General features: G+C 41.9%; 1 protein-coding gene across 2 annotated transcripts; it reads left to right on the top strand.

Moving 5' to 3' along the window:
• Window positions 1-23554: 23554 nt before the first annotated feature.
• RAD23B (RAD23 homolog B, nucleotide excision repair protein) lies at window positions 23555-65935 on the top strand. Of its 2 annotated transcripts, none has more exons than XM_063455201.1 (10): window positions 23555-23974; window positions 34136-34217; window positions 37469-37548; window positions 42953-43230; window positions 46685-46740; window positions 47417-47538; window positions 49002-49134; window positions 50522-50649; window positions 53627-53809; window positions 64493-65935. In XM_063455201.1, exons 1-10 carry the CDS (start codon window positions 23909-23911, stop codon window positions 64604-64606), a joined length of 1242 nt encoding a protein of 413 aa, XP_063311271.1. In that variant the 5' UTR covers window positions 23555-23908; the 3' UTR covers window positions 64607-65935. The 2 variants fall into 2 exon arrangements, with proteins under 2 accessions (XP_063311271.1, XP_063311270.1); XM_063455200.1 differs by having other exon boundaries at window positions 47411-47538.
• The last annotated feature ends 6154 nt before the right edge of the window (window positions 65936-72089 follow it).

Raw genomic sequence — 72089 nt, 5'->3', positions numbered from 1 at the left:
TCCCCTGATCTGGGCCATGTCCGCCTGTATGGTGAGTTGTAACCCCGCCAGCAATTCTTTCATCACGGTGGTCACGGGCGGTGGTCACGGGTGAGTTGTCCGCTTGCGGGCTTGCTTGGGCGGGAGCAGTTTGGGCGGGTGGGCAGTGTAGGTCAGGCCCGTTTGTGAAATCGTCGGACATTTCAGAGTAGTCGTCGGCATAGTCGGCCATGTTGGAGCCTGTGGCATTGCAGGCCTGCCGCCATAAGTCACCAATAGTTCCGCTTAACCGGGGCTTGTCAGGTTTGGGCTTCTTAGTTTTCCGGACCATCTCTTCACGCTTATTTAGCGGTGCCGGTTGGTGTTTTTTCTGGTGGTTTGGTGTCCTGTCAGCGGGTCTAATACCGTGGCTTGGATCGGAGCTCCAGTGACTTGCGGCCATTCAGGTTCGCGGCTTGGCTCCGCCCCCTATAAATGAATTTTTTAATTGTCAAACAGATCGTGTGATCTATTTCATCAAGTGTCCCTGTGGTCTTGGCTATGTTGGCCAAACTGCAAGGCCCCTAACTGTCCGCATCGGTGAACACAAAAGTACTATTCGTACCAACAAGCGACACATTTTTACCGGTTGGATACATTCTTCCCACATGGGTTGAATGAAGACTGTGATTTCAACCCTTTCAGGTAATACCCTCGGATCCATGTAGGTCATATTTTACAGGGAATTTTCTACCACTGTCTATCTTTAAGCTTTGAGCATCATTGAGGATGCTACTCAAAGTCTACCTCCGCCGTGATTGTTTTATATTTATTGTTATATCACAATAAATCATTTTTCTTTTTCCTTTTTTAGCTGCTTCCTTTTTTGTTTTTTTCAGGTGAGGGTGGCCCTCGGATGGTATGACTCCTCCTACCATGATGGATCAATTTCCAGTCCACACTTTACTACTCACTGCGGATGAAATATGATTACACAGAAGAGATACACTGTGTCCTGATACTTGGAATAACAATATTTTGAACAACGTGTCTGTTTTTTTTACATATATTATGTTTTCATCAGTATTTTTCTAATTTGTGTATTTCTTTTTTTCTTTTATCTTTTATTTTCTTTTTTCATTGTGTACTTTTGGGTGACTAGCTACATATTCGGCACCTTTAGTTCTGGGGGTCCAGCAATCGTATATTAGTCAGGAGGAGCATTGATCTTGAGAATTGTTTGATTCATTTACTGCCTCTGCTTGGACTTCAGATATCATAAGTGTAAACTACTGGTTTTCTCTTAACATTATACCATAGCTTATGACTGATATGTGCACCAATTACTATTGTGGTTACTTCCTTGGGCTATGTATGTGTGATCATGTGTGTTTTGTGTATTTTTCATGTTTCCTTCTTTATTCTTTTGTCATTATTCTTTCCTGCTTTTTCATGCTTTATGTTTTCTATATGTATTTTTGGCATTTCTGGGACTTCCACACATACCTGCTCATTGTCTGTGGGCATTGATGTGTAGGACTCCCATAGGTGCTGATGTACGTTTTATTTATATTTATTTTTATTTTGTTTTTTCGTTTTTTCATTGCTGGAACGCATTATGTGTTCCAGGCGCTATTTTTGCGCATGCACACCTTGCGTTTCTGACGTTCTGGCATTTTTTCCACTGCTGGAACGCATCATGCGTTCCAGGTGCCATTTTCGCGCATGAGCGCTTTGCGTTTCTGACTTCCTTGGTTGGAACGCATGATGCGTTCCATTGGATGTGAGCCTCCCCTATTCTCGGGTGTTGTGACGCACTGTGAGGTCCAAGCCTCACTTTCGATTCACTATCCTAGCGCGGACTTAGGCTAGTGTTCATTTTTGAAATTCATTTCCGATCATGTTCTTGCCATAATGGAGGGTTTGGTCTCTCCTATGATTGGGTAAGCTTCCTATATTTCTTTAGGGGTTCATTATACATTATAAGTTTTCCTTTATGCCTCTGCTGCTAGATGAGGCCTTGTGGTTATTATACAGACTTATGTAAATTCATATACAGACACTTTATGTGATATCCAACTTTGTGGACTTTGTTCTAATTCTGAGAGGGATCTATTAACTTCTGATTTATTTTTCTGTTTCTGTTTTGGTAATTGATTTCCTTGGTAACCATAAGTTACAGCTGTTTATGGTTGGGAGGATCTCAATCTTGATGGGTGGCCACCCATTTCTTCAGGTGTTTCCTGTCTTATTTTTTGTCTAGGGGTATATAAGGGTGGTGTTCACTACTTCAGTACAGGCTCCGTTTATAAAGGAATTCTGCCGAAACGTTGGGGGTGTATTGGTTGACTCTTGTCCTTCTTCTCACTAGGTCTGGTATGTTGTCTTTATTTTTGTGTTATTTATCATTATTTTGGGGGTTATTGAATTTGGCATCTCATATAGCTGTCTTGTATACTTATTTATAACTTTTTATGCATTATGCAGTTTGCTTGTATGCAAACTTAAGAACTTATAGATATTGCAATGTATTCTTTATTGGACATTTATTGTCTTTTTTATGCATTGATATTGTTTATGAGAGCCTATTAATTCGACCCATGTAATAAACACCTTTTTCTATATACTTTTGTGGTTGTGCTCCTTGTTTAAGCAATAAATGTAACTCTTTTGGCCTGTTTGGAATACGGCCTTATACGAGTGAGCACCCGAGTTTAGTTGTTATTTTCTGTTCTTTATTAGCATATTAAGTGTGCCTACCTGTTCTAATTGTGATTAACAGTCAAAATTACTGTCTGTCCATCAGATGAAGGAAGATCCACAATAAAGTCCATGGATAAGTGGGTCCATGGTTTCTTGGGTACAGATAGGGGCATTAGAAGTCCCGGGGGTTTAACATTAGGGGACTTACACCGTGTGCAAACACGACAAGCCTGCACATAATCTACCATGTCTTGGATGACCAGCAGTTTTGGCGGTGTGAAATAAAGCTAATAACTTCTTTCTGTCTTTCTCTTTCACGTATAATCTACCAACAGGTGTCTCAGAGGGTGCTTGGGATTGGTATGTGTTGATACCATCAAGGAAAAGAGACGAAACAACCAAACGGGTAGCAGCTATTATCTTAGATGTAGGCACAATGGGTTCAGGAGCGGGGGAAATCGACTCCAAAGGTTCGTACTGTCGGGAGATAGCATCAGGCTTGACATTACGGTATCCAGGCCTATATGTGATAATGTACTGAAAGCGTGAAATAAATAAAGACCATCTAGCCTGACGAGAGCACAACCTTTTAGCATCAGCTATATAGGAGAGATTCTTATGATCAGTTATAACCAGGATTTAGTGTCTAGCTCCCTCTAATAAGTACCTCCATTCTTTAAAAGCCATCACAATAGCCAATAGCTCCCTGTTGCCAACGTCGTAATTCTTTTCCGAATCAGACAGCCTTTTAGAAAAGTAACAACAGGGATGGAGGGGTTCGTCATACGATAACCTTTGGGACAACACTGCTCCTACACCTGATTCAGAAGCGTCCACTTCCATAACAAAGGGAATGGAAGGATCAGGATGGTGTAGCACAGGGGCAGTGGCAAATGCCAGTTTGAGAGTCTCGAAGGCCTCAAGGGCTTCAGGAGTCCAAACCCTGGGGCGCAAACCTTTTTTAGTCAGTTTCGTGATCGGAGAAATGATTGATGAAAAGTTTTTAATAAACCTCCTATAATAAATGGCAAACCCTATAAACCGCTGTATTGCCTTAAGTCCTTGGGGAAGAGGCCAAGACAGTATGGCTTCTAATTTAGAAGGATCCATGCTGAATCCCTGTCCAGAAATGACATACCCTAGGAATTGTACAGATTTTTGGTCGAATAAACATTTTTCTAACATGCAATAAAGAGCGTTCTGCAACAATCTCTTAAGCACCATCCTCACATGAGTATGGTGTGACTTCAAATCAGGAGAATATACAAGTATGTCATCAAGGTAGACTACGGCACAGATATGCAGTAGATCTCTAAGGACATCATTTATTAGGTCCTGAAACACAGCAGGAGCATTACACAGTCCAAAAGGCATGACTAGATACTCGTAATGCCCACTGCGTATATTGAACGCTATTTTCCATTCATCATTCTCTTTTATACGAACCAGGTTATAAAACCCCCTGAGGTCTAGTTTAGTATAAAATCTAGAACCTTTAACACGATCAAACAACTCAGTGATGAGAGGGATAGGATAAGCGTTTTTAACCGTTATATTGTTCAGACCCCTGTAGTCTATACATGGCCTCAAATCGCCCGCTTTCATGGCGTCGAAAAAGGAAACCAGCACCAGCAGGAGAGGAGGACCTTCTGATAAAACCTTTACTTAAGGATTCCAGTATGTACTCCTCCATGACCTGATTTTCTTTCTCAGAAAGCTGGTAGACCTTACCCCCAGGGGGCATAGTGCCTGGTAACAGGTTTATGGCACAGTCATAATCACGGTGTGGAGGTAGCTTATCAGCCTCCATTTTTTCAAAAACCAATGCGAGGTCTGCATACACAGAATGGACAGAAACAGAAAGTGGTTTAGCTGTGGGCACATTAAGTAAACAAACAGAACGCATACGGGCCATACAGTCTCGTTGACAAGATTCCCCCCAGGAGAGTATATCTAAACAACCCCAATCAACTGGGTTGTGTTTAACTAACCATGGAAAACCCAGAACGATGGAAGCTGTAGGGGAGTCAATTATTTGGAAGGTTAACCTTTCCTTATGCAAGGCACCCACGGTCATAACCAGTTCTTGGGTTTCATGGGTCACCAGAGGTTTTTCAAGTGGTCTACCATCTATGGCCTCAACGGGCAAGGGTGTGGCCTTTTGGACCAGAGTCAAGGCTGCGGTTTTAGCAAAGTTCTCATCCATAAGGTTGTCTGCAGCACCTGAATCGATCAAGGCTTTGGTTGTTATAGTGATTTGATTGACCAAAAGAGTAACCGTAATAAACGGTCTAGAGATGGACACATGAGGGGAAAAAGTCATAACACCCGAGGCCGACCCCTCTCTAGGCCTTAGGTGCTGAAGTTTCCCTGTAGATTAGGGCAGGTTCTTCGGAGATGCCCCCTCTTTCCAGAATAAAGGCATAACCCCTCCCTTCTGCGGTATGTTCTTTCAGCTTCAGTTAACCCTATAGCACCCAATTGCATGGGTTCGGGAGATGGTTGATTAGGAGGAGGTAATGCTAGTAATGCAGTACTGGGTAAAGCAGGTAGCACCTGTGTATTCATCCGTCTTTGACTACGCCTCTCTCTAATACAGTTGTCGATAAGAATTATATAATCTATTACATCATCCAGAAGAACAGGCAATTCCCTGGATGCTATTTCATCTAGTATGTAAGCGGCCAAACCCTCCTGAAAGGCTGTTACGAGGGCGTCGTTATTCCAAACCACTTCAGCTGCTAGAGTGCGGAATTCAATAGTATAATCCGCTACTGATCTATTACCTTGTCGGACCCTAAGCAGAGCTTTGCCAGCAGAAGCAACCCTACCGGGTTGATCAAATGTGCTTTTGAAAGCTGTCAAAAAGTCTGCAAAGGGCATTGGGAATGTATTCTCCCACATGGGATTAGCCCATGCTAAAGCTTTCCCGGACAAGTGGTTAATTAAAAAAGCAATTTTGGTTCTATCAGTGGGTAGGAACGAGGATTCATCACCAAATTAATATCAATTTGGTTGAGGAAACCACGACACAATGCTGGATCACCGCTATAGCGCTGTGGTGGCGTCATGTGAACCACGTGAGGAGGAATGGGTGCTGGATCGGGAATGGGTTCTGGCACAGCAGCAACAGCTTCTTGAACGGCAGGTTGCAAGTGGGCAGTACGAGCCAGTATGGTTTGTAAAGCCTGGGCAAACTGATCCATACGGTGGTCTAAACCATCCATTCTAGCCTCCTGATTCACTAACAGCTGTGGCATGTCAGCAGGTTCCATGGTGGCCCTGTTGTAATGTCACGATTCGGGAACCTAACACGCTAACAGGTCACAGAAAGTAAAGGGTGCAATACCGGTCCTTAGAATGGCTGGGTTAAGCACACTAAGAATAGTCAGGCTACAAGCCAAGTAAAGGGAGCCAGAAAACAGGAGAACGAGAAACAAGCCGAGGTCAAAGGAATGGAGAATACAGTAAAAAATCGGAATAATAAGCCAAATAATCGGTAACCAGAGAGAAACACGAGCAAACTGCAATACAGTTATCACAAGACCACAACAGGGCACTGAGAGACAGGAAAGGTAAGTATATAAATCCTGTGCTTAATTCTGATTGGATAACTTCCAATCAGAATTAACAGTCACACGTGGGAGATATTTACACCTCCCACTGTGATTATGGTACTGTAGCTTTAACGCCGGGTCATGTGACTGACCCCAGCGTTCGCATAAATGTGCAGGCTCCCAGCGTGCAGCGTTATACATGCTGCCGCTGGGAGGTGAGGAGGAGGACGTGAGCGGCGCATAAAGCTGTGAGGACGCCGCTCGCCGACAGGTAGGGGAAGGGGAGACCGCGGCCTCCCCTCACAGCCGCCCGCAGAGCCCTGACAGGCGATGGGTGTGGCCATGGCACCCTCATATGCTAATATATCCAGCATGTTACCAAATCCTGTAGATTCCATCTTAAAAACATAGCCCACATCCGCCCCTTTCTTGCACCAGATACTACCAAGGAGCTTGTCCATGCTCTAGTAATTTCCCGCATGGATTATTGTAACCCTCTCCTGATTGGTCTTCCCAATAGCCGTACTGCACCCCTACAGTCCGTAATGAACGCTGCTGCTAGATTGATTTTCCTCTCTAGTCGTTTCTCTCACACCTCACCCCTCTGACAGTCCTTACATTGGCTTCCTGTATGCTATAGGAGTCAATTAAAGGTACTAACACCCCTATAAAGCACTGAACAACTCTAGCCCCTCTTATATCTCCTCACAGATCCATAGGTATGTCCCTTCTCAGTCTCTCCGCTCTGCCCGTGACCACCTCCTGTCCGTTGTCCGCACCCGTACGGCCAACTCGCGCTTGCAGGACTTCTCGCGGGCGGCTCCCTTCCTATGGAATAGCCTGCCTACCACCATCAGACTCTCCCCTAGTTTTGCACCTTTTAAGAAGTGCCTTAAAACCCATCTCTTTAGGAAAGCTTATGGCCTCCAAGACTAACCCCTACCTCACATACCTGTCTCTTGCCCTCTCCTAACGGGCAGCTCACCTTATTTGATTGCAAATTCCTGTCCTAATGTGTTTTACACCCTACCTCCTATAGAATGTAAGCTCGATTGAGCAGGGTCCTCTTCAACCTATTGTTCCTGTAAGTTTATTTGTAATTGTCCTATTTATAGTTAAATCCCCTCTCATAATATTGTAAAGCGCTACGGAATTCAAGGATTTTACAATTATCATGACGCAAAGTCATGATTTTATTAAAGACACGGAGGCGAGTATTATTATGCTGCACTCTTTCTTTATTTCCCTCAGCAGCAAAGAAACATTATTGAAAAAAAACATTAGAAACAGGTCTGAACTTCATATAGGCAATGTCCGCCTAGCAACATGACCATCCAATCAGTGTCATCCTTTCCATATAGCAGGCGGAGCGTTGATAACCATTTCCTCTTTCTTGCGACTCCCGAAGAAAACTCAAACTCGGAACAGGAAACCAGAGTAAACCAAACGAGCCGTAACAAGGCATGTGATTCCAGGAGGTCTTTCAACCAGGTCACGCTAAAGAAACAAGAAAATATGGTAATTTCTTGAAAGTTATGGGTTCTCCGCATATATATATATAGGTCTAAATGCCTGAGTAAACAGTGATAACCTTTCATAACAGTAGTAAGAGGCAACTACCAATCTGAGGACAGTGGCAATAAAGTCCCATCATTAGATAATGTCCTAGAGCGATGTAGGTATGTGATGGCATCACTACCGTCAAATTGAACTTACCTTGGAGAGGTCTGAAAAACTTACCTCGACCCACCACCAAGCCGTCCGAGGGTGGGTGGGTGGGATAATACTCGCCTCCGTGTCTTTAATAAAATAATGACTTTCCGTCATGATAATTGTAAAATCCTTGAATTTTATTAAAGACCCTGAGGCTCCTATTATGCTATTTCAAAGCTGTGATATCACGGCTTCTGCGAAATGTTGGATTGGTTTGAAATAGAAATTACGGAAAGTAGATTCTGCGGACCAATCAGCCGCCTTCAGTATATCTTCCAAGCGACAACCCGCAAAGGAGGCTTTAGAGGCCATGGCACCGCGAACTGAATGAGGAGAGAATATGGAGGTATCAATACCTGCCAAGGACATGAGCCATTTGACCCAGCGGGCCAAGGTAGGAGAGGATATCGGAGCATGCGGTTTACGGAAGGAGATTAAGAGTTTGGGGTCCGACCCAATCCGGAGGGATGCAGTATGAGCTTTGTATGCCCTAAGAAATGCTACTGGGCAAAGGAGCGGTGTCATAGGAAACGCTGGATACAGGACCGACCTGGAGGACGATTTCGTCCTCCGTGAGTTGTCAAAGATGACTCCTTCTGGGGTGAAGGATCGGGCATTGACATCGAGAGCTCGAACGTCTGACACTCTTTTGCATGAGATTAGACACAACAGCATAACTAGTTTAGCTGATAGTTGTTTTAAGGATAGAGACTCGTTGCCTGGCCACCTAGTCAGGAATTTTAATACCAGGGAGACGTCCCATAGGGAGGAATAGCGAGGTAGGGGTGGCCTTGCGAAGCGAATGCCTCGGAGAAGACGACAAACCAATGGATGTCGTCCTATTGGAACCCTGTCAATGCCGGTATGGCCGGCTGAGATAGCTGATCGGTAGAGGTTTACCGTTCTGTAAGCTTTCCCGTTAGCATAAAGGGAGGTTAAGAATTGTAGGACAGTTGTCACAGGAGTTGATAGGGGATCCACACCCCGTGCCACGCACCAACTATCCCATGTGCGCCAAGCAGACTCTTAAGACTGTCTCGTGCCGGGTGCCCATGCGCCCTCGAGAAGTCGTAGAGTCGATTGTGAAACTCCCTCGATTGACCAGGGTCCCAGGAAATCAGCCACGCAATGAGGCGGAGGAGACCCTGAAGGATCAGGGGGTGGGGGGTCCCATCGGGTTCCCGTAGGAGAGATTGGGCATCCGGGAGGAGCCGCGGGTGATCTATAGCCATCTCCTGCAGAGGAGGAAACCAAGGTTGCGACGACCATAGGGTGGTTATTATAACCAGGCAGCCCAATTGGCGTCGTAGATGGAGGAGGCAACGAGGGATAAGGGCGAATGGAGGGGCCGAGGCCGTAGGGTCTGGCCTCCAACTGAAGAAGGTCGGATACTCTGACTCTAGACACAGAAGCGAAAAAAGAACTCCAATGGTGGCTCCTACACATGGAGGCGTGGAATGGCAGAGCCATCTTCGGCTCGGCCCCAGATGTAGTCATAGAGTCGGACGCGAGTTCTTACGGTTGGGGTGCACGCTGCGGAGATATCTCCACAGGCGGACGATGGTCGGAAGCGGAATCCACGCTACATAGAAATTGATTAGAACTCCTAGCAGGGTCCTTTGCGATTCGCAGCCTCTCCCCGACACTGTCCCAGTGTTCAATCTTACTGAAGATGGACAACATATCGGCTGTCCGTTATATCAACCACCTCGGTGATTCTGAAAAGCAACCGAAGACCCCTTCCAAATAAAATAAAATAAAATAAAATAAAATTTGGAAGGGGTCTTCGGTTGCTTTTCAGAATTTTGTTTGTTATCTTAATGAGAACCAGTATAATCTGGTTTTCACCCCAGAATGGAACAAATATGAAATGCATATTTTGGATCTTGTTCTCTTTTGTGATCAAGATCAAATACAAACCAGGTGTTTTTTCAAACCGACGTATGGCAATGGCTTTGTACACCAACAAAGCTGCCACCATAAACCATGGCTACGGGGCATAGCCCGGAGCCAGTTTACACGCGTGAGACGAAATTGTTCTAATTTTGGGGATTTTAAGGCCCAATCACTACACATAAAGAAAAAACGTATTGATAGAGGTTACAACAAAAATTAATTGGATAAAGAAATCCGTTCCATTGGTTCACTGCAACGTAACTCCCTGTTAGAGGACAAACACAATTTGACTAAAAAAAAACCCACAAACTTTAAATCATCTTTTATAACTCAGTACAATACTGATCACTATAAAATTAAAAAGAGCTTACAAGAATTTTGGCCCATTCTGCTGCAGGACCCAGTTTTGGGAGGGTCTATATCTGACCGCCCACTGGTAATCTATAAAAAGCATAAGAATCTTAAGAATTTATTAGCTCCCAGTTATGCTATTAAACACCAGAATGCAATTTTTTCTTCAACCTCTGGTTCTTTTAGGGGATGTGGAACTTGTAAGGCTTGTACTACCACATCATTGTTTAAAACTAAGGTCTTTCACAGTAATATCTCGGGGGAAGTTTTTAAGGTGAAATCTGAGATTAGTTGCCACACGGACTATGTGGTTTATTTGCTGCAATGTCCGTGTGGCAAACAGTACGTGGGACGCACGAAAAGGATTCTGAAGGTTAGAATATTAGAACATCTAAATAATATTAGGAAAAAACTAACAACTCATTCAGTTCCAGTTCATTGTTCCAATTGTCCATTATTTTCTTTCAAGTAATTTAAGTTTATGGGTATTGAAAGAGTGTCTCAATTCTGGCGAGGAGGGGATAGGGTTCAAAAACTATCACAGAGGGAAACCTTTTGGATACATAGGTTGAATACCCTAGAGCCACAAGGCCTTAACATAGGGATTGATTTAGTATGTTTTCTGGATTAGGATTTTTATGGTTTATATAATTTTCTCTTTTCACATATTTATTTTTATTTATATGTATATTTATTTGGATCATTGTGATCTTATTGTAAAACATTAATTATACATAGTTGACATATTCATTATATTGAGTATGTGTAGTAGTTGGACTTCCTTGGAATTTGGAGGTTCAATTGTATTTACATACACAACTTTTTTGGGAACACTTTTTTCTCTATATTAATAATTTTGTAGCCACTAATGAAATAAAAAGTCCAATATGTTTATATTACAATTAATTAAGATATCAGGTATATGTGTCACTCCATCCAATATTGGAGATTATTCATAGGAACATTGCATATTTATTTTTATTCTAATTTAGTTTTCTAAACACACATCACATTTGTGATATATAATATACAATATATCTCTATTATACACATCACACATTGAATTAATATGAGATATATTTTTGAGAGATTGTATTATATATATTATATAGGAATGTGTTTGCTATACACATTTCACCCTTTAAATATTCTGTATCACTGTTTACAGACAGCTTAAGGATGGTGACTTTATAATCTGAACTATAGATCAAATGTGCTGAAAATGAAGTTATTAACATATTTTTTCCTCTCAGTAGATAGAATATTTTGTTGTCTGTTGATTTTTGTGAACACACTATGAGATCGTAATAGAATGAAGGTGGAAAGCACATTAATCGTAGGTGGAACGCACGTGGAATGCATATGGAACGCGGAAGTGCAATATGACCTACACTTACGGTTCCGGCTAGCCGAACGCGCCAAATTTGATTGCCAGTGAAACAAGGAGAATGGGAAACAGCTGTACTATCCACCTACAGGACCAATCAAGCGACGGACACCGGGTACCACCCATGGAACCACCAATGGACATAGGGAGTAGCCCTATTTAAAGAGGACTAGGGGAGGGTGGGAATAGGATGTATTTCTTACCTGTTATGATTGTATATTGTTTTTATTTCTACACACGGTCCCTGAGGAAGTTATTTATAGAACGAAACGCGTAGGACCACACCGTTCTTCATTTATTTTAATATTTTTATTGATGGTGATTATTCACCTTTTATCAATAAAAGCATCTTTTTTTCTACTACTACCCATTTGAAGTCCTGAGTATTATTAAGAAATCCAAAGAGGAATCAAGGGATTATCAGCCCCCCATATCCATCGGGGGAGGCACCTTATGAGCGATTTATTCTCCGTTATCTTGTGAGTGCATTCATATATAGCGCATGAGATGTGTTAAATTGTACTTCACTATTTCTGTGTATTTTGTATGTTCCTTTTAGAATTATCCTCAGCCGTATCCCGCAGTTTGTTTTAGTGTTTGTGACCAATAAAACTTACACTCACATTTGACACTAAAACTATCCAGTTTCTGGACGTGTCATTATTTAGAACCGAGGAAGGTGTCGGTTATACTCTCTACCGTAAGTAGACGGATCGCAATACATTGCTCCTAGCTACGAGTTTTCATCCAAAACATTTGATAGAGTCACTCCCTATCTTTCAATGTATTCATGTACTACGGTATAATAGTGATCCCATCAAAATGGACATACAGCTACAACAGATGCGACAAAGATTTTTAGATAGAGGTTATTCACCTCAAACATTAACCTTAGCAGAACTCAAGGCAAAAGAACGGGTCCAGAAAACTTTGGAGAAAACCGTTGATACATATGAAGATTGTTTATTTCTTCCACTTACTTCCCATACGAACACGTCACAAATCAAGGATCAAATATATAAACATTGGGACATATTAAAAGAAGACAAACACTTGTCACCTATTTTTCAAAATCCACCAATTATCAGTTACAAACAAAATAGGAGTCTGAGGGATATGTTAGTCCGCAATGATCCTGTACATTGCTACCAAAAAATTAAGCTGATTAAGAAAAAAAGGTTGTTACAAATGCACAGGATGTGTAACATATAGCTATATGTTATCCAGTACATCTTTTGCCCACCCACAAACAGGCAAGCACATCCAAATTAAACATTGCATCACCTGTATTACAGATCATGTAATTTACATGATCACATGCCCATGTGGTTTATCATACGTGGGCAAAACAGACTTAACACTTCATGACAGGATTAGAGGACATCGCTCAGGAATTACAACAGCTTTTCGGGACCAGCATTCTGAGAAACCAGTTGCCAAACATTTTTTGGCTCTACAACATCGGTTGCCTACATTGAGGTTCATTGGTATCGACAATGTCCCACCTCTGCCCCAGGGAGGGGACAGATCTAAAATCTTGTTAGAGAGGGAGGCATACTGGATCCATTATTTGGACACAGCATCCCCCAAAGGACTTAATGAAAATGTTACATACTCTATGTTTCTTTAAACTCGGGCAATCATACAATACAGTGTCTTTTTAATATCAGAGGCCTGGTTTCAGGCACATTATAATGCATATGTATATAGTCAGATAAGAGATTTATTGAACATCCATTGTCATACTTTCATATCGAAGTGCAGCAGTACGTTTCCTATTTCTTATCTCCGGTATCTTTTCTTTGATCTACTTGGAAAAAATATTTTTAGTCCGTTTGACAATTACATCATTATTATTATTTTGTTCTACAGTATAGATAATTCATATGCTTGTTAGGCATAGTGCTTCCGTATGAGTATGTTATAGAGGTTTATTTGTTGTAGAGCTACATAGTAACTTGCATTATTTATTATTTGAGCCTCCGCATACTCAGTGTTGTATATAATATTAATATGCTGTTAAAGTATAGGGCTCCATTTGTATTGACATGTATTAACATGATTTATGTGATTATTATTTGTATGTTTATTCTATAACAATGTTTGAGATTCCATGGTTATATTATGTATTTAGCATGATTTATATTTCTGGTATTTACATATATAGCCTGTCTCTGTAAATATATATATATATATATATATAAAAAGATAGAGAGCTGCACTCATCGTAACATGCATACTTATTAGGGTGTGGATGGGGACAATTTCTACAACATCCAAGATTCAGTGCACTCACTCTTTTACTAAACAGAAATTTCAAGGCGCTTAGAAGTTCAGGCATTAAGTTGCTAGAGTAGGACATCGACGTTGTGGCAGGCTTATGCAATGTATGATCATATGCTGTAACTAAATCTCAATTATTTTTGCCTAGCTTAGGTTTTTTTTTTTAAATAAAACGATTACATTCTGTGAGCCTTGAAATTGCTCATGTTATATAAACGTATGACTAATAATGATGAAAAAGATGGAAATAGCGGTTGAACACACAGCAATAATTGCTTTGGTCCTTAAATGGATTCTATAGAGTTAGGAATACAAATCTGTATTACTAATACTATAGTGCCCACTGGTAGCTAAAGGGTTGAAAACTCTTCAGTCGCTTATCCAATTACAGCGTCAATGCCCCTTGGCGCTCTGACTATGGGGGTTGCTAATGCACATGTGCGAGCGCATTAGGCCTTCCCCATAGGAAAACAGTGCTTCAATGCAGTCCTATGGGGATTTTACTGACGCTGGATGCCCTCATGCACAGCGTGAGAACGTCTAGCATCAGGCTACCAAAAGTCACCTAGCAAGCAGGAAGAGCCTTTAGTTGTTGTCTGATTGACAATAACAAGAGGTAGTTTTAGCCCTGCAATGTAATTATTGTTTCTCAAAAACTGCAATGAGTTGCATTGAAGCACTAAGTGCAATAGGGACTGTGGCGGAACCCACCTCGCCACTGGACATTGGAGGGGCCTGGCTGCCTGCCTCTTACCTGCTGACTATGGCCCCTGGAAAATTGGTACACTTAAAGATTTATATTTGGGCATATTGTACTGTATATTGCTGCTACTGGCCCTTTTAACAGCATCTATGGACACATTGGGACTTTTGGGACTACTGTCCCTTTAAGACTGTGAAGCATGTTCTAGTGTGCTGCCTGTAATATTGTATATGTATTCATGTGTTAAGTTTAGCCTGGGTGATATGTATGCAGCATTCAACTGATTGTTCGGTAGAATCACTCCATTCATTATATTGAGTGAAACTACCGAACAACCAGACCACCCAGGAATAAGTGTGCCTCCAATTACAGTTTGCAACAATGTTGCAAACGGGTAATTGGCAATCAGTGTAATGTAGTCTTTGTCCTCTGGGTGGCCACCATTCGGGAAACAAACACGTGGCGGCGGCCATCTTAAACTACCGAACAGCGGTGTTTTGCCGTCGAGTGTCTGGAACTAAAATCGGACACTTGACTAGGCAAACACCGCTGAGACCTCCATACTTCCAGAAATTCGTATGGAAACTACCGAATGACCCGCCGTTCGGTAGAAAGAACCCCACAAACAAGGGAATTCATTCAAACCCTCTCCAGGCTCTATAACACAGGCAATTCGCCTGTTTTCATTCCCTTGTTTGTGACCGACCGCAGGGCCAAAATGCATGGAACTGTTTTCGGATACTTTACCCATGCGGTCGGTCAAATCTTTGGAACCCCATATCTCACGAACCATTCATCCGAATTACTTGAATTTTGGATATGTTGTCCCCCTGAATAAGGGCTATCCAGCGATGCTGGATTTAAAGGTGTACCCTCTGTTTTTGGGGTACATCCAGGAATTGGGGAAAAGTGTGTACTGTATAATTGGGTTAAGTGGTAATCTAAGGGGAGGAAATGTGTGGGAGGTACATCCATGTGATTGGTCAATATCATCCTCCCCCTGGGAGTGTCCTGTATGTACCTGTTTGTGAATAAAAGCCAGGCTGGATGAGCCAGTCCAGAGTTCCTGTTTTAACCTCAAAGTGATGTGTCGTCTCATTATTGGGGGAAGGATTTATTGTATGCTGTTCCAGTTGACTGCTAGGGGTACAAGCCTATTCGTATGGTTCCTATTCAATGGTCTACAGCATTCATACGCTTGGGAGAATTTAAAGGTTTCTTGGATTCGGTGATTATGGTGTCTGCCAGAGTGCTTGGAGTCCTCAGGAAGCGCTAGGAGCATCCATTAACGGAGGTACCAAGTCGGGGTGCCAGGTGATCCGTTACATTGGTGGCAAGCGGTGGGATGGCGTCCTAGTGTGAGGTAAAGCAGCTCAGAGACACTGTTTGGATTTACAAATTGAGGGCAACGCTAGCAGTCGTGCAGCGCCCCTGGGAGCAGACAAGTATGGAAGGTTCTGGCTCTGGAGATGATTGGCTGGCCGAGGTGAGGCAGCGAGTGGCCGAGTATGGGGATGATATACCCATGGAGACACGCCGGGTGATCTGGAACCAGGTCATGGCTGAGCGAAACACAAGGCTGGACCGAGAATTCCGGTTGGCGAAAGAGAGGAAGTATGCTCAGCAGCAGGAGCGTTACAGCAGCCGAGTAGAGGCTGCATCCGAGGAGGTTAGCCGTCTTTCCCTGAGGCGGCGGGAGGAACCCGAAGTGGGGGTCCTCATAGACTGGTCCTGTGAGGAACCACAACAAGCAGGTAGAGATGGGACCAAGGTCTCTCCACCGGGATGCTGGGCAACCGGCCCAGATCCCCAGCAGCAGCCAGAGTTGCCAGGTGGGGAAGCAGGTGGCCCTTACTCACAAATGTTGAGGGGCCTCACGGGTTGGTCCTGGGAAGACCCACAGATGGCAGGTGGAGATGGGACTGCAGTCTCTCTACCGGCCCTACAGGGATGCTGGGCAGTCGGCCCAGATCCCCAGCGGCAGTGTGAAGTGCAGGGAGAGGAGAGCAGCGTCCTCCCTCCCCAGCGGCAGGCTGAGTTACAGGGGGCAGAGGTAGTTGGTCCTACCCCCCAGCAGCAGCGTGATTTTTTGGGAATAGAGAGCCCAGTCTCCGTTCCCCAGCAGCAGGACACTGAATTGGGAGGAGAGACAGTCGGTCTCCCTCCACAAAGACTGAAAGTAGGCATGGGAGAGGAGATTGTTACCTCCTCTCCCCAGCGGCAGATCATCAATGGGCAGAGTGTTCTAATGGGAGAGGAGATTGTTACCACCTCTCCCCAGCGGCGGATCATCAATGGGCAGAGTGTTCTAATGGGAGAGGAGCTGGTTACCACCTCTCCCCAGCGGCAGCTTAATGTACCAGGGGGAGACTGTAAGCCCCACACCAGCACAGATGGGACCGTGGTCTCTGTGCCCAAGTTACAGGGAGCTGAAGGGGCCGTCCTCCCTCCCCAGTGGCAGTGTGATTTGTTGGGAATTGGGAGCCCAGTCTCCATTCCCCGGCAGCAGAGTGTCCAGCAGGGAAGAGAGAGCCCAGTCTCCTTTCCCCAGCAGCAGGACACTGTATTGGGAGTAGAGACAGTCGGTCTCCCTCCACAGAGTATAGAAGTATGTAAGGGAGAGGAGCTTGCTACCACCTCTCCCCAGCGGCGGATCAGTAAAGTGCAGGGAGAGGAGAGCAGCGTCCTCCCTCCCCAGCGGCAGCCTAACACACCAAGGGGAGACAGTAAACCCCACACCAGCACAGATGGGACCGTGGTCTCTGTGCCCAAGCTACAGGGAGCTGAAGGAGATGTCCTTGCTCCCCAGCGGCAGTCTACGGTTCAGGGAGAGGAGGTTGTTATTCCCTCTCCCCAGCGGCAGCACAGCTCACCAAGGGGAGACAGTAAGCCCCACAACAGCACAGATGGGACCGTGGTCTCTGTGCCCAAGTTACAGGGAGCTGAAGGAGCCGTCCTTGCTCCCCAGCGGCAGTCTACGGTTCAGGGAGAGGAGTTTGTCATCCCCTCTCCCCAGCGGCAGCTTAGCACACCAAGGGGAGACAGTAAACCCCACAACCGTGCAGATGGGACCGTAGTCTCTGCACCTACACCACTGGGGATAGGGACAGTCGGTCCTAGTCCACAACAGCCAGACAAAATATCGGAAGGGGAGACAGTCGTTTTTCCCCAACAACAGCTGTGTTCAACCAGGGGAGAGGACACCCTGGTTACTTTTTCCCCAAGCCTTGGACTTACAACTGGACACGAGTGGCAGGGGGCCATCTGGACAACTACCCCCTGTAAGGACAGCCAGCCGACTATCAGAGCCCCAGACCGACTGGAGGTCTGGAGTCTGGATAGTCTAAATGGGAAAGGGGAGAAATGTGGCGGAACCCACCTCGCCACTGGACATTGGAGGGGCCTGGCTGCCTGCCTCTTACCTGCTGACTATGGCCCCTGGAAAATTGGTACACTTAAAGATTTATATTTGGGCATATTGTACTGTATATTGCTGCTACTGGCCCTTTTAACAGCATCTATGGACACATTGGGACTTTTGGGACTACTGTCCCTTTAAGACTGTGAAGCATGTTCTAGTGTGCTGCCTGTAATATTGTATATGTATTCATGTGTTAAGTTTAGCCTGGGTGATATGTATGCAGCATTCAACTGATTGTTCGGTAGAATCACTCCATTCATTATATTGAGTGAAACTACCGAACAACCAGACCACCCAGGAATAAGTGTGCCTCCAATTACAGTTTGCAACAATGTTGCAAACGGGTAATTGGCAATCAGTGTAATGTAGTCTTTGTCCTCTGGGTGGCCGCCATTCGGGAAACAAACACGTGGCGGCGGCCATCTTAAACTACCGAACAGCGGTGTTTTGCCGTCGAGTGTCTGGAACTAAAATCGGACACTTGACTAGGCAAACACCGCTGAGACCTCCATACTTCCAGAAATTCGTATGGAAACTACCGAATGACCCGCCGTTCGGTAGAAAGAACCCCACAAACAAGGGAATTCATTCAAACCCTCTCCAGGCTCTATAACACAGGCAATTCGCCTGTTTTCATTCCCTTGTTTGTGACCGACCGCAGGGCCAAAATGCATGGAACTGTTTTCGGATACTTTACCCATGCGGTCGGTCAAATCTTTGGAACCCCATATCTCACGAACCATTCATCCGAATTACTTGAATTTTGGATATGTTGTCCCCCTGAATAAGGGCTATCCAGCGATGCTGGATTTAAAGGTGTACCCTCTGTTTTTGGGGTACATCCAGGAATTGGGGAAAAGTGTGTACTGTATAATTGGGTTAAGTGGTAATCTAAGGGGAGGAAATGTGTGGGAGGTACATCCATGTGATTGGTCAATATCATCCTCCCCCTGGGAGTGTCCTGTATGTACCTGTTTGTGAATAAAAGCCAGGCTGGATGAGCCAGTCCAGAGTTCCTGTTTTAACCTCAAAGTGATGTGTCGTCTCATTATTGGGGGAAGGATTTATTGTATGCTGTTCCAGTTGACTGCTAGGGGTACAAGCCTATTCGTATGGTTCCTATTCAATGGTCTACAGCATTCATACGCTTGGGAGAATTTAAAGGTTTCTTGGATTCGGTGATTATGGTGTCTGCCAGAGTGCTTGGAGTCCTCAGGAAGCGCTAGGAGCATCCATTAACGGAGGTACCAAGTCGGGGTGCCAGGTGATCCGTTACAGGGACACTTCACACAAATCACTTCAATGAGATGAAGTGGTCTGGGTGCCTATAGTGTCACTATAAGTGAAAACCAGGCAAATTAAGCTTAACCCCTTCAGGACCGCTGACGGTTCAGGACCGTCAGCGGTAAAACGTGCGTTTGGACCGCTGACGGTCCTGAACCGTCATAACGGTTTTGGGCTACTTACCTGATCGCCGTCGGTCCCACGGCGGCGATCAGCTCTCCTCCCGGTCCAGGGGGACTGCCTGTCTGCCCGGGCAGTCCCCCCTCGGCAGATCAGGACCCCACGGCCATGTGATCACTCGATCACATGACCGCAATAGGGGTCTTTGTATCTGCCTGCAGGGGGACTGTCTGTGCTGACAGGCAGTCTCCCTGCAAGTGTAAAATCATAAAATAAAGTTAAAAAAAAAACAATCAGTGTAAAAAAAAATTATAATATGTGTATATATATGATATATATACATGTATTATATCTATATATATAATATATGTATATGTATCATATATATAATGTCACACTAAGTGTATTTTTATATTTATATATACGTATATTAATATAAAAATACACTTATATTTAAATTACACACGAATATATACAATATATATAATAACTATATATATGGTATATATATATTATTATAAAATACAAATAATATGTTAATAAAAATAAATAACAAAAAATAAAAATAATTTTTAATAATTAAAAAAAAATTATATATATATATTCAATTTTATTCTAACAGTATTTTGATATTGATATATATATATTTATATCAAAATACACTTAGAATGTAATGATATATATATCTATGTATAAATAAATAAATAAAAATAATACGAAATATACATATGTCCACATACAAAATTACATTATTAATTTCATAAATATACACGTAGACGTCAAATATATAAATATGTATATATATTAAAATTCTACGTGCATATTTATGTAATATTTTTACCTAATTAAGTAATTTTAATGATTGCAATTTGAGGGACCTGCCTGCCAACCCAGGCCAAAAGTCCAGATAATTTAATTTGCGGAAAATTACAGCTAAACACAAACACCACAAAAGTGTTAAAACTGCTCTGGTCCTTAACGTACAAACATCGCAAAAACAGGCCGGTCCTGAAGGGGTTAAAGGGGTTAGAAAAAAATATATAAAACATAAATAAAGCTATCTGGGCTAGGCAATGCTGTAAAACTACCTTCGTATTTTGGTATGAATTAATCTGTGGACTGTGCACAAGTGTAAAAAGATGCTATATCTCCATGTTATGTACTGATGTCACTTGTAACAATAATAAATAGAGCAGGGATTGGCACACAGCAGGTAGCAGGGATTGGCACACAGCAGGTAGCAGGGATTGGCACACAGCAGGTAGCAGGGATTGGCACACAGCAAGCTCTACCACACCGAGACTAATGTTAGTGGAAGGGGTGGGGAGACAGTAACTGCTGACTGGAGAGAAGCCAGTCTAGTGACGTCACGAGCTGCCTCAGCTTTTGTCTCGTCATGCCTTTCCTTCAGGCCTTGCTGCCTCACTGTAGTAAACAGTGGCCGCTCGGTCCCGCCCACTGCCGAGCCGGCGCGTGCGCAGTGTCGTTGGTGCGGCGCACGCGCAGTATCCGTCCCGTGCGCCTCGCAGTGAGCGGAGTCATGATGGCGGCGGTCTGGGTGCCTATAGTGTCACTATAAGTGAAAACCAGACAAATTAAGCTTAACCCCTTCAGGACCGCTGACGGTTCAGGACCGTCAGCGGTAAAACGTGCGTTTGGACCGCTGACGGTCCTGAACCGTCATAACGGTTTTGGGCTACTTACCTGATCGCCGTCGGTCCCACGGCGGCGATCAGCTCTCCTCCCGGTCCAGGGGGACTGCCTGTCTGCCCGGGCAGTCCCCCCTCGGCAGATCAGGACCCCACGGCCATGTGATCACTCGATCACATGACCGCAATAGGGGTCTTTGTATCTGCCTGCAGGGGGACTGTCTGTGCTGACAGGCAGTCTCCCTGCAAGTGTAAAATCATAAAATAAAGTTAAAAAAAAAACAATCAGTGTAAAAAAAAATTATAATATGTGTATATATATGATATATATACATGTATTATATCTATATATATAATATATGTATATGTATCATATATATAATGTCACACTAAGTGTATTTTTATATTTATATATACGTATATTAATATAAAAATACACTTATATTTAAATTACACACGAATATATACAATATATATAATAACTATATATATGGTATATATATATTATTATAAAATACAAATAATATGTTAATAAAAATAAATAACAAAAAATAAAAATAATTTTTAATAATTAAAAAAAAATTATATATATATATTCAATTTTATTCTAACAGTATTTTGATATTGATATATATATATTTATATCAAAATACACTTAGAATGTAATGATATATATATCTATGTATAAATAAATAAATAAAAATAATACGAAATATACATATGTCCACATACAAAATTACATTATTAATTTCATAAATATACACGTAGACGTCAAATATATAAATATGTATATATATTAAAATTCTACGTGCATATTTATGTAATATTTTTACCTAATTAAGTAATTTTAATGATTGCAATTTGAGGGACCTGCCTGCCAACCCAGGCCAAAAGTCCAGATAATTTAATTTGCTAGCACTGTGCTTAACCCTGTAACTTTCTATGACACCCTAAATCCTGTACATGGGGGTACTGTTTTACTCGGGAGACTTCGCTGAACACAAATATTAGTGTTTCAAAACAGTAAAACATATCACAGCGATGATATTGTCAGTGAAAGTGAAGTTTTTTGCATTTTTCACACACAAACAGCTCTTTCACTGAGGATATTATTGCTGTGATATATTTTACTGTTCTGATACACTAATATTTGTGTTCAGCGAAGTCTCCTGAGTATAACAGTACCCCACATGTAGAGGTTTTATAGTGTTTGTGAAAGTTACAGGGTCAAATATAAGGCTTGATTTTTTTAATTGAAATTTGTCAGATTGGTTAGGTTGCCTTTGACAGCGTATGGTAGCCAAGGAATGAGAATTAGCCCCATGATGGCATACCATTTACAAAAGAAGACAACCCAAGGTATTGCAAATGGGGTATGTTCAGCCTTTTTTAGTAGCCACTTAGTCACAAACACCGGCCAAAGTTAGCGGTTTTTGCATTTTTAACACACAAACAAATATAAATGCTAACTTTGGCCAGTGTTTGTGACTAGGTGGCTACTAAAAAAGACTGGACATACCCCATTGTAAATACCCTGGGTTGTCTACTTTAAAAAATATGTACATGTTAGGTGTGTTTCGGGGATTTATGACAGATAACGGTGTAACAATGTCACTATTGATACATTTAAAATATATATATATTGAAACAGCAATTTCCTACTTGTATTTATAGGCCTATAACTTGCAAAAAAAAGCAATAAAGCATGTAAACACTGGGTGTTTTTAAACTCGGGACAAAATTTTGAATCTATTTAGCAGTTTTTTTCATTAGCTTTTGTAGATAAGTAAAAGATTTTTCAAGTAAAAGTCCAAAAACATGTTTTTTTTTTTTTTTTTCACCATATTTCATTATTTTTTTTAAATACAATATATGACATAATATAAATACTGGTATGTAAAGAAAGCCCTTCTTGTCTTGAAAAAAACAATATATAACTTGTATGGGAACCGTAAATGAGAGAGCGGAAAATTACAGCTAAACACAAACACCACAAAAGTGTTAAAACTGCTCTGGTCCTTAACGTACAAACATCGCAAAAACAGGCCGGTCCTGAAGGGGTTAAAGGGGTTAGAAAAAAATATATAAAACATAAATAAAGCTATCTGGGCTAGGCAATGCTGTAAAACTACCTTCGTATTTTGGTATGAATTAATCTGTGGACTGTGCACAAGTGTAAAAAGATGCTATATCTCCATGTTATGTACTGATGTCACTTGTAACAATAATAAATAGAGCAGGGATTGGCACACAGCAGGTAGCAGGGATTGGCACACAGCAGGTAGCAGGGATTGGCACACAGCAGGTAGCAGGGATTGGCACACAGCAAGCTCTACCACACCGAGACTAATGTTAGTGGAAGGGGTGGGGAGACAGTAACTGCTGACTGGAGAGAAGCCAGTCTAGTGACGTCACGAGCTGCCTCAGCTTTTGTCTCGTCATGCCTTTCCTTCAGGCCTTGCTGCCTCACTGTAGTAAACAGTGGCCGCTCGGTCCCGCCCACTGCCGAGCCGGCGCGTGCGCAGTGTCGTTGGTGCGGCGCACGCGCAGTATCCGTCCCGTGCGCCTCGCAGTGAGCGGAGTCATGATGGCGGCGGACAGGCCGTGCTAATGAGACAGCGAAATAACCGCCGCGGAAATAGACACCAGATCAGCGGACACACACAGACACTGAACACACGGTAGACGCAGCGGAGGCTCCCTCCTCCTCTCAGCGGGCAGAGCCAGCGGCCGGTGTGGAAGGACAGGACAAGGGGGAGAGAGAGAGAGCGGCGCCACCCCTACTACTGAACAGCTGCAGAGGAGTTTATCCAGGCCCGAGCTCGGTGACACCGGAGAACACGGAGCAGTGACGGAGTGGGAAGGACGCAGCCAGCAGCCGCCATGCAGATCACCCTGAAAACCCTGCAGCAGCAGACTTTCAAGATCGACATTGACTGCGAGGAGACAGTAAGAGGCTGATACGGGCCGGGGGGTGGCGGTACACCGAGAAGACACTCGTTTCGAGTGAGATAAATGTAACCGTGAAAGGGCATTGACACAGCCGCTGTTTGACCTTCCCCCCACCTCAAAACCTCCGCCTATAACGGCTACAGAACGCCGCCAGCCCCGCCGGCAGCACGAGGGTTAAACTGTGCGCGGAGAGGGGGCGTGGCGAGCTCGTGCGAGTCGGCCAGATCCGGGCATGCCGTGCGCGAATCACATGGTGATTGGCTGGCTGCCTGAGGCGGCGCCGCCGTGGGAGAGAGGGCGCGCGCATCTCCTCGTGTTGCTGCGGTTGTGCATGTTAGCAGTTCACCTGGGTTCTATTATACAAGTTACTGAGGAGATTAGAACCGTGTCTAAAATGGTCACTGTAGGCACCAAAACAACTTTAGCTTGGTGAAGGAGTTTTTGTGTTGAGATCATGCCCCTGCAGTCTCTCTGCCATTTAGGAGTTAAATCACTTTGTTTATACAGCCCTAGTCGCACCTCCTGCATATGACTTAAATAGCCCTAAGTGTGTTTTTATAGAACACAGAATGTTCCCCATTATGTTAATTACACATTTTTGTATGCAATATATGATGTGCTGTCATTGGCCATCTTTCACCAGGAGGATGTTGGCTGTCCTACTAATGATTTACAGTAATTAGTAGTTATATATGTTACAGTTAATATAATCAAACTACAGGAACTTTAGCTGGCAATGCCTAACATTACAGATTGAAGATGACTGATTTGAGACTGTAGATGGCAATCAGAAATGGCTAATTTTTTTTTTGTTTAATGAATTCTAGTGAGCGTTTTGCTGGATTACATTTATCTGGTATTGCGTTAAATATTGGGATAATACTGTAGAAGTTGTAATTAATCTTTATATTGATATAAATTATGTAAGTAATATTTAATATGGTGACCCATTCAGTTATTTAAAATCTGTAACCATCTCTCTTATTGGGATTTAACATGCAGTAAATTATATACAACACTTTATTTAGACTCTTTAGTGTCCAAAAGGAGTTATCCTTACACCAGGGAATTCATTGCTGCTATAGTGCATAATGCATTGTTGGCAGTTACCTCTAGCTCAACTAATGTATTTGTGTTAACCATTTGGGATCCAATACAATGGGGTAAATCCTATTTTAGGATTCAGAACCAGGGGTAAAAGCCTGTTGCTTGTTTGGTTTTTCAATGGGATATATTCTTTATGAAAACAATCAAAGACTAGAAAAAATCCCATGCATTTAAAGGATATGTGTGAGACAAATGTGGGCAGAGCTTCTGCCAGCACATCCAACCAACTTTCATCATCGATGTGCAGTAGATGCCTGTGGCATATTGTGCAACCACAAGATTATTTATGGAAGATTTCATATTTTTACAATGTCTTCCATAGACCTTTTTATGTACTCTTTTAGAAACTGCCATGTTTACATTGCATAGTCAAATCCACCTTTTCGTGACCTTAGATGCTGGAATGTCTGAGAAACTGATTCTATTTTTTATATATTTTTGTCAAAACGTGGGGAGGGGGGGGACTACTCTACATAAGGACACGCACCCTGTAGCATTAATAATTCAGGTTTGATTTTCGAACGCTATAGTGTTCCTTTAACCAGTATTTTATAGTACTGCTGCTTAGATGACTGTGTAAAAGCATATGCAAGATGTACAACTTTTTGTCCTGCATTGAAAAATTAGTAGCTCCCTCTGCTTTAATAGTAGGGAAATAATATACAGACATCAAATTCTGAAGTTATACAGCATGCTTTATTATTAAATATCATATTTGTTCTTGCGAAAATGATTTAACAATAAGTACTTACTTTGCTGCAGGTTTACCCCAGTAACTATATGAGTTAAAGCAGGGCTCCACAAATCCCAATGTGGGCGGCGAGGGAGCTGTAATCTTGCTCTGCTCCCTCGTGTGCCTTGCAGTTATGCCAGAAGCATGATATGACCTGACATCGCTAAACGACTCAGAGGAGCAGAGCAAGAATAGCTTGAAGATTTCAGGATCAAAGCAGCCACACTGGACCCTATAGAAAGGACCTATTCCAGCTATCCCAGCAAGGTGGGGAGGCTGGGTTGACTTGATTAAAAAAATATAATTTGTGAGTGTTTGTCTCTGTGTGTGACCGCCCCCTCCTCCGTTTGCATTGGAAAGCTTTTTTCCCCCCACCCTGTGCCAGTCTTGCCACAGCAGGCCCTGCCTCCATGGCTGATATAATTCATCTTGATGATCTTCGCCAATTCAATGCTTTCCCATAGGAAGCTATTGCTGATGTGCGGCAAAACGCCATGCTGAAGAAAAAACAAAAACAAAAGATTTGCCCTGAATTAACTTATATTTGAACATATAGGATGTAAAACGCCATGCTGTGCTAATCTGCATCTTTTCATAGAGATGCATTGAATCAATGCATCTATATGGGGAATGTTTAGTACCTCCATGCAGTGCTTGGAGACGCTGAACGTAGGTGTTGCACACTGTACAGCACTAGACTAGAAAAATCCTCTAGTCGTTCTCTGAAAAGGCAGTGATAACAGTGAAAAGCCTGCAGGGGCAGGCTATAAACACCAGAACTACTGCAATAAGCTGCTGTAGCTCTGGTGACTATAATGTCCCTTTAATATTTTGTATTTTTGTTGTTGAAAATTAAAGCTTTGTTAGCTTTCAAAAAAAGCTGGCTCCTAGATGCAACGCAAATTTTTTTTCAAGCCATGTGCTAAATAACATTTGGACATCAAAGTACTGTATCTTAAATAGAAAACTATCTCCATCATGCCAACGGGCCCTCCCACTTTGTGCCTTCAATACAGGCTCAGTAAGAGCCGAATGATTTCTGTTGCTCTCAGCCAATGAGCCATCCCCTAACAGAAGCTTATAGCTCCTCACTCCTGTGTGGAGCGGCTCCCAGCAGACCCCAGGAAAGATCGTTCTAAAACAGTGTGACTACTTACAATTAAAGGGGCACCAAGGCATTCTTTAGTGGTTATGATACTGGAAGTCCTCTGGCATCCCCTCCATTGCAAGTATCCAGACCGGTGGGGGGCTCTTCTGGCACCATAACCACTACAACATGCTTGGGTTGTTCCTATAGTTTGAAAAACTAATTTTATTAAGAACAGTGTTTTGTTGTGTTATCTCAATAAAACTTGCTCCGTTTATTCAGATGTGCTCCTCAAGACATAAACTAAACATTGGTTTACAAATATTGTGCATTTAAAAAAAAAATGTCTTCATTAACAGAAACCTACTGTTCACCATTTTATTTTTTTCGCCTCAACTTGGCATCAGTTTAGGAAATCTTTCCAGAAGGATAACAAGGGAGAAATTTTACAAAATCTCTTCCTCCTCTGTGCAACTGGCAGTTGAAGCTACTAGAAGCCACTTTATGGTTGTGCTTTTTATTTTTTATAGTTTCAAAAGTTAAAATGTGTATTGGTAAGGTACACTCCGGTACCCATATAGGCAAGAAAATCAAATTGTATCAAAATTTAGGTAGTCATGGAATTAAGTGAGATAAAGAGAGAAATGTGACATGCAGGTCTTTTATTTTTTTTTTTTTTTTTAGTGGTCTAGTTTTCATAAAATTACATAAGGTAAAAAAAAGTTTACTAGCCCTGACAAATCTTGACAAAAGGCAGAGCTGTTACCAACAAGATTTGTCATTTCCACCAGCTGTCACTAGTGACAGCTGTAAAGAAATATATAGACCCCTTTGTATTTTCACGGGTTCAAGGCAGATGAAGTAGCAGGAGCTGAAGAGGACCTGCAGGAAGACTATGGTGGCCACTGCGAGAAACAGATTCAGGTAAGTAAAATTCACTACCCCTGCATTCCGTGGACCAGTCACCATTGTGGATCTATGCAAAATATGCAAGATCCAGGATAAAGGAAGAAAAAAAAAAATTACAGGTCCACTCAGGATTTGACAAATTTGCTGTGCGTCTAGGAGCCAGCTAAAAAAGTTAGGAGCCAGTTTTTGTTTTTCTTCTTCAAGTTACATAGCTTTATTTTCAACGATAAAAATACAATTCTTATAGAGACACTATAGTCACCAGGACCACTACAGCTTAATGTAGGTTCTGGTATCTATAGCCTGTCCCTACAGGCCTTTTAATGTAAACACTGCATTTTCAGAGAAAAGGCAGTGTTTACATTTCTTCTTAGTGACACCTGTAGTGGCAGTCACTCAGACGGCCAGTAGTGGTGCTTCCTGTGTGCAGCACCTATCTTCAGAGTCTCCACGCTCTGCATGGAGGCGCTGAAGTTCTCCATAGAGATGCATTAATTATACGAGATGCTTATCGGTGCAGCGCGTTCGCAATAGCCTCCCAATACTTTCCTATGTGAGGGGAAAGCAGCACGGAGTGAGGGGGAAAAAAAAGGTGAGTAAAAACACCATTCTGTTGCGAACGGAGGGGGGTTGGTCACCTAAACACACACACACCATGACAGAAAGACATACACAGACACCATGACTGACAAGCAGACAAACACATGACAAACTGACAGACGTACACATTATGTTTTAATAAAAATCTGGTTACCCTGGAGTCCGGTGGCCGGCAGGCTGGGGGACTGAAGGCGGGAAGCATGCTGAGGGGCCTTGGAGACGGGCGGCAGGTTTCGCGTATCGAGGGAGCTGAGCGGGGACATCACTCAGCGGCATAACTAAGCGGTGTGCAAGGGAGCAGAGCAGGGACTCCACAGCCTGCTGTCTGCCTCCTAAATAACGGGCCACATATCCCAGACGCCAAGGCAAATTTCCTAGGTGCCATGGCGCCTGGGTTTTGTCGAGCCCTGGGTCCACTTTAAGATGCTTCATGCAAGTACAAGGTCTTTTGAGCTCATTTTGGCCTGTAAGAACCTCTGATCTTCTCTTACTGGCAGTGAAGACACATTCTTGACTCCATGCTCTTGTCACTCATGGGGGGCCATTTTCTGTGGAATTTTGACTCCTGGAGTTGAGTAGTGTAATATGCTAACTGGGTATATACAGTGTGTGTGAATCTACACTGATCAGCCACAACATTAAAAACACTGACAAGTGAAGTGAATAACATTGATTATATCATTACAATGGCATCTGTTGAGAAGTGAGATTTATTGGGCAGTAAGTAAACAGCCAGCTCTTGAATTTCATGTGTTGGAAGCGGGGAAAATGAGCAAGCGAAAAGTTCTGAATGACTTTGACATAGGCCTGGGTCAAAGCATCTTCAAAATGGCACGTTTTGTGGGGTGTTCCTGGTATGCAGTAGTTAGTACCTTTCAAAAGTAGTGCAAGGAAAGACCACCAGTTAACCAGCGTCCGGGACATGGGCACCCAAGTCTCATTGATGCATGTGGAGAGTGAAGGCTAGCCCGTCTGGTCCGATCACAGAGAAGAGCTACTGTAGTTCAGATTCTGAAAAACCTATTGCTGGGCATGGTAGAAAGGTGCCAGAACACACAGTGCATCGCAGTTTGCTTTGTTGCCGCAGACCGGTCAGAGTGCTCATGATGACCCCTGTCCACCACTGAAAACTCCTTCAGTGGGAATGTGAGTGTCAGAACTGGAACATGGATCAGTAGAAAGAGGTTGCCTGGTGTGATGAATCACATTTTTTTTTTTTTTAGATCTGGTGGATGGCCAGGTGCACGTGCATTGTTTACCTGGGGGAAAGAAGTCAGCAGCATGCACTATCTGAAAAAGGCAGACTGGCAGAGTTAGTTTTATTCTCTGGGCAATGTTCTGCTGGAAAACCTTCAGTCCTGTCATTCATGTGGATGTTACCTTGACATGACCACGTACCTAGAGCTTGCTGCTGACTACCTACACCCCTTCTTGGCAATGGTGTTTCCTGGAAGCTGTGGCGTCTTTCAGCAGGATAATGCACCCTGCCACACTTCAAAAACGTGTGAGAGAATGTTCGTGTGTCAAATCAGTGTGTGCCTCTGATTGCAGTTAAACTTATTTTTACTCGCATTTTTCCCCACACCATGTTGCTCTCTCCGCTCTGGGCCCTGCCTCCGTGGCTGAGATAATCCATCTTGATGATCTCAGGCATGCCACTGCTTTTTCATAAGAAAGCATTGAGAGGCTATTGCGCATGTGCGGCAAAATACACATCCTCTTAGAGATTCTTTGAATCAATGCACCCTGTGGTGAACTTTCAGAGATGCTGCGCACTGCAGCACTGGACTAAAAAGCACCTTTTGTGGCCGTCTGAGTGAATGTCACTTGAGATGGTACTAGTCAGCAATGTAAACACTGGCTTTTCAGATTGCCTTTACATTGAAAAGCCTGCAGGGACAGGCTATAGACACTAGAAGCCATTACATTAAGTTTCTTAATGTTCTAGTCACTATAGTGTCCCTTTAAGAATTGTATTTGTCTTGTTGAAAATAAGGCTTTGTTAGTTTAAGGGGGAAAAAAACTAACTTTTTAATCTGGTTCCTAGATTCCAAGCAAATTTGTCAAACCCTGTGCCAAATAACATTAAATAGAAAACTATCTTTACATAGATTTTTCCTCCTAAAACATTTTATTAAGAGAACTTATTTAATTAATTTAAAAAAATGTATTTCATTTCCCACAAAAGTAGTTTTTACTATAACATTTCTAGTGTTTGTAATGTTTAAAGGAATACTCCTAGCACCATAACCATAATCACTCTGTAGTGGTTATGGCACCAGGAGTACCATAGTGAGCTGCCATGTAATGTTTAATACCATTTTGACTTCTTACCTGGGGTCGGCCAAGCAACTCTTCCTCTTGGCCTCCAGGAGTGCCAATTGTTTAGATTGTCATCAGTGTGTATCTGTCATCCCTTTTTAACACCTTAGTGACTGCGAACCTAAAGGGTACGTCAGACAAAAAACGGTCCTTATCGATCGCTGACGTCCCCCGGAGCGATCGCTTCCGGGTTTCCCCACGCGGAGCCCGGCAGTTTAGTGCAGAGCATCGGAAGCCATCCGGCAGGCTTCCGATGCTCTGCCTGTATGCTTAGTGCCTCGAGGGGGATAACATTGTCTGTTTGGTGTATGTATGTGTGGGATTGCGTGCTTGTATGTGGATTGTCAGTGATATTGTGTTTGTTTGGACTGTGTGTGTGTGTGTTTGTATGTGGACTGTTTGAATTATTTGTATGAAGGGGAGGCTTATTTTGCAGCTCTGTGTATTTAGCAGTGTGAGTGGCTTCCATGGGGTCCAGTTAGGACCAGGCTGACGAGTGACGAGGTACAGGTCAAGGGCAAAAGCTGCGATAGCTGCTGTGGGCTGCTCTACTCCAGGGTGGATTCCAGTTCATAAGTGCTTAGAGGTCTGAGATCACTTCCTCTAAATGCTGCAGTGGATAAATTGTAGATTGAGCATCACCTCCTTTTTGCACTAGCAGATATATGAAGTTCCACTGGAACTCCTGATGGGCCAGAGCCTGTTTGGTTCTAGCAATCTCGAGTGCCGTACAAAGGCACCTCGAGTACCATGCATGGCACAAGTGCCATAGGTCCCTACCCCTGGCCTAGACAGTCCCCCCTCTGATTGGTTATGTTGTCTTTGAGAGTGTATGGTAGCCCAGGAATAAGAATTACCCCCATAATGGCATACCATTTGCAAAAGAAGACAACCCAAGGTATTTCAAAAAGGGTATGTTCAGTCTTTTTTTAGTAGCCACTTAGTCACAAACATTGGCCAAAGTTAGTGTTCATAATAGTTTTTTGCGTTTTTAACACACAAACAAATGCTAACTTTGGCCAATGTTTGTGGCTACTAAATAAGACAGGACATACCCCATATTGAATACCCTGGCTTGTCTACTTTTCAAAAATATATGGTTTGATGGGGGTAAATTACATTGGTTGGCTCCAGAAATGTCCCAAATAGGACATGGGTGCATTATGACCAGCTGTGAAAATTCCAAGTTGGAAAACTGGAATGCGCACCCTCCAAATAAGGTCTTTTTGCCCCCAGAGAACCCGACACACCTATACATGGGTGGCATCACTATACTTAGGAGATGTTGCTGAACACATATTGGGGTGTTCTTTGGCAGTAACCCTTAAAGTTCTCTGTACATGTATTCTTAAATTGCTATGTGTGTCAAAAAAATCACTTATTATTATTTTAATTTTTTTTTTAATTTGGCATAGATTGGTAGTAAAATGGTTGCACGAAAATAGTCAAAGTACCCCAAGTTTAATACCTTAGGTTGTCTTCTTTAAGAAAATGTATACATGTGAAGGGTTATGCAGGGATTCCTGACAGATATAAGTGTTACATTTTTAAAACAAAATGGTTTGGAAATAAAGTGCTACTTGTACTTATAGCCCTATAACTTTCCAAAAAAAAAAAAATTTTAACATTGGGTATTTCTAAACTCAGGACCAAATTTAGAAACTATTTAGCATGACTGTTTTTTGGCGGTTGTAGATGCATAACAGATTTTGGGGGTCAAAGTTTGAAAAGGTGTGTGTGTGTTTTGTTTTTGTTTTTTTTTCATCATATTTTATAATTGTTTTTATAGTAAATTGAAAATAATGGTATCTTTAGAAAGATCACTTAATGGCAAGAAAAACGGTATATAATATGTGTGAGTACAGTAAATGAGTAAGAGGAAAATTACAGCTAAACACACACAGCAGAAATGTAAAAACAGCCCTGGTCCCAAACAGTAAAAAAAATGAAGAAGCAGTCTAGTCACTAAGGGATTAAAGGGATTCTTTAGTGTCAGGAATACAAATCTGTATTCCTAACACTCTAGTGTCCTCTAGTCCTCCCTTACCCCCTTCTCCCGTTGCGTGTATATAACCTCTTTATTACTTGCCCGATTCCAGCACAGATGTCCATCGGCACAGACTGCTGCACTGCCTCCTCCAATGTCACCTGATAGGGGGACGTAATGCACCAGAAAATGTGCCTCCCTCTCCCCTGCCGGCTCTGCAGGACCGCAGCCGGCAGGGAAGAAAGAGAGAGTGAGAGGACCCGGGGGAGCTCTAACCTACAGCTCTGCCGGGTTCTCCTCTCGCGAGTTCGGAGCATGGTATGATGCTTTCCTATGGGGAAAATCCTAATGCCTTTTTCCTGGCACTATAGCTTCCTGCAAACACCTTTTTTTTTTTTTTTGTTATTAATATACTCTTCAATAATGTATAATCCAAGATACAGAGAAGAAAAGTAGAAATATTCACTTTAAATGTTTTAATCGCAGCCACCTCCTTCCTTCCTTCCTTTTTTTTTTTTTTCTTTCTGGTCTTCAGAAGTCTGGTGGCTTCATCTGCCAGTATCCATAAACTGTATTGTAATCTCATGCATACATAGCAGATAAAATCAAGTATGTATACCTAAAATTGTTTTTCATTGGCATTTGAAATACTATAGGCATCTTTTGCATATCATGCGCAAAAATGCCTGTTCCTATCAGTCATTGGTTAACTGGAAATATAAATGCCGTGGTGGAACTGATTGATGCTTTGCCATGTTTTGCCCAAAAAATGTTTTGACCTTAATACAAAGTAGTACTTTATCTTATATTTTCTGATTGGAATTCTAGTGCAGTCTTTGACTATGAAAAACTTGACTGACCGTCTTCCATTTTTAATGGAACCTTGCAGCCTTTTTAACCTCATTTAGTTTTGTTTTTTTTTCTTTTTGCTCTTTTTGCACATATGGCATTGCATTCCATTTTTCTCCCTTTTTTTTGTGTGTGGCAATTTAACGGTCACTCTAAAGTAATCTGCATAATGTATAGAGTTTGTAGGTGTAGGTTATTTCATAAAGTAAAGACCATAAATCTTTGGTCACTGTTTGTGGTAAAGGTTTTAAAGCCATGGGGCCACTACCTCTCTTACCCAAATGATGACCATTATAATGAAGAGATATGTGACATGGCAAACCTGGATGTGTCATATCATGCTCACAACTGATGTGTTTGTGCATTTCACAAGCATTTTCATGTGATTAGAAATCCCTTCTTTTGGTTTGGAAACACCAGTCGTGATTTCTTATATTGTAACCCAAGGAAATTGTGTGTAAAGGTGTTTTTTTTTTTTTTTTTTTATAATTATGTTTTTATATAGTTTTGTTTAAATGAGTGATTTAGGTGGTGTATCATATTTAAATATATTTATTTTTTTAGGTCAAGGCATTAAAAGAAAAGATTGAACAGGAAAAAGGAAAGGATGCATTTCCAGTTGTAGGCCAAAAGTTAATTTATGCAGGTAAATAAATTCTGTCAATCTGTCAATTTAATGAAATGTGTGTGACTTTCTGCCATGTTTTATACATTGTTTTGAGATTGTATATTTAGCTTTAACTCCTTAAGGACCAAGCTTCATTTGTCTGCTTTTCACTTAAAGGGAAACTCCAGTGCCAGAAAAACGATCCGTTTTTCTGGCACTGGAGGGTCCCTCTCCCTCCCACCCACCAATCCCCGGTTACTGAAGGGGTGAAAACCCCTTCAGTCACTTACCTGGGACAGCGGCGATGTCCCTCGCCGCTGTCTCCGCCTCCGCGATGCTCCTCCTAGTTATTACGTCGGCCGGTGGGCGAGACTAATCTCGCTCACCGGCCGAGGAGACCTAATGCGCATGCGCGGAAATGCCGCGCATGCGCATTACGTCTCCCCATAGGAAAGCATTGAAAAATCATTTCAATGCTTTCCAATGGGGTTTTGAGCGACGCTGGAGGTCCTCACACAGCGTGAGGACGTCCAGCGACGCTCTAGCACAGGGAACCCAGGAAGTGACCTCTAGTGGCTGTCTAATAGACAGCCACTAGAGGTGGAGTTAACCCTGCAATGTAAATATTGCAGTTTATGAAAAACTGCAATATTTACAGTTGCAGGGTTAAGGGTAGTGGGAGTTGGCACCCAGACCACTCCAATGAGCAGAAGTGGTCTGAGTGCCTGGAGTGTCCCTTTAAGGACCACAGCTATCTTTGCTGTATTGTGTCCAACCGCGATTTCCTTCTTTCTGATTTATTGACAACAAAACACCAAAAAAATGGCAATCTACAATACAGAAATAATAGAGAAGGACATAGCGCAATACTGTTGCAAAATAATATAATTGTGGTTTAAATGATTGCACTCACAAAAACAGTTTGATTGAAGGCACATCAAATATACTGCTGTGAAGAATTCAGGACTTGTGGACCATCAGAATCATGCATAGGAAGAAATAAATAAATAATAGTGCAGAGTATCCAAGTAAAAAAGACACACTTTATTCACAAATGCACTTACAGAATTGCAGTGTCAAGTAGGCACATCAAGGTTCAGATGGAATGGTACATCCCAGTGGAAAAATCCAGAGGAGCAGAAAAACCAGATGCATAAATAAAATCAACAATATAATAAAAAGTGTTAAAACAAAAAACTTTAGTGCTAGAGTTTTTTGTTTTAACACTTTTTATTATATTGTTGATATAATATATATATTATATAGTGTTGTTTTTTTAATGCAAAAAAAAGCTTACATTTGATGTCCTGTTTGATGTCCTGTGAAGCTACAGTGCCATATAAGAGACCTTGTCATTTTAGTAAATAAAGTTTGAATTTTTATAGATGGATGTGATGGTCGATGTCTCATTGTGGGGCAAAATAACAGTTTGACTGTTCAAAATATCCTTCAAAGGTCTACCACTTGTGAAAGTAGACACTCCAGAGTATCTCATATGTTGTATATTTGTGTCTTGGTGTGCGCACATGTTTACACCAGTTTGTGATCATTTTTTACATACTCATTACAATTTAACTGCCCATTTCTCAAATCACGAGTTATGTTTCTATCCTACAAGCAGCTTTACTTGTACATTAAGTATTTTTTAGATATAGTTAAAATTAAATTATTTTCTTGTTACCAGCTCGGAACTGGCTGGTTTGTAAATGCTAAGAAGCCTCCTCACTTTGTGTCAGTCCTGTTGCAGCTTCTTGCCACCTGTCCGAAAATGTTGAGTGATTTTTGTCAATTATATGTGCAAAAAAGTGGTTTACTAAATGATACATACCAACACCACCATGCGCACACAATACAACATTGTTCATACACAGACCACTTTCACAGACAAAGTATGATACACAGCTCACATACATACATAATACACACAAACTGCTCACTTACATATGCACAAATCTTAAAAAGCATCCATACATAAAATAAGATTACAACAACATACACGTTAATCTGAACAAAAATAAAGAAAATCTGGCACACCAAGTGACTAAAGTTGTTGTCACCGTGCTGTTAAAAGGTTGCCTAGCACAACATGCAGATTACAAATTAAACAATTGGCAAATAAAGGTTGGATATTAATTTTAAGTGACAGAATCCCTTGCTATCCCCTTCACTACCTAGCACATTTTGATTTCAGAAATATTAGCATAACATTTACTTGAAGAGTGGAGTGCATCGTTATCAATTAGACATATTGGAACACCGCAATTGTGTTTATAAATTGCTTAGTTGACAAACTTAAAAGTTAAAGGTATGTAATTGTATGCGGTTTTTCACTTATTTTTTCATTCTCGATAAAAAAAATATTTGGGAAATTAAAAATGTTATCTTGCAGTATTTCACACAGGGTCTGAAATGTAGTAGCAGAAATGCATGTTGTCTCTCAAACAGTAATTTGCTAGCATAATGTATAGATAAAATCTTAAGCTTAAAGGGGCACTATAGTCACCAAAAAAACTTTTGCAGTTTTTGTGTATAGATCATGCCTCTCAATTCTCTGCCAATTAGGGTTTAAATAACTTTTGCTTCTGTTTATACAGCCCTAGCCACACATCCCCTGGCTATGACCGACACAGCCTGTATGAAAACAAATTGGTTCCATTTTCAATCAGATGTTACTTAATTTAAAAGTTTTATCTCCTGATATGTAATTTGAACTTGAATTACATACAGGAGTCTCCTGCAAGGTCTAGCAAGCTATTAACAGAGCAGGAGTTAAGGAATTCTAAATGAAACATAATTTGCAATAAAGGAAGTAGAAACATTAGATGACTTTACAGGAACTGTTTTGGAAGGCTGTGTAAGTCACATACAGAAAGGTGTGCATGATCAAAGTGAATTAACTCCTAAATGGCAGTGGATCGAGCAATTAGACTGCAGGAGGATGCTCTATACACCAAAATTGCTCTATTAAGCCAAAGTTGTTTTGGTGACAATAGAGTCCCTTTAATATTATGAGTATAAGTTGTTTGGGGCATGACAGGTGCCCTTTAAAACAGGGTTTCTCCTCAATTGTCAGTCAGTTCTCAGCATAGATCTCGATGATGACAATTGAATAACGGGAGAGCATGTAATATTGTTGTCTCCGTAACTGCTCTAACAAGCTCAGTTCATAGTAATACCTTCTTATTGAACTATTGTGTCTCCTTAGACCACTTGTTTTTTTTTGTTTTGTTTTTTTTCTTGTGCATTATAAATTGACGAAATGTAACTAACTTTTTTTGATAACTTTGCAGGTAAAATTCTAAATGATGAAACAGCCCTCAAAGAATACAAAATCGATGAGAAGAACTTTGTAGTGGTTATGGTGACAAAAGTGAGTTTCTGTTGTTTAACAGTATTTCCATAGTTGAGTTTACTCTTTAAATACTCATCCACTCATTTAGAGTGTATTTCAAACCCATTTGAATGTTTCACAAGTGTTTAGAACCAGTTTTACTTGGCTTTATTCACAGAGCTGACAATCTAGGAAACTGTGGTGCAAGGTGAATATACGAGTCAGTAAGAATTGTCTGGAGTTATTTTTAGTTAAGATGTATTAAAACACAAATCTAAAAATTGTCTTTGATGTAATGCTTATGCAATACACATGCATAGGTGTGGGTTGTTTTCATTGGGACAACTGTGGTAGCCCAATCTGTGTCCTGACACACACAATTGTCTGCATTTGTGTGTGTCCTGAAACACAAATGCATGAGTGTATTTGCAATATCTGTGTGTGTAAATGCAGAGGTGTAATTGAGGCGAGGCTCAGTGTGTATGTGTGATTGGCTAGTCTTTTGAAAGTATATTTGCATGCCCATTCTTCATAGCCTATAGCATATTCCCCATTTCCACATCCTCCCATAGCCAGAAGTCAATTATCCACCCTCTCCCACAGACATCCTATATTCATGCTCTCCCACCCTCATAGTCGGTAAGTTCAACTTCCCACAACCAGTTTTTATACTCCCGCCAATAAGCCTACTCCCAGCCCCACATGACCAGCAAGCCCAGTTATGTTCCCCATTGTACAGCGCTACGGAATTTGTTGGCGCTATATAAATAATAAAATAATAATAATAATATCTGCAGAGTCCACAGCAGGATTCAGCAAAGTTCGGTTTGTCTCTCAAGCCACACAGAGCTTCAGTGTGTGTGTGTGTGTGTGTGTGTCTAGTCCTCCCTGCTGCAAATGATCGCGGCATCAGCACCTGTGAATCCAGTGCCAATGTTATGATCTACTTGTCCATAGCAGAGCTAATAAAAAAAAAAACGTCCTTTCTGGGGCACAGATCATCATGTCTCGTGCATTCGTAGATGGGAATTACACATGTGACATGTAGATTAAGCATTGTGTACTTATTTGTTGCACCCGTTTTCAATTTCGACCTAATGTTTGTTAATTGAAAAAAAAAAATGGATATTAAAGCGGCACTGTCATGCCGAATCCAGTTTTTTTTTTTTACCCCCCTCCCGCCTCCACTACATCCAATTGACCCATTAGTCACCCCCAAATATCCCTAAGCCCCCCAGATGACCTCTTTTTTAAATCTGTATCTTCTGCCCCGATCTATATTCATGGCGCCGCCATCTTTGTGTGGGTAGGTGAAGTCCCTGTGGGACACGTCATCTGCCCACACTAGATAGACTGTGAGATTCCCGCACATGCCCAGTGAAACACCTGGACATGTGAATGGGAATTTCATCCATTCATTAATCAGACAGACGAATGAATAGAAAAAATCAGACGAACAAACTAACACAAGTATCAGTGTTCGTTTGTGCGTTCGGTTTATTACAAGGAGGGAGCTACCGGCTTGCAGCTCCCTCCTTGTAATATGTAAAGATAGAAGCGGCAGGGAGCAGTGCTCCCCGCCACTTCATAAGCCCGCCATGTCCCCCCCTCACTCTATGGGGGTCAATATGACCCCCATAATAGCACAAGGGAGATTAAAATCTCCCGAATGCCCCTACTCGCTATACCGCGAGTAGGGGCATGTCTACTAAACAGTGAGCAGCCTGTGGCTGCTCACCGTTGAAAAAAAAATTACATAAATTACAATAAGGGGGGGCAGACCTATTGTCCTCGCCCCCCACCCTGAGCGGCGGGTGGGGGCCATGAAGATAATGAGGGGGGGACCTACTGTCCCCCCCCACCCCTGTGCAGTGGGTGGGGGCCCTAAATAAAAAGGGGGGGGCCTACTGACATCCCCCCCCCCGGCCCCCACCCCTGTGCGGTGGATGGGGGCTTTCTAAGCCTTCCCCCGCCCTGCGTAGCTTAGTCTGCGCGGAGCCCTCCATGGGTGAAGATGGATAATTTTTTTGCGCTCAGGTTTTTTCTTTTTTGTGGTTTTTTTTTTTTTTTTTGGCGCTCGGGTTTTTTATTTTATTTTAAGTTCGACGGGTATGATGGCTTTTTATTTGGCCTTTTTTGTGGGCTGAAAAATTAAGAATTTAGAAAAAAGAAGACATCAAATGGTAAGTTTAATTTTTTTTTTTACAGGTTAGTTATTTTATTCCCCCCTCACTATTTTTAGGGTGAGGGGGGTAGGTAGGGGATAGTTTGTTTTGGGTGTGGGGGGGGTGGGGTGATTTTCATTTAGTGGCGGGGGGGGGGACAGTAGTTCTCTCTCCCCCCCTTGTTCTTTTTTTAGGGCCCCCACCCACCGCTCAGGGGTGGGGGCTGGGGGGGGAGGGGGGGGACAGTAGGGCCCCCCCCACCATTCTTATCTAGGGCCCCCACCCACCGCTCAGGGGTGGGGGCCAGGGGGAGGACGGTAGGTCCCCCCCCCTCCATTCCTATCTAGGGCCCCCACCCACCGCTCAGGGGTGGGGGCCGGGGGGAGGACAGTAGGTGTCCCCCCCCTCTTTATTTAGGGCCCCCACCCACCGCTCAGGGGTGGGGGGAGGACAGTAGGTCCTGTCCCCCCCCCCCTTATTGTTTTTTTTTTAGGGCGCCCTCCCTCCGCTCAGGGGTGGGGGCCGGGGGGGAGGACGGTAGCCCCCCCTCCCCCATTCTTATCTAGGGCCCCCAACCACTGCTCAGGGGTGGGGGCCGGGGGGGGAGGACAGTAGGTCCCCCCCCCCATATCTTTATTTAGGGCCCTCACCAGCCGCGCAAGGGGGGGAGGTTATTAGTTTTTTTACAGAGAGCAGCCACAGGCTGCTTACTAGACATGCCCCTACTCGCGGTATAGCGAGTAGGGGCATATTATTTACTAATACTAAGTAATCTTTACTTAGTATTAGTAAATGTGGCTGAAAGACCAATTTAGGTCTTTCAGCCTTTTAGTAGATAACTCCCTAATTCCCACGGTATTAGGGAGTTATCTACTAAGCGGCTGCAAGATGCAGCCGCGGCAATGAATAGCATTGGAGTTTCATTCATTAGAAGGAAATTGCGATCTGAACAAAGTGCCGAATTGCGTTCTAAAAGAAACGAACATACTGTTCACATTCAGTTAGAACGCAATTCGGCAGTTTCATCTAAAATGACAGGAAGCATCGTGGGAACACTGAGGAAAGGTGAGAATTATGGGAAAATTTCTCTGACCAGCGGAAATGATGCACACTTTGCTCCTCCGCTGGTCAGAGCTGGTCAAGCGGAGGAATCCTCCATAAGGCAAAGAGTCCCTGCTTTGTCTTATGATTTTAAAGAAAACTAAAGAAGACGGGAAGAAAAGAATAACAGATCCTGAGAGAGGGGGAGAAGAGGAAGAGATTGAGGAAAGGTAAGTTCGGCATGACAGTGCCGCTTTAAAGCTCCATCAGCCACTATAAAAAGATTGTTTAGAGAATTAAAGGAACACCGCATGCAATATGACAACTTTATCTTATAGAAGGTTTTATAGTGCCATAAATATGCCCCCTTTGCCAAAGTGTTCCTTTAATAGTTCTGACATATGTGATTAAAGGAACTCTTCAAGCACCATGACCACTTGAGCACTGTCTTTCTTTAATCATAACTAGTCAGGCCGGTTTTAGGAGTTCCAGTTAGCTCCTCCTGGCCTGTTTGTTGGCAGTCAGCAGATCTCTCTCAGCCAATGAGAAGCCAAAAATTATCTTGCTCCCCTATGCTCAATTATTAAATAACACTGGCAATGTTTTTATAGTGCCATCATTTTAAAATTAACTTTAGTGAATAACACTGCATATTTTTGTAAAGTTCCTCATTTAAAGGACCACTATAGGCACCCAGACCACTTCAGCTCAATGAAGTGGTCTGGGTGCCAGGTCCCTCTAGTTTTAACCCTGCAACTGAAAACATAGCCGTTTAAGAAAAACTGCTATTTTTCACTGAGGGTTGATCCAGCCTCTAGTGGCTGTCTCACTGACAGCCGCTATAGGTGCTTCCACGATTCTCACTGTGAAAATTACAGTGAGAAGACGCTGGACGCCCATGGGAAAGCATTGCGCAATACTTAACTATGGGTGGTTTGAATGCGCGCGGGGCTCTTGCCGCACATTCGGGTCGGACGTCGGCAGGGGGTGGAGAATTCCCCATCAAAGAGGGAGCCTGGTGCTGCAGAAAGGGAAGTGGCTGAAGGGGGCCCTGAGGGTGGGGGGGGACCTAATGACCATATAGTGCCAGGAAAACAAGTACTAACTCAGGAGAATGAAAATTACACATGAATGTCTTCAGAACAACTTCAAATAGGTTTTCTGACATGCTCACATATATCCCACATACTTCACTTACTTTGTGACATTTTGAAAGTTGAAATTAACTATTCAAGTTAAACTGTTCACTACAAATGTTTGTGAACTATTATCTAGTAAATTGTTTCCCTTTTTTTTCTTCTTATATACTTCACTATATTGTAATACTCATATTCATCTTTAGATAAATGCACACCTGGGACATGTAGTTCCGGGCTCAAGCAGGAAGATGTTAAAAAAAAAAAAAAATTTTTTTAAATAATTTACCTTGAGTCCTGCAGCAGGCAAGTGGATAGGCTGCCTGTGGAGGACAGGTCTGTGGGAGCGTGAGGTTTGCAGCTGTAGCAGGCGTAGACTTAAAGGCTCCCTTGTAGTTCCAGCATGCTCTAGTGAGTCAGAGCGCAGCTGCTGCAATTCCCAGCACGCACTCTGTTTCACTAAATGCTGGATTATGGTGGAGCGATTACTCAGAACTGCAGACCTTCACGTTCCAACAGTGGAACCACCAGGGGACCAGCCCTGGACAAACAGTGAGGGAGAAGTGGACCACCAGGCATCCAGCGCTGGACCACCAGGACCCCTGCTAAATGCCATAAAGTGGAGGTCACATACTACTTTTGAAAATGAAGAACACATATCACATTGAAATAATCAAATTCTTTATTGAAGCCACATATGGCCCGGTTCGAGGTGAAATGCACAACGTTTCAGCAGTATAGGCCATAATCATGTGCAGCCAAAAGGTTGAATATTTAACTGTGAACCGAGCCAAATGTGGCTTCAATAAAGGATTTTACTATGTGCTTATCTTTGTGTTAGGTCTGTTCTTCATTTTAAAAAGTAGTGTTACCCATATCCTGAGATTGGGAGGCAAAGTATGACTTTTACTATTTCTTTTGAATTCCCATATTTGGAATAATTAAAGTGACGCTATAGGCACCCAGACCACTTCATCTCATGGAAGAGGTCTGTGTGCGGTGTCCCTGTCCCTCTTAGTCTTGCAATGTAGTACTAAGACAGCCTCTAGTTGAAGAAGTCTTTAAAATATTCTTGCTAATTACTTGTTGCTCTCTTTTTAGCCAAAAGCAGCAGCTTGTCCTTCAGCACCATCTCCGGCACCATCTCAGCCGGCCAGCACTGTAACTGCACCTCCTGCATCACCTCCTCGTACATACACACCTATTGCTCGAACCAATGCCCCTGTACCTCTACCCCTCCCTTTTCCTCTACCAAGTATTCCGCCACCACCTGAACTTGCCTCTGAGCCGATGACAACTACGGTTTCTCAGGAAGAGAAGCCCGAAGAAAAGACTGTAACTCCCCCAGAGACAGTGAGCCCTTCGTCAACTGAATGCAGGTAAGTGCATCATGCTTTGAAATACTATTCTAACTATACTGTTATACTAGTTGTACTGTTATACTGTTAAAGGGACCACTATAGTCACCAGAACAACTACAGCTTATGGTATTTGCTCTGGTTAGTATAATCATTCCCTTCAGGCTTTTTGTAGTAATCACTGTCTTTTCAGAGAAAAGACAGTGTTTTCTTTTCAGCCTAGGGATACCTCCACTGGCCACTCCTCATATGACACAATGTGAAGCACTGCCATTCGGTGTCTCCACCCTCTGCATGGAAACACTGAACTTTCCCTTTAGAGATGCATTGATTCAATTCATCTCTATGAGGAGATGCTTATTTGCCAGGGCTCTGTTTGGCTTGTACTGGCTTTGCCCCTGATCTGCCTCCTTGACAGTCTCAGCCAATCCAATGCTTTCCTGTGAGAAAGCATTGTGATTGGCTTTGATAAACACTTTTGATGATGTCAACCAAGCAGGCAGATCAGGGGCGGAGCCAGCAGCAGCACATTGAAGTAAAGGTATGATTTTTACTATATTTAGGAGGGCAAGGGGGGGACCTGGGGGGCGATAATGTTTTTTAACACTATAGGGTCAGGAATACATGATTGTGCCTGACCATATAGTGTTCCTTTAAATACATTTTTTTGTCAATTGTGTCAGACTCAAACATTTGTTAAAGCCACTGTTCTAAACAAAATATGTGAGTAAGGGAACTAGCTCATGTAACTACACATATTCTGCACAATGTGTTGCTGCAAAATACATTGACTAAAGATTTTGAGTGTCAATCTCCATGATGGCTGCTAGGCAATAGATACGTGACTGTATGTAGATGCACCACCACAGATTTGAAGAGTTCAGTAAACCATTTTTAAAAAGGGCAGTCTGAGCACCAAAATATCTACATGCTGTCCCCAAGCCAGGAGTGGCACGTTCAGCTACTTGCACAATAACCACTAAAACAGTGTTTAGGGTTTATGGTACTTAGAGTGCCCCTTTTAAATGTAATATATTTCTAAGAGTGAGCCGGTCACTAGTAAATCTATTTATCTAGATACTATGGCCTGGCAGTGTCACCCGTTAGCTTTCCTAAAAGTGCTTTCAGTTTCTACTGCTGAAATCCAAATCCAAAAAAGCCCAATATGTGGATCACTCTTGCTAAAAACAAATAATTATATCTATGAGATCCACAATAACACAACTGAAAGCCAACGTTTGGATAATTCTTGTAATGACATGTTTATCTATAAGTGGTATATACCAATTTTAGTTGGGTTTTCATTTATAATTGAAAAACATGATCAGTCAGTGGATATCCTATTCTGTTGGCATATTCGAGTGACACTGTAGGCCCTATCGCCATGTACATAGTTACATAGGCTGAAAAGAGACATGCATCCATTAATTTCAGCCTTTCTCACATCTGTTTTTGCTGTTGATCCAAAAGAAGGCAAAAAACCCAGTTTTAAGCGCTTTACAATTTTGCAGCAAATTAGGGGGAAGATCCTTCTTGTCACCAGATTGGAAGTCAGACCTCTCCTTGAATCAAGAAGCGGTTTCCCCGCCTTTTAAAAATATATATCTTTGAATATATTTTTCTAGTTGCTGTTTGAACATCTGTACAGACTATGATAAAAACACCTCTTCAGGCAGAGAATTCCATATCCTGATTGTTCTTGCAATAAAAAAATAAATCCATTCAATTGCCTTTGACTAAATCTCCTTTCTTTCAGTCTAAATGTGTGACCTTGTGCCTTCTATATTCCTCTTTGTTTCCAGGTGATAGTTTGTATTGGCCTTGAATATATTTGTAAAATGCTATGATATCCCCTCTGAGGTGCCGTTTTTCTGAACTAAACAGATTTAAATTTGTTAAAGGGACACTCCAGGCACCCAGACCACTTCTGCTCATTGGAGTGGTCTGGGTGCCAAGTCCCACTACCCTTAACCCTGCAAGTGTAATTATTGCAGTTTTTTTAAACGGCAATAATTACTTTGCAGGGTTAAGTCCTCCCCTAGTGGCTGTCTATTAGACAGCCACTAGAGGGAACTTCCTGCTTAATAGCACAGGTTTTCTGTGCTAGAGCGTCGTTGGACGTCCTCACGCTGTGTGAGGACCTCCAGCGTCGCTCTATTCCCCATAGGGAAGCATTGAAATTCATTTTCAAAGCTTTCCTATGGGGTGCGCTAATGCGCATGCGCGGCATTAGGTCTCCTCGGCCGGTGGGCGAGGTCAGTCTCGCCCACCGGCCGACGTAAGCAGAAGGAGGAGCGGCGGGGGAGGAGGAAGCAGCGACGTGGGACCTGTCGCTGCCTCTGGTAAGTCACTGAAGGGGTTTTCACCCCTTCAGCAACTGGGGATTGTGGGGTGGGAGGGAGAGGGACCCTCCAGTGCCAGGAAAACGGATCGTTTTCCTGGCACTGGAGTTTCCCTTTAACCTTACTTCATAACTAAAATGTTCAATTTCTTTTATTAATTTTGTAGCTCGTCTCTGCACTTTTTCTAGTGCCATGATATCCTTCTTTAGAACACATGCCCAAAATTGCACAGCATATTCATGGTGTGGTCTTACCAGTGATTTATAAAGAGGCAAATTATATTTTCATTCTTAGAATTAATGTCACTTTTTTAATACGGGACAATAGCTTACTGGCCTTAACTGCTAATTGAAATTGTGCGTTGTTGCCTAGTTTGTCTGTAACAATTCCCAAATCCTTCTCATGTGTTATCCCTTTTAAGGGTGTATGTTGCTTGTGCATTCTTTACCCCAACGTGCATTTTTCTACATTCAACAATTTTTCTACAAAACAGCCATTTCAGTGCTCAGTCCCCCAATATATCTAAATTCCCCTGCAGCAAAATAATATCCTGCTCACATTGTATTACTTTGCAGAGTTTTGTGTAATTTACAAACACTGAAACACAAATGTCAATGCCTATTCAAGATAATTTATAAATGTTGAATAGATTCGGTCCCAGAACAGCACCCTGAAGGACACCATTTATACCGCTGGCAGAGGATATTAATTTTCATGTAGCCATACAAATTTATACCAGCAATGGGTGTACTGATAGGCTGAAATGGGTCAGCTGACACCCACAGACATTCAGTACAATTGCTGCCCAGGCTTCCTTATTATCCCAAGCAGTCAGAGATTGTAAATTTGGCATTAAACATTAAATACAGTTTAATGATGACATCAGGGGACTCCAGCACTATGACCACTTCAATAAGATGAGCAGATACTAGTGTCAGGGATAAAAATTATAAGGTTTATAATGTCCTGTTCTTTTAGCATACTTTTAGCATAAAGCTGCTTATACTGAATGAGACATGCTATACTGGCATATAGTTTGACAAGATGGCCTAGAATCTATTGAAACTATTTTTATGCCTTTCACAAGCAGATAGGAAAACTTAAAAATTTAAATGTCTGTATTCTCTCTCTAGTTTATCAACTGATTCTTCTCGGCCATCTCTCTTTGAGGATGCCACAAGCGCACTTGGTAAGCACGATAAAATTGTGGGGCTTTTTTTTTTCAAATGAGCAAACTCATTTGTCTGATGATAAGACTCTTTTAAAATGGACCAGTGTTTCTTAATGATATTTTGTCTACCAAAATACTAATGTCCATTATGAGATGCAAATTTTATCCTAGTGGCCACAAACAAGTTTTGTACTGTCACCTTGACATCATTACTCAACAAAGTGGTCAATCTTTGTATCTCAATAGATTGTTTCTGCAAAAGATCTAATGCACGGGTGAACAAACGTTAATGACATGGGAATCTACTTTATCACAGTCATGTTAGTGAGATCTACTATCTCATAAGCACAGCACAACAACTTCAATCCAAATTAACCTCTATATAACCAGCATTTTTATTTTCCTTGGGAAGGGGCTATGTACTATCTCTAGTTGCCTCGTATGTTAAATGACAAAGCACCTATCACACTGTATCTACTTACAGTAGTCCCCAAAATTTCATTTAGAAATGCATATCTACAATTTAACTTGAATATAAATTGCACAGGTCTTATCTCAGACTTGGGCATTCTCATACACTGATGTGTGCCCCCAGCAGCCTGTACTCTATGCTCAGTATTCATGCATTTTAAGTGTACTTTTTTTTTATTTTTTTATTATAAAACCTTAATTTTTCTATGCTGTTAAGTGACAGGCCAGTCCTATGAAAATATGGTCACTGAGATAATGTCAATGGGATATGAGCGAGAGCAAGTGATTGCAGCACTGAGAGCTAGTTTCAATAACCCAGACAGAGCTGTTGAATACCTTCTGATGGTAAGTTGTGTTTCAAATTATGATTATTTATACAAGCATGTGTGTTTTATCCTTACCAATACACATCTATTTGCCTCTCTGACTCCTATGGTAGCGAGCTGATCTAAAGCATATACTGGAGGAGCAGCGGGATGCTGATGTGGTGACATTGTTGGTACAGTTGTTTGTCCATACTAGCCTGTAAAGTGCTTTACATGAACACATATCCATTACTCCAACACATATTCATGTGCTCTTTGATTCCATGATTTTTAACTGTTTATTATTGAAATACAGATGCTTTCTTGAAGACACACCTCTTCACAAAAGTGTGTGCCATTTCAGACCTCAATGCCCACATTCCTCTAAGTCCACATCTTCTGTCCATACTCCTTTCAGATTCCTGCACTTGTACACTTGTGTATCCATCATCTCTACTCCTCTTGCCTGTGCAACTCCACTCACCCAGTTATTTTATTTCAAATGTTAGCGTTTCTCTTATTGTTTGGTAAATGCTTTTTTTTTTTTTTTTTTTTTTCTTGTATGAACCCCTTTTATCATTTATAAAATACAGTGTGAAAGTATTTTTTATAAACAAAATTGTTAAATATCATGTTTGTTTACTGTTAAACCACTTAAAACCGCCTTGAAACACAGGTGCCATTAACAAATATGTAGTAGACTTAAAGGTTTACTCCAAGCACCATGTCCACTTCACTGATGTGAAGGCGTCATAGTGCCTGGAGTTTGTGTGTAGCGCCCATTAGCTGCCAGAGGTATAACTCCACCTCTGGCAGCACATTAGCCAGCCCAGAACTAAGAAAGAAAGCACATTGTAATCAGAGAACTTGTCAATGGCACAACGTTTTTGTGGATTGGATATTAAAAAAAAAATATCATACTTTTTGGGCTATGTTAGATCATAAGTACTCTTTTAAGTATTCACGTTAAATACTGATTAAATGGTGACTTGCTATACAAAGCAGTTGTGGATTAAAATTCTTACCAGGCTCTGCCAACCAGAGGATAAATTTGTACCCTCTGATCTCTGTACTTTATAGGGGGAAAACAGAGCCTATTCACATTTCTTTTTCTGGGTAAAACATACTGCTAAACATCCTGTGTACTGTGGCCAGATGCAAAAGTTGCACAAAACTGATACTGCCAGACAGGAAAAGTATAAAGGCAGGCTTACTGAAGGCTCAGGTAGGCAGTTTTACTCGTGGGGAAAAAAGGTTTTTATCTTTGTAATTAAACGTAAAAAAAAATAAAAAAAATTTAAGGGTGAGGGAGGTGGTGCAGGACCAAAGTCTTTAAGCATCATAACCATGTCATCTTACATAAGTGGTTATGATGCAGAGTGACCTTTTAGCTACTGGTTATATTTATTTATTTATTTTGCAATAAACAATTCAATTACTTGTATTTTTTTTCTCTTTTCCAATTCAACATTGCATAAATGTTTTTAAAATCTTAATATTTAGGGTATACCTAGTGATCGAGAAGGCCAGGCAGTTGAACCTCCTCAAACTCTTAGCACTGCTCCTACTCAGCCTCTTCCTGTAGCTGCAGGGGCAGCAGCAACTACTACTACACCTACGACACCTTCAACCGGAGGTAAATATGCATTAGTAGTTCTGTGTATTCCATTAATTTAACAATTTTATATTCCTTCTTTATATTTAGAAATTCTAAAAACATGCTGCCATACTTCCTAGTTTGTCTTTAGTTTTATCTCAATTGTATGAGCATCTTAATAAATAATAAATAATAAATAATTAAAAAAAAAAAAAAAAATATATATATATATATATATATATATATATATATATATATCCTTAAAACATGTTACCCTTTTAACCAAGGTTGGCAAGTTTTCAGTTAGGGAGGGTTGAGCTGATGTGTCTCAATGGAAAAAGGAAAGTAAGACACATTACTCTTGTAGTCTCAGTGCTGGTCAGAGAGGTCTGTCTAGTATTTTATCTGTTGCTTAATGCATACTTACAACTATTTATATAAAGCCAACATATATGAAATTTGCACACACCTAAATTGAGAACTAAAAGTTAACTCTTGCTTATGCTAATCTTAAAAAAAAAAAAAAAAAAAAAAAAAACTTGATTTAGCTTTTTATTTTAATTTAAATTCCATTTAAATAGTTAGCCACTACACGTGTCTATACAGCACTGCTGAAGAAAATGCTGAGCAGTCATATGGTCATACAGAAGTTTATCCATGGCATTATAGTGCACCTAAATTTCCTACAACGCAGAATAGCAGAGTTTTGTGGGAGTATCTTGCTGCACTGGGCATTTGCCCAGCTGCATGTTGCAATCCGAATGCCCCACTATGCAGTTTTTTTCTGACATTTTGTATATGAATCCAAAGTCATTCTGGGTACACTATTGACACACTGCTTCACAATTTGGGTTTTATGGGCCACCGTGTCAGCGGTATATCAGTTTACTATATACGAAAAGATGCACACCTTGGTTAATAATCCAAATCTCTTAATTATACAAAGTAAATCAAACAAAAATACAATACAAACACTGTTACAAGACTATACCAACCAGCGACAGAGGCTAAAAAATATGTTCTAAATCAAACAGGCATAAAAGCTAATTTGCATATTACATCAAAGGGCTGAACAAAAACCCAACGTTTCGGCACAGCTACTAGTGCCTTTGTCAAGGGATGGTTATAAGTAAGGTGTGCAACTTTTTTGTAAATAGTAATATGTTGTTTGGCATTAAGGGATGCCTCTTTAAGATGGCAAATATATAGATGTTTTGTGAATTGCAGCCACTTTACAATTGAATTTGCTTAGCAGTATATCGGTATCCACAAGATCCATGGTACGCCTACCATCCAGAAAAAAACAATTGTTTAGTTAAATATATAAAATATACATTTTAATTGTATTGTATCAATCTAAAAATCTTGATTTATGAGTAGTGTCAATGTTTTATGTACATTATTTATTCATTTATTTTATTTCTAGGAAATCCCCTTGATTTCTTGCAGAATCAGCCTCAATTTCAGCAGATGAGGCAAATAATTCAACAAAATCCTTCTTTGTTGCCGGCACTTCTACAACAGATTGGACGTGAGAATCCGTCACTATTGCAGGTAATTTTCAAATTGTGAATTTAAAGTTGGAGTACTGAAACTTAAAAGTACATACTGAGTATCAGCAGAACATAAGTGCATTTAAATTTTTTATTTAGCCTTATAAGCAGTGTTTTCTCCATGTTTTTTCCCTTTTTATTTCTTTAAATTCTTTTTTATTTATTTATTTACATTATAGTGTGTAGCACAGCCATTGATTGAGAGAGAGAGAGAGAGATCATATAGAGCTGCTTGCCTCACTCTACCACACAGCCAGTCACTGTCCTTTAAAGTTTTGCTAATTAAAAAGGGAATAGATAGGACAGCTTTACTCACAATGATTTCTCATTGGCTGACCTAAGTACTCATAATAAAGTTTATTTTGTGAAAATAGGTGTTGTGGCTTAGGGGGCAGAGTTACACTGCAAAACCATCAAAACTTGTCATTTTTACGTATTCGTTCTCCCCTCCACTCCACTTCCTACTAGCTTTTCCGTCCCTCCCTCCTCATTAATATGAGGCCAAAACTATATGCATTGAAGTTGGGTTAGTGAATGGAGTGTGCTTCTAAGTAGGGGGTTTATACTACATATAAAATACGACATGTTATTTATAAGAAGAGACTTAAGATTTGCTTTTCCCACAGAAATCACAAATCTGCAGTGATGTTACTACCGCAAAGGATACTGGGTGGGCATATGCAAATTAGTTTAACAAAGAATCACTTTTTTTTTTTTTTTTTTTTAATTCTTTATTTTTGTAGTGCACGTAAAGGAGACAGGCAAGCTTGAGGTGCCCCAAAAGCAATCCTCAGGAGATTCCCACGCTTAACATGCGGGGTATACGATTAACTGGCACAATTTTTATATTTTATCAGGCTTAATTAATGTAAAGTTAAAACATCAGTTGAAATGTAAGTATATTATGCAAACAAGATTGGTTCATGCGTGAATTAGGTTAGTGGCAACATAGTACAGGTAGTGTAGTAAAACGCTAGTGACAACATTTAGCAAATACATATGTACCTGTTTGATGTTAAACAGGTCGCTTATATAGTATAACCTGCTAGGGTAGAGTCGCTTATAGTTATATTAGTTGCGCTTACGGTTATAAATATGTGGCTTGCATTTAATGTGATATGTTCGCCTCATGCGCATAGCGGTGGGATTGACATGTTGAGAAGCTAGTAGAAGTAGCATTATGCGATGCAATGCAAACCAGTATTTATGGTACATGCCTAACTTGCGCATTAAACAACATAAAGCTAAATATCAAAATGAGGCAGAGTAGAACTAAGCACAGGCAAACAAGTGTAGTGAGTCTGACATAAAGTGTGCTTTAGAAACGCTCTGTGTGGTAGGGATTAAGGATCTGGCATTTGCGTAGGCTGTGGAGGGAGAGAGTCTCTGTATTGTGTGCAGGGTCTTGGGCTGTGGGCCTCACCACGTGTCTGTCCATATTGCCTCAGCCGATACCCGTCCTGGAGGCCATACGTGCGTACCTGGGCGGGTGTTCTAGGTGTTTTTGTGAGCACCTTCCATGGGGGCAGACGGATTCTGTGGCACCTCTATGCCGGCGCTTGGTTCCCTCTATGGGTGGTGGCGTGGGTCCACTCACAACGATCCGGTAGGTGGCTGACACCAGAGAGGGTAGCTGTGTGTCACGCAGGGCTCGGCAAGGTGCGTGCATCTGTGGCTTGTGTAGCTCCCCAGTTCCTGCCCGTGTGGGGGTGGGTGTACGTGCCTGCATACCCGGTATTCGCTTCCCGCTTTGCTGGTCGACCGCCATTACCCCGCCAGGCAGCTGGTCTGGGGGCCCGCGGCAGCGCTCCATAATGGCGGCGCCTAGTGGCTGGGCGAATCCATGCGGCCACCGCTCTCATCGCTTGGTATTGTGTCGCTCCTCGGTTGCGGAGCACTGCCCACAAGCCTTCGCAGAGTCAGTCCATCATCACCGTGTGCTGGAGTGGCGGCTGGATGCTTGTGCCCTTTGATTGGGGCCTGCGTTGGGCCGCCATCTTACCCCTGTGGGCCGCGTGGCCCATCGTTCCACCCTCAGGTGTGCTTAGCGTGGCTGGGGCGGACCGGGATGACCCCCACCGGTCCGAGGGGGGTGGAGGGTGTTTGCCGGGTCGTCCCAAAGTCGGGGAGAGCGGGCGTCTTGCCCCGGTTCCTGTATGCCCCGTTTGGCGTTTACCGCCCCCGTCTCCGACGGGCGTCGGAATTGTCTTTCGCTTCTGTGGTGCACCCCCAGCATGGGTAGTGCACCCTGAGGTGTCTGTGGGCTTTGTAGCCGCTGCTGAACCGTAAGATTTTGCCCGTCGGGCAGGAGCTCATGCAACCTGCGTCCACTCCGCTTGACGGTCAAACTCCGCCCCTCAGAATAACATTTTTGTTTCATTCCATTTTAGACATGGATTCCTTTGAGTCTGTGTTTGATTTATACAACAGCTTTGAAACTCTTAGGACAAGATGCAAATATATATATATATATATATATATATATATATATATATATATATATATATGGAATCTGGCACTCTACCTTAAAAATATAATCCAAAGATAGCCTCGGTGCTGCAAAGTGTAGATAGATAGAAAAAATGATGAGAAGAGCACTCCAGAGGACTTGTTTAGTAGTAAGTCCTCTGGAGTGCTCTTCTCATCATTTTTATATATATATATTATTTTTTTGGCAAATTGTATGTTGATCGGAGGGATATTTATGTATTGATTTATTTGACATATTTTGTGCTTTGCTGGAGTAACATTAAACTTATGGGGTTGGGGATTCAGATCCTTCTTTTATATTGGTGCCATTTTTGGTTACCTTTTGTTTTTTTTAATTTTAAAATGCAGATAAAGCTGCCATACTAATGCAATTGAGGGTGTAGTTTGTACGTTGGTGAGAGGTCACATTTTATTAAAGAATTTGTTGAGTGTTTTGTGTGTGTTAACCTCTCTGTTTTTTGTGTATTTTCATTTTATGTGTATGACAGCAAATTAGTCAACACCAGGAACAGTTCATTCAGATGTTAAATGATCCAGTCCCTGAATCAGGTGGGCAGAGTGGAGGAGGAGGAGGTGGCGGCAGTGGTGGAAGAGGCGTAGCTGCTGAGGCTGGAAGTGGTCACATGAACTACATTCAAGTTACACCTCAGGAAAAAGAAGCTATAGAGAGGGTAAGTGGGTTGGTTTTATTTATTAATGTTTTGAATGAAGATGAATCACACAGATATCATTTATTTGGCCTTGTTATCAATGCTTACCTGATCCATACTGTAAGTAAAGTGATTTTGACTATACTACTTGTGTGAGCTATTAGAAAAGAAGAGGTTGTTCAAAGATTATATGGTTTGTATATATTGTGGATAACTGAAAGTGCATTAAGCAATGCCTTGCATTGCATGACTTAGCTCAGTTAACAATTAAGTGGTGAAGAGGAATGCGTGGCAGACCTCGGCTAAGAAGTCAAACCAGTTTAGTTATGGTGTATAGAGTGTTCCTTAAAGTTGATTAATACAGAAAATTACAACTTTACTCCTTGTGTACGAACACTGAATGACCGTAAATCTTTTTAAACAAGATTGTTGTTGCTTAAATTAACAATTTAACTTTTTTAACCCCTTAAGGACGGCAGGTGTTCTATGCCATACTTGGGGACCCGGTCCTAAACGCCAGCGGGCGGCATAGAACGTCCCCACCATCCTATTCACTTACCCAGTTGCCGGCGATCGCTGTTGGCGGTGGGGGCGACTCACCTGGCATCCCAGGGAGTCCCCTTGCTTCCATTCCGGCCCTCCTGGGCCATGTGACCGCGAGGACCTCACGATCACATGGACGGCACAGCCGTCCATGGCAATGCCAGCAGGGGGAGTGCCTGTAATGACATATACTCCCCCCTCCTGCCTGTAATTGGTAAAAAAAAATTTTTTAAAACCGTTTAAAATAAAATATATACTTGTATCACCATATATATTATTTACTAGGATAGGACTTGCCGAATATGGGGTACTTTGACGTAGTTGGCAGGCTTACGCAATGTATGATCATATAATGTAACTAAACCCCCATCATTTTTTGCCTAGGTGAGGTGTTTTTAAATAAAACTATTACAATCTCTAAGAATTGAAATCATTGTTTAGTGAATAAGCGAGTGCGCTGGATTCTGTATTTTGTGTGTGTATATAAATATATATACAAACTGTTTCTTGGCACTCACCCTTTCTTGTGTATAGTTCAATTAAGCCTGGGTGCAATCCAACGTTGAAAATATATAAACAGAAATAAAGAGATGCACTCCAAGGACTTGGTAGATGGATATGGCCAGGATATATATATATTTATATTTCCTGGCCATATCCATGGCAGCACAGCATTGGGTAGCTCCTCCCTATCCCCATTGGACAGGAATAATAATTAAGCTGTATAAGTACCACCTCCTACCCCTCCTTCGCCAGTTGCATCCAAATCCTGTTTCACTTAATCTCATGGCATGGAGACTGAAAGGAACAGGCTTTTGAACAAAGGATTCTCTCCGGACGTAATACACTATGCTGAAGGCACGAAAGACTTCCACTTCAGCCACCTATTATAGAGTGTGGGAAGTTTTTTCCACCTGGGCTCTTCCTAAAAACATTGATATGCAAAATCCCTCTTCCACGAATATTTTGGAGTTCCTGCAGTCTGGGCTTGCTAAGGGTCTGAGTTATAATACTCTTAAGGTGCACGTCTCGGCCTTATCCGCTCTAACCAATCATAGATGAATGTTCTCACTTCTATTTTTCACTTTCTCTCTCACTTCCCTCATCATTAAAATCTCTCTATCATTTCACTTACCTGTTCCTGCTAACACCATCTTCATTGCTCCCTCCCTGCTCCCCTCATCTCTGTATTCATCACATGCACTTTACTCATATATATCCAGCCTTTCTCCACACACCGCTCCTAAATACCTTAAATACAAGCTCTCATCCCCAACATTTAAATCTTACTTGCACCTTCTCTTCCTATCCATCCTACTACTCCTAGCAGCAGGTGATGTCTCTCCAAACCATGGTCCCTCCACTACTCAGCCACCTGGTACAAACACCAGAAACCACAACAACCTAATACCCATTCCATGTAATTCTCACTATAATTGCTCTTTTAAAGCTGCCCTCTGGAATGCACGCTCTGTGTGCAGCACCTTTAAATCTACTTCCATCCATGACCTATTTATCTCACACTCCCTAAACCTGCTTGCACTAACAGAAACATGGCTCTCTCCCTCGGATACTGCTACCCCTGCCTCACTGTCCTTTGGTGGTCTTCACTTTACCCACAACCCAAGACAAGCGGAGATTAAAGGTGGCGGTGTAGGTTTTCTTCTCTCACCCCACTGCTCCTTTAAAACCCTGCCCACTCCCCCTTCCCTCTCTTTCCCATCATTTGAAATTCATTCAATTCGCCTTTTCAAACCCTTCTCTGCTAACATTGCCGTTATCTATCGTCCCCCTGGTTCCCCTCTCCTCTTCCTTGACCACTTTACTGCCTGGCTACCCTACTTCCTCTCTTCCAACATCCCATCCCTAATTCTTGGAGACTTCAATATTCCCATTAACCCACCTTTAACCCCTTAAGGACCAAACTTCTGAAATGAAAGGGAATCATGACATGTCATGTGTCCTTAAGGGGTTAACCCCAGCAGCCTCTAAACTACTTTCAATTACTTCCTCCCTTGGACTATTGCAGTGGGCTAATTCTCCCACTCATGTAGCTGGCAATACCCTCGACCTTATTTTCTCCTATTCATGTACATTATCTAATATCTGCAACACTCCATTTCCTCTCTCTGATCACCACCTCTTATCGTTTGCTCTCAATTACCCCCTCACCCAACAACCTCAGCCTAACCCCGCTCCGCTCAGGAGGAACCTTAACTCTTTTGACCTTCAGCAGCTGTCGGCTGACATTGATTCACAACTGCTATCCTTTCCTTCCCTCTCCTGTCCCTCACTGGTCATCTCCACATATAACACTACCCTCACATCTGCCTTGAACACTGCAGCCCCACTCCAAACATGACCCCAACCTTGGCATAATAAATCAACACGCTATCTGCAGAGTTGCTCCCGCTGTGCTGAACGCTCCTGGAGGAAGTCCCGCAACCAGGCAGACTATCTTCATTATAGATTCATGTTGCTTTCATACAGCGCAGCCCTTGCCCTCGCCAAACAGTCTTACTTTTCCTCTCTCCTTAGTTCATGCTCCCGCAACCCCAGACGTCTCTTTGACACTTTTTTAATTCCCTTCTCCGCCCTGCTGTGGCCACCCCCCAAACTAACCTTACAGCTGATAGCTTTGCATGTTACTTTACTGACAAGATTGAACAGCTAAGGAAACAATTCTCCCCTCCTTGTCGTTCTTTCTCAACCACACATAAATCATGCCTTCCCTACCCTTCAGACTTTCTCCCCAGCTACTGAACAAGAGGTGGCTGCGCTTCTCCATTCCTCTCGCCCCACCCACTCGATCCTGTCCCATCTCACCTCATCAGATCTCTCTCCCCTTGTCTTGTGCCTATCCTAACACACATCTTTAACTGCTCTCGCTCTTCTGGCACTGTTCCTGCTGACCTTAAACATGCCACTGTAATACATATCCTGAAAAAAACATCTCTTGACCCGTCCTCCCCCTCTAACTATCGTCCCATATCCCTGCTCCCTTACTCATCAAAGCTTTTGGAAAGACTTGTCTTTACCCGTGTGTCTCACTTCCTTAATTCCAACTCTCTCCTTGACCCTATTCAGTCTGGCTTCCGCCCTCTCCACTCTACTGAGACCGCTCTTATCAAAGTGACTAATGACCTAATCTCCGCTAAATCCAAAGGTCACTACTCCATATTAATTCTCCTTGACCTCTCTGCTGCCTTTGACACAGTTGATCATGCTCTCCTCCTTGAAACTCTTCAACCACTCGGTCTCTGTGACTCTGTCCTCTCTTGGTTTTCCTCCTATCTCTCCCAACGCTCATTTAGTGTCTCCTTTTCCAAGGATACCTCCTCCCCTCGCCCTGTCTCGGTTGGAGTTCCCCAAGGCTCTGTCCTTGGTCCCCTTCTATTTTCTCTTTATACTGCCTCTCTTGGAAAACTTATTGCCTCTTTTGGATTCAACTACCACCTGTACGCTGATGACACTCAAGATATACCTCTCCTCACCGGACCTCTCCCCTGCCGTCCTGCAACGTGTCACTGCTTGCCTCTCTTCCATCTCTGACTGGATGTCGTCACGCTTTCTCAAACTTAACCTCTCTAAAACTGAACTCCTTGTCTTTCCTCCTAATACTGATCCTCCTCTCTCGCTCTCCCTTCAAGTCAGTGATATCAACATAAGTCCATCCCTACAAGCGCGCTGTCTTGGCGTCATACTTGACTCTGGTCTCACCTTTGAGTCTCACATCCAGTTTGTTGCCAAGTCCTGTAGGTTCCAACTCAAAAACATAGCCCGCATCCGCCCCTTTCTTACGCAAGATGCTACCAAGGAGCTTGTCCATGCTCTAGTAATTTCCCACATGGATTACTGTAACCCTCTCCTGATTGGTCTCCACAAAAGCCGTATTGCCCCGCTACAGTCTGTAATGAATGCTGCAGCTAGACTGATTTTCCTCTCCAGTCGGTCCTCTCACACCTCACCCCTCTGCCAGTCCTTACATTGGCTCCCTGTATCCTATAGGAGTCAATTCAAAGTGCTAACCCATACATTTAAAGCACTGAACAATTCCAGCCCCTCTTATATCTCTTCGCTGATCCAGAAGTATGCCCCTCCTCGTACCCTCCGCTCTGCCCGCGACCACCTCCTGACCGCTGCTCGCACCCGTACGGCCAACTCGCGCTTGCACGACTTCACGGGCGGCTCCTCTCCTATGGAATAACTTGCCTACTGCCATCAGACTCTCCCCTAGTCTTCAATCATTTAAGAAGGGCCTTAAAACCCATCTCTTCAGGAAAGCGTATGGCCTCCCAGGGTGATCTCTCCCTTACATACCTGTCTCTTGCTCTCTCCTATGGGACAGTGCTTTGCTCTCTCCTCCAGCTCTGCTTCACTCCTACTTGATATTTCCTATCCTAATGTTTCTAATACCCCACCTCCTATAGACTGTAAGCTCATTTGAGCAGGGTCCTCTTCAGCCTATTGTTCTTGTAAGTTTTCTTGTAATTGTCCTATTTATTGTTACATCCCCCCTCTCAAAATATTGTAAAGCGCTACGGAATCTGTTGGCGCTATATAAATGGCAATAATAATAATAATAATAATAGATGGGCATTGGACTCAGATGTCATCAGATTCATTAAAGGAGTCCTTAAAATTAAGCCTCCAATTAAGCCATATGTTCCATCCTGGAATCTCCCTTTGGTTCTGAATGCCTTAAAATTGGAGCCATTTGAATCTATTCCTCTACATGTTCTCTCCATTAAGACAGCTTTGTTGATCGCCCTAGCTTCCAGCAGAAGAGTTTTTAAGAGCTCCACGCTCTATCCATTAAGGAGCCTTTTACGGTCTTTCACAAAGACAGAGTTATCCTCCGTACTGTTCCTGGATTTAGACCTAAAGTCACCTCCTCCTTTCACATCAACGAAGATATTGTTCTTCCATCTCTGAGGCCTGAATCCCAAGAAAGTGGGAATTCAACTGACCTGTCTTCTCTGGATCTAGTGAGATGCCTCCAGATATATATTGAGAGGACTTCTGCTTGGCGCTCTTCTCAAAGTCTCTTTGTCCTTCATAGCGGTTGTAAAAAAGGCTCACAAGCTCCCAAATCTACCATTAGCAGGTGGATAGTGGCAGCTTATTATCCTGGCTTATCAATCTGCTGGATATCCGGTCCCTGTGGGTCTTAAAGCCAATTCCACTAGGGCTCTCTCATCTTCCTGGGCAGCCGCAGCTAATGTCTCTCCTGAACTCATTTGTAAGGCGGCCACATGGTCTTCCACTAACACTTTCATTAAGAGCTACCAAATTGATGTCAGAGCAGGTCTATCTGATCAATTTGCTAAATCGGTTCTGTCTGTATCCGATGCATGATTTCTATGTTCTATGTTATGTCACTTATTATGGTGTTAATACACTTTGCATTCAAAATTTTGGAGTCTGTGTCTTCTTCCCTCCCTGGTTAATTGCTTGGGTATTACCCAATGTTGTGCTGCCATGGATATAGCCAGAAAAATTGAAAATTTATTCATACTTACTGTAATTTTCTTTTCCTGGTCATATGCCATGGCAGCACAAGGGTCCCACCCGGGGCTATTGCTGAAAAACATGACTGGGGTAGGAGGTGGTACTTATACGGCTTAATTATTATTCCTGTCCAATGGGGATAGGGAGAAGCTACCCAATGTTGTGCTGCCATGGCATATGACCAGGAAAAGAAAATTACAGTAAGTATGAATAAACTTTCCATTATTTATTTATATATATATATATATATATATATATATATATATATATATATATACACACACACACACTGTATAAATAATAAAAAAAAAAATTTTAATTTCGTTCTAACTGTATTTTGATATATGTATATGTGTGTGTATGTGTATATATATATATATATATATATGTCAAAATACACGTAGAATGAAATATATATATATTCATAAGTAGATATGTATATATCACTGTATATATAAATATATATTTATATATTCTACGTATATATTTATGTAATATTTTTACATAATTAGGTAATTTTATTAATTACAATTTGCAGGACCCGCCTGACAACCCAGGCTGAAAGTATAGGGAATTTAATTTGCTAGCACTATATTTTTTTTTAATTCTTTATTTTTGTAGTGCATGAGTAACAATCGTATGACAGTAATGCCACAACAGCATTCTTAGACAATGTGAACATACAAGAGTGTAAACTGTTATGTAGCATTCAGAAGGTACGCACCTATTTTTATATAGTGATAGTAGCAAAATCAAGCTGGGTAAATGCTGGTTAGCAATAGTGAATTTTTCTGTGGTTTGGTAACAGTAGTGTAGGGTTAGTAAGTGTATTGAATGTCATCGCTTTAAGTCAGTTATGGAATTATGATGCTGGTAAGCAGGCGAGGTAACTTTGGCTAAAGTATAGAGTTGCAAAGTTAAGTCAGTAGTTATGTCATGCAGGCAGCAGCGTCAATAGTTAGATCATTTAGGCATCAACATTGACATTGCGTTGAGACTAGAAACAGGCTTGAATGGTTATGTCAACAGAACATTAACACTAATGACAATCCTATAACGTAAAACAGGCTTAATTATGTTGCTATGATGCTATTAGAATAACGAAAAAGCTTTAACTGAAAAAAAAGTTCATTCTGCCAACTTGTGAGCATCTGTATTGTAGACGGCAGTTAGCTATGATGCTCTCTGTGACATGGGGGCACCAGATGAGGCAGCAGACAGCGTCCATTAGACCCCTAGAGTCCTGCAATGCCTGCGTTTCAGCCTATACCTTGTGCAATCATCTCCCAAGTTTGCGGTGTGCCAGCCTCGAGGGCTTCCCCAGTGTGAGATACAGCTCCAGTGGCTTTCCGCGGTGTGTTCACCTGTTTGGCGCCTTGGCTTGTCTTCCCGGTGTGTGAGTGCGGGTATGAGAGATTTTGCTGCATCCCTTCTCTGGCTTGGTTCTGCGATGATTCCTTCTGTTCATCAGAGTGATGCACAGATATGGCCCTGCGGTGCCGGAAAGGATCCCGCTGGTCTGAGGGTCTGCACGCAGGTGAGGTGCCTGAGCAGGAGGGTTGCCCAGTGGACTTGCTCGCTTTTAAGTGGGAGCAGGTACGTGTGTCCGGGTAGCTTGGGTTAGTTTCCCGCCTTGTCGGCTTTTGGTGACTGCATTGTAGGCTAGGAGAGGGAAGTCGTAATGGCGGCGGCGTGTAGTGGGCCGGATCCATGAGGCCACCAAGCGGGCTGCTCGGCTAGAGGGTACTCCCCTGTCACAGGGTCATACAGAAGCTTAGGTATAGCTGGTCAAGATTTTCCAGGGGATGCGAGGGTAGGTGACCGCTTGTGTTCCCTTTCTGAGGGCCCTGGGCTGCCATCTTGGATGAGGCCCAGCGGTACCGTCTCCCCGCAGGCCTTGTAGCTAGCCTCAATTGTCCGCAAGGTTAGTCCATGTGGAGACCGGGATGACCCCACCGGTCCAGAGGGGGGGTAGGAGAACAACTAAGTATTGTGGGGGTTCCGGTGCCGGAATGAGCAGCTGCCTCTCTCCGGCTCACGCTCCAGTAGGCCGCAGCTGGCGTTTTCGGTCGCTTGATTCCGATGGGCTCCAGGGAGGTATCACCCGATACAGGAGTGTACCCTCGGCTTGGGCAATGCCCCCGGTAAGAATTTTGGGCTGTGTAGCCGCCGTGTGTGCCCTTTATGCTGCCCGCCTGACAGGAGCTCTTCTTCCCCACGTCTGTTCAGCTTGGCGGTCAGACTCCGCCCCCGCTAGCACTACATTTAACTCTATAACTTTCCAAGACACCATAAAACCTGTACATGGGAGGTACTGTTTTACTCGGGAGACTTCGCAGAACACAATATTGGTGTTTCAAAACAGTAAAATGTATTACAACGATGATGTCAGTGAAAGTGAAGTTTTTTGCATTTTTCACACACAAACTGCACTTAAACTGATATTATTACTGTGATACTTTTTACTGTTTTGAAACACAAATATTTGTGTTCAGCGAAGTCTCACGAGTATAACCGTACCCCTCGTGTACAAGTTTTAAGGTGGTTTTTTTTTTTTCTCTCAAAAGTTAGTCAAATATAAAATTGGCGTTAATATTTGTTTGTGTGTGAAAAATGCAAAAAACTAATTTGAACTTTTGAACTAACTTTGGCCAGTGTTTGTGACCAAGTGGCTACTAAAAAAAGACTGGACATACCCCATTTGCAATACCTTGGGTTGTCTACTATTGCAAATGGTATGCCATCATGGGGGTAATTCTCATTCCTGGGCTACCATATGGTCTCAAAGGCAATGTAACCAATCTGGTGAATTTCAATGTGAAAAAACTGGAACGCAAGCCTTATATTTTACTTTTGAAAACACCTTAAAACCTGTACATGATGGCTACTGTTATACTTGGGAGACATCGCTGAATACAAATGTGTATTTTTTTATTTTTTTTTTAAATCTTTCTTTTATTATGGCACATGCGTTATGGGGTACAGAATAAAAAGAGGAGGCATTGTGGGGTAACACAGGTTAATAATAACAAGAAGGTATGTATTGCACTCCGAAAAAAGATTGCCATATTGTTTGTTTTAAAACGTCATGTGAGCAACATAATAATACAAGCTTGGTGACTGTAATGGATCAAATTAATACAACAAGAATAATTGATGCTTAACAGTGCTAATATAGTAGGCAGATTTATCCAAGCAATAACAATCTGTTTGAAAACAACCATGTTTGCAGCCTCTTGACAGTGTTGGCTCTCAGAGTTAAATATACAAAATCATATCATGATTTAGCATAAGCATGTAAACCTTTCTGCAGTGCTGTCATGAAAGTAAATGTGTCTGATAATAATTAATTAACCCTTAATGTACTTTAAGGTTCCAAAAGGCTGTCTAATGTTTATATAATAAGCGAGCATACAACTGACTTCTCTCTAACCTAAGAATTTAAAGTCATAAGTTGTATCCAGAGATTCATAAATGTGCCACGCTAGGCGAGTAAAATAAACCAAAAATTTAAAGCGAGTGGGAACTAGCTAATTACTCATATCTAGGCTGGAAGATAAATTATCTTATGTCAAAAAGGCTAGCGAGGCATGTGGGATAGGACACAGTGACATGTCAATAAGCATGTTGTGGCGTGTACTTAGGCAGCAGGGCTACTAGAGTGGTCGACTGCACGGTCGTATTTTAGCTGTACTCCAGACCTTAGGGCCTGCATGCATAAAATGGCGTTATGGACAGGCTAGCATAATGTGACCATGAACAGAGTGATCCCAATGCGTAATGGTTGACTTGCTTATTGGTAATTATGCAAGCGAAGTCGACTGTAGTTGGCAGGTCCCAGATATGTGACAAATGTGTATTTTATTGCAGTAAACGCAAACAGTATTATGACATTCACAGTTAAAATGTCACGTAGAACTAAAAAATAAAAATCTTATTTTCGCCCATTTTTTGATTTTGTTTTATTGATATTAAATTGTTTCATAACTAAACATTTGATGTTAAATGAAAGCCTGTTTCCCCTAAATACAATAATATATAATAAGTGTGGGTGCATTTAATATGAAATAGGTGAATTACGGTTGGACAGACATATAGCACAAAAATGTCAGGATTTGTTTTGTTTTGATCACAACGTGTACATTTGGCTCAGTCTTTAAGTGGTTATCCTTAAAGTTGATCAACACAGAAAATTGCAACTTTACTCCTTGTGTACGAACACTGAATGACCGTAATTCTTTTTAAAGGGACACTCCAGGCACCCAGACCACTTCTGCCCATTGGAGTGGTCTGGGTGCCAACTCCCACTACCCTTAACCCTGCAACTGTAATTATTGCAGTTTTCATAAACTGCAATAATTACATTGCAGGGTTAACTCCTCCTCTAGTGGTTGTCTACTAGACAGCCACTAGAGGGCACTTCCTGGTCTATAGCACACGCTATGTGAGGACCTCACCCCTTCAGCAACATGGGGTGGGAGGGAGAGGGGACCTGCAGTGCCAGGAAAACTATTTTTTTTCCTGGCACTAAAGTGTCCCTTTAAACAAGATTGGTGTTGCTTAAATGAACGTAACTTTTTTTTTTTTTAATATAAAAGCTGTCAACAGAATATATAACAGTGCATATGTATTTTCTTTCTTATCTTTTAGCTAAAAGCACTAGGATTTCCAGAAGGACTCGTGATACAAGCTTATTTTGCCTGTGAGAAGAATGAAAATCTGGCTGCCAACTTTCTCCTACAGCAAAACTTTGATGATGATTGAAAAGAAAAGACTATTTTTTTTATCTCACTTCACACCAGTGCATTACACTAACTTTGCTCACTGGATTTAATGGGATGATTTGGGCTCATATCCACAATATTTGGTGTATGGTAGAAAACAAATGGGAGGGTGGGAGGGCTGGGGAAATAATGGAAAACTAGGACTTGAATAAATACTTAAATCTGCTTTAATTAAGCAGGTCAGAGTGTATTATGAAAGAAAAGATAAATAAAAAAAACTACAACCAAAATTCAGCTTTCAGTAGGCAGTTTTTCTCATCTAAACACCACTTGTTATCTTCTCTAGACCGGATATGTTTTTTTTTTGTTTGTTTTTTTTAGTTTTCTTAGATCCAGAAATTTAGTGTAATGCCCTGCTTCCTACTTTATTTTAACATTAACATTTGATTTGAACATAGTCAGTGCTACCAGAGAGACAATCTGTTTCTTGGTAACACTGAATAACAACCTTATTAAGTCTAGGGCTCCATGGAAGCTTGTAAGACGTAAATGCCAAAATAAAAATAGGTGATTTATTTGCTGCTTCAACAAGAAATGGACACAAAAATTTATGAAATTAGTGCACAGAAACATTTTTTTACAAAAGAAATGCTGTGAAAGTAAATTCAGAATCTTTCCTTCCAATAAATAATAGTTACTGATATTTAAAATAACCCTGATCATTGAGTGTGAAGTGCCCACTTTTTTCTGACCTCAAAGCTTTTTGCACATAGGATGCATTTTCTTTTTCTCACCCCCCCCCCCCTTTTTTTTTTTGCAGTTTAGAAGATTGGGGATGATTAGCCTCTCGCTGATTACACCAATGTTACATTGCAGTATAAGTTTTAAATGAATTGTTGCATGTTTTTGGTTTTGATGATCCCCACTTGGTGTGTTAAGTAACATTTATTCTGTGATTACTTTACCATGTCAGCCACCAATATGTAACCTCCTTTTCCAGTCAAACATATTCCGTATCATTCATGGACACTTTGCATATTCCACCATTTTTACATGCTACACATTGAAAGAGATACATACACCTTTATGTAAGCAGGGCTTTTGATCTCCTAAAATAATTCCATCCCTATAACAAAATAGTCAATAAATGAGTGACCGTCCTTCTGCTTGATGAAGCTGGCATGGCAGATCTTGAGAGAACACCTCCTCCGTTAATTTTTAAAGAGGGCATGTTTGAAATATAATTAACATTGTAAGAATTATATGTGTATGTATTGCTTATACATTGGAAATGGACAGATAAAACAATCAGCAAAAAAAAATAATAATCCCAAAAGTTATGCACAACATTAAACGTTCTCCTTGTCTAGTGTTTGTATTTTTGTTAGGCAGATTGCTGTACCATTTCTTGTGTGATTTGTTTGCAGGACATGTTTGATATTTGCAATGTGTTAAGACACATTTCTGAATTTGAACCCCAAAGTTGTGTTTTTATCATTGGGATCAACAATTACCATGCTATCCAGTCATTGGATGTCATATTCAGCGCTCTAGTGCCTCGACCGGGCATAATGACACCCAAAATTTAATACTGTAAGCCAATGACCAAACTCGTTTAGGATTAAATGTTGGGCACGTTCAGTTTCTTTTGCTTTTGAATTTCTCATTCAAAAATAGCTCTGAAGTGCTTTATTGGTGAGGAGTTCCCTATTTTAACCCCAATTTATTAAAGTGCTAATTTCTATGAGAAATCAGCACTTTTATAAATTAACTAGGGAACTCCCCCCACCCCCTGGCTGTCAAACAGCCAGGGAGAATTCCTTCCTACTTCAGTTAGCTTCCCCGAGCTAACGGAAGTTGTAGGCACGCTCTACTTGAACGTGTCTGCCACCCTCAGACCAGCTCCAGACGTGCGTGCGTGTACAAGCCGTGCACACGCAACAGTGTGAGCGCCTGTGCACGTGGAGACCAAGTCAGAGGCTTCTCAATGAGACTTAAAGTCTCTTCCAGGGAAAAAGGGTGAGGGCTTACAAAGGCTGCAATCAAATGCAGCGTTTGTAAGCTCTTTTAGACTACACTCTCAATAAATACATAAATGCATGTATGTATACAGTGGGGGTATATCTACTAAACTGGAATTTTTTTTGTTTTCCTCCTTGTAAGTGTGGAATGGTCCCTTTAAGCAAAGATTGTTGTAAATTTAAAAAGGCCACAATAGCCAAATTGAAAGCAAATTTTCCTTGTAGACTTTTTCTACAGTAGGAAGAAACACGTCATTTTTTTTATGCTCACTAACGTAATAACGTTGCTGAGATGAAGCAAGGGTTTCTGGGAGTCATTATGTTGTAAGTAGTCAACATGAACAGCAGTATTTGTGTATAAAAAAAAGGGGGGGGGGGAGAATCTGCATGTTCTACCAACCATGTGTGAATGTTTGTTCAGAGTTTTTTTTTTTTAAGGGGATGGTGTTGTAGATGTTAATGCATTTGTAAGGTGGTACACTTAAGCAATGTGGCCAGAAACTACTTTATAGTGAGCTTAAATTATAGAATAGGAAAATGGTAGAGGGTTGAACAGAAAGATTACAACTGAGAAACCTACACGGTCATACATTTTCTCTCACATTTTAATTGGGTTTTTAGTCTGCGTTAAAATTAAGGTCTCTGCTCTGTTTGGCAAATTTGTGCTCTTGTTGGCATATCATGGGTGTGAAAGTACAATTTTCTCTTGATATTGTTGGTTAGGAGCCATCATTGCAGTTATTGATTTAATAACCTGGAAGACCTTCTGCTCCAGATAGCTAACCCCAACCTCACCAGTAATAATATTGGAATATATGTGTCTTTTCAGTGGAGGAATTCTATTGATGCATAAACAGATCAGACAATTTATACTTTTTAATGATCAAAAACAAGTTCTGGCTTACACCCATAACTCAGAATAGTTTTTAGCCACTGCAATCATTCTCTGATTAATAGCAATGCTGTTGAAACTGCTCTGTATTCACCTCTAAGGCATAACTTGCAAATGTTAAAGATAGAAAGCATCAGTAATTAGCTTGTAAAATATTGAATTCATTGAGTGTTATGCCTGAGTAGGCTTTGATCAAAGTCTAACCTGTGAGTTAGATATTTTTAAGACTAGACTTGTAGTTTTGTCACCAACGTGAATAAATATACAGTGGTTTGCATACCACTACTTGACATTTATTTTCTACCACTCAGCACATGTAAAGTTCAGCTTGTGAGCCTTAACATACCTTAAAGGATCACTATAGTGCCCTGAAGGTGCCCCCACCCTCAGGGTCCCTCTCCCGCTCGGCTCTGGAAAGGGGAAAAGGGGTAAAACTTACCTTTTTCCAGCGCTGGGCGGGGAGCTCTCTGCCTCCGATCCTCCTCCGTTCTGCCCCGTCGGCTGAATGCGCACACGCGGCAAGAGCTGCACGCGCATTCAGCCGGTCGCATAGGAAAGCATTTACAATGCTTTCCTATGGACGCTTGCGTGCTCTCGCTGTGATTTTCACAGTGAGAATCACGCAATCGCCTCTAGCGGCTGTCAGTGAGACAGCCACTAGAGGATTTGGGGGAAGGCTTAACCCATTTATAAACAGCAGTTTCTCTGAAACTGCTATGTGTATAAAAAAAATGGGTTAACCCTAGCTGGACCTGGCACCCAGACCACTTCATTAAGCTGAAGTGGTCTGGGTGCCTAGAGTGGTCCTTCAAAGGGATTTTAAAGAATTGAACCCATCCTGCACCACATTGCTCTGCCACCGTCCAAAAATCCTAGATAATGAAGGGCTCGGGCAAGGGTGACAGTGATTGGATTAGAACCTCATGTGAGTGTTTAAGCCAATTAGCAGTTATCTAGGATTTCAGAAAATGATAGAGCTGTCTGGTGTTTCAACACGTTTTTGTGGTTAAATCCTTTTGTGAGCGGTTTAATCCCTAAAGGTGTGCCAGCGCAAGAGACCTCCAGGCATCATAACAATTTTTAATTTCTAGATGTTTGAGACGACTTTAGGAAGGAGATCGTCCCTAAGCTTTAACCCCTTAAGGACACATGACATGTGTGACATGTCATGATTCCCTTTTATTCCAGAAGTTTGGTCCTTAAGGGGTTAAAACCACTTTAGAATGGAAGGTGTGTGTGTGTGTGTGTGTGTGTCTCTCTCTCTCTCGTATCTAGTTGGTGGTCGCATGGTTGCTCTAAAGAATCTGAAGATGAGGTGATTGAGGACCATAAAATAATGCAGAGGGCAGAGCGAGCTGACGATTGAATGTTTAGTGTGCTGATGCTAAGGCCTTTATCTATGCCTGCCTGAAATAATTCTAAAACCTGAAGCTGTGTGAGAAGCAGAAAATACTTTCCCTATTTCTTGAATGTGTCCCAAATATGATAAAAGCATGAGAAGGTAGAAGGCTTTCTTGCCTTAAGAAAGGTGTAAATTCCAGAATTTGACAGGTCTTTGTTTTGTCGTGACAAAAGCCACGCCGCCCAAATTCAAGATAGATGGGTTGAGGTGAGTTGCTGCTCCTAGAATCAAGAGGTCTGTCCTTAATGGAAGTCTGAAAGAGAAGTTTGAGTCAAGTTGAGACGATACCATGGCCTCATGGGCCATATGGTAGTGATGGCTATGACTTTCCTATTCTCTGTCCAAATTTTCTTCAACACTGCGGTGATTAGAGGTAAGGGAAGGAACATACCCCAGGTTTGGGACATGGTGTCTGGTCCTAGTGCTATTTGCATATGGAGTTAGGGAGAAGTAACATACAACGCGAGTTTTAACGGGTGGCCATGTGGTTGATCTGAGTTATGCCCCACTGTTCCTTCAAAAGTCCGAAATCCTTCAGGTTCAGACGCTATTCGCCTGTGTGAATGCAGGATCTACTGAGAGTCCGCCAGGAGATTACAAACCCAATAGGTAGATGACTTTTATACATTTCAGGCAATGTTGTGCTGTAGTCATCAAAGGAGGCAGCTCTTTGAGGAAGTGTTTGCTTCTTGTACTATCCTGATGATACCATCAGCTCCACCACGCTGCCTAGATGTTCTCTTTGACTCTGACCTCTCCTTGACGCCTCATGTTCAGTCTATCGCCAAATCCTGTCGTTTCCATCTCAAAAACATTGCTCGCATCTGACCCTACTTAATGCAGATGCGACTAAGGTGATGGTCCATTCTACTGTCCTTTCTTACCTTGATTACTGTAACCGTGTCTCAGTGGTCTTTAGTGCTCCCAAATTGCGCTGTTACAGTCCATAATGAATGCAGCATCTTCCTGTCCGCTCGCACCACCTACGCCTCACCCTCCTGTCAGTCCCTACATTGGCTTCCTGTAAGTTTAAAAGTCTGGTTCTTGCTTTCAAATCTCTTCATAATGCTGTTCCCAATTATCCATACGCCCTAATACACAAGTATGTCCCGTCTAGGCCCTTACGCTCTGAAGACTATCTTCTGTCCGTACTCCCACCTCTAATGCTCGCCTTCAAGACTTCTCGAGGGCTGCACCGTTCCTGTGGAACTCACTTCCCTCCTCTGTTAGATACTCACCCAGTCTCCACTCCTTAAAAAAAATCATTAAAAACCCACTTCTTTATAAAAGCGTATAAATGAAACTGTTAATAGCTCCCGACTGATTCCTCTCTTGCAACTGTCATTAGTCTAATACTATCCTTACCTTTTGTGTCACTTTCCCCAACTCCCTCTAGCATATAAGCTCATTGAGCAGGGCCCTCAAGCCCTCTGTTCCTGTGTGTCCAACTTGTCTGGTCCCAATTACATGTCTGTTCGTCCACTCACTGTAAAGCGCTGCGGAATTTGTTGGCGCTAAATAATAACATAATATAGGCAGCAACTGCTCTGTTGTCTGTTCTTATTACAATCCAAGTAACTTTGATTATGTGCATGAATTTCTTGACTGCATTTGTGATGGTTATTTTTCTTTTGAGATTTGAGTGTAGTGTTTTTTTTTTCCACTGGGGACCAGGTTCCTTGAGTCCAAGTAGACCCTCTGTGTGTTCTCCATTCCAGACAATTGCCATCTGTTGTGATAATTTGCCACATGGGTTCTTCTAGAGCAAATACTTTCAGGTTTCTTCTTGTAGCCATCACCTTAATTTATTCTTAACTTGAAGTGTTCATGTAAGTTAACAATTGTTTTTCCCGATGTTGCACTGACTCAGGAAGTTCATCTGAATAGATATTCCACTAACCCGAACAAACTAGACCTATGGTGGAGTTAAGAGACCCCAAGATGCTCATTTAGGTCCTGTCAGTAATAGATGATGTAAAGAAACCAAGTGTATTTAAACCTCAATCGGTAGTTTCCTCCCGGACCACCAGAGCCTACTGAACATAGCCCTCCGTTCGGTAGTAATGGTAGACAAATCCCCATGTAATTTCAATAGTGTCCCTGTATAATTCCCTCAGTAAGACACGAACTCTTCTCAAAGGCAATTTATTGTGTGATTGGTGTGGGACGCAGTGTTGAGGCGACAATAAGGATATTGTCCAGGTAATGAAAATTAACTTTGATTCTAAGAAAAGCTATGAGAGCAATGGAATTTTTTTTAGAACGTTGTGGGAGCGAGACCAAAGGGCAGGCCTTTGAACTAATAATGCCTTCTAAAGCTGTATAAGCAGAGGAACTTGTAATAGAGATTGGGGATGTGATAGTCTGTGTCTTTCAAATCTATTGATGTGAGCCAGTCCCATGGATTGAGGGAAGGGACAATTGTGGAAAAATCTTAAGATAGGTATTTTAAATATGTATTGATGTCTTTTGAGGTCTACAATCAATCTCCATTTCCCATTGGGCTTTGGGACTAGAAAAAAATTATGGAACAGAATCCCCAGCATTTTTCAGAGTGAGGAACTTTTTCTATTATTCCTTTGAGGAGTAGTGCGGATATGTATCTTTTCATTACTTTTTTTCCTCCTCTTTGAGCCTTTGATCTCCAGAAGGTTATTTTTGTTAAGAATCTGTTGAATTCTAGCCTGTATCCATCCTTTATGATGGATAAGACTCAAGTGTCTGAGATATATTTGGCCCATACAGAATAGAATTAAAGGAGTCTTCCACCTATGAGACCTGACTGGACCAGTAGACCTTGAGAAATGTTTAGACTAGGTTCAAGATCCTCTCTCGAGTAGCTTTTGTAGTGGAGAATGATGATTGAAGTTCTGCTCTCATGAAAGGACCGGTTGCGAAATCTCGTCTCTCCGCGTTGATGGATTTGAAGATCTTTTCTTTGTGGGTAGAAAGGCTTTTTTTTTTTTAATTTATTTTTTTACACTGTCAGCTGCTTTTAGAATTGCTTTATCCAGCTCCTTCCCAAAAAGTAGTGCCCTGAAAGGGTAAGGAAAACTTAGAATAATAGTCTGTTCTTCAAGACGAAAGCCATGGAACCCCTCTGGATGCCACAGATAAGGCCATCCCCTTAGCAATCATCTTGGTAATATCCAATGATGCTTCTGAGTTGAAAGGCTAGTTTGAGTTCTCTAAGACTTTCGATAAGATG

This window comes from Pelobates fuscus, chromosome 5 (genome assembly GCF_036172605.1).
Source record: "Pelobates fuscus isolate aPelFus1 chromosome 5, aPelFus1.pri, whole genome shotgun sequence".
Classification (NCBI taxonomy): domain Eukaryota; kingdom Metazoa; phylum Chordata; class Amphibia; order Anura; family Pelobatidae; genus Pelobates; species Pelobates fuscus.
The sequence above is the reverse complement of the archived record's forward strand: the minus strand, read 5'-3'. Positions and strand labels throughout refer to the sequence as shown.

Bases quoted from the DNA above. Each gene is read 5' to 3' on its own strand.
- RAD23B (XM_063455200.1), top strand. From the start codon at position 23,909: ATGCAGATCACCCTGAAAACCCTGCAGCAGCAGACTTTCAAGATCGAC. The intron at 49,135-50,521 runs GTAAATATGCAT...TTTTATTTCTAG, and splicing joins TACGACACCTTCAACCGGAG to GAAATCCCCTTGATTTCTTG. The intron at 50,650-53,626 runs GTAATTTTCAAA...TGTGTATGACAG, and splicing joins AGAATCCGTCACTATTGCAG to CAAATTAGTCAACACCAGGA.